The 68,149-nt window shown below is 43.8% G+C and overlaps 1 protein-coding gene across 1 annotated transcript; it reads right to left on the bottom strand.

Moving 5' to 3' along the window:
- Positions 1–24,598: 24,598 nt before the first annotated feature.
- On the bottom strand, positions 24,599–65,269 carry Aqp9 (aquaporin 9). The gene is made up of 8 exons (XM_041679353.1): positions 64,773–65,269; positions 61,260–61,372; positions 60,003–60,177; positions 40,143–40,269; positions 35,251–35,388; positions 33,179–33,297; positions 29,530–29,747; positions 24,599–26,918 (listed from the first exon to the last, which is right to left on the bottom strand). Exons 1-8 carry the CDS (start codon positions 64,812–64,814, stop codon positions 26,744–26,746), a joined length of 1,107 nt encoding a protein of 368 aa, XP_041535287.1. The 5' UTR covers positions 64,815–65,269; the 3' UTR covers positions 24,599–26,743.
- Between the last annotated feature and the right edge of the window lie 2,880 nt (positions 65,270–68,149).

The raw sequence follows: 68,149 nt of genomic DNA, 5'->3' as shown, positions 1-68,149 counted from the left end.
CACTGCCGACTCCCAAGCCAGAGACACTGTGAATAGTCACTCAAGAATAGAGAACGTCCTGTCCATTCCCACTTGCCTGCACTTGCGAGGGGATCTGATTTTCTGCAAGTCAGACAGAACAGCCAAGAAGCACAAGGGAGTAGGGAGGACAGTCCTACAGCATTGCTTGAACAAATGGTACTGAGGAGTCATGAGAAAAAGGTTCTGCATTCCCTCCTACTTACCTGCTCACTACAGATCCGCGGCCAGGCTGTGAGCGTGCTCCCTTATGGCTTCCCCTCCTTCTCTGTCTCGCTCTCTTTCGCTGCATTCCTTTCTGCACAGATTATGTTCTCCAGGCAAGGGTTCACTGGTGAACCCTTTGAGCCCACTGGCTCACTTCTGTGCTCTCCTGTGCCGGAGGCTCCCCAGAACAAAGCCCCCACCCCTCTTTCTCTGGAGAACCACTCTAGTCTCCATGCCAAAGGTCACCAACCGGGTGCTGGAGGATGGCTTCAAGGCTGTCGATTTCTACTCTTCACTACAGCCTCAATATCAAAGTCTCCTCTGCCCAGAATGCCTGGCCTTTGAGCCACTCTATCCAGGTGGCCTTTGCTTTGTGGTCTGCCAAGATAGGTCTAAGCCAGAGTCTGTCAGGAGCCCAGAATGGCCTTGACTTCCTGAGACTCCTGTTCTTAAAGAACATAGAAATTCATTTAACATATGTCCTCACAGTGTGCAATTGTAAGTTAGAGTCTGCTCATTCCACGTCAATTGTAGGTTTCAGCTGTCCGGGTCCGCCGCCTCCACTGCAGTATATACAGGCGCTGTCCTAGTCCAGGCCACTCTGTCTTCTTCCTTTGTCGTCTACTCCCTCTCCTGGCTCCACTGTGGCCCCTCCGTGGCCTCAGTCTCCTCGAAGCACACAAGACAGACCCACCAGGCTGGCACCGCCTGCCTCCATGGCCAGCATCTGCTGTGCTCCTGAAGAGTTTGGAGGTGACTCAAACCCCATCTTGGCTTTTGAGGAGGTCACATGTCCTCCTGTCCTCTCCCTCGTGAGCAGGCGGCAGGTGCGCACTGCGGGGTTTGGGAGTACCATTGTGCCTGATAACAGGGGCTTGAGAAGGAATGTTTGTCCTGGAGAAAAGCTTAATTATACCTGAGCCTGACTGTAGGAAAGGATACGGGAAATGGATACAATGAATAAAAGACTGCTCAGGGAAGCAATTCGAAGAATTATGTTAACATCTCATCTCCCCCCAGGAGCTGCCCCTTTTTAAAGTTATCTTATTTCTCTCCGGGTTATTCTGCTCCTGATTTGAAGACACAAATGTGTGCCTTCCTGAGGAGAGGTGAGAGGTGAGTTACTTCTTCAGCTAGGCTAATAGATCCATCCAGAAGCTTCAGCTGCTGCCTTGGCTCACAGATCAAACCTCTGTCCACTGGGTGGGGCTGGTTCTCTCTTATTTCTTTGTCATTGGGGAGTCTCATTTGGGAGGTGGAAGAGACCCAGATATCAGCTTCTCAGGGGGTGACAGGATGAGCGGGACTTCAGAGTGCTCCTGTCTGTTTCCTGGTGTGATGAGCCACCGGCTCCCGTTGCCACTGCACCAGGCCTTGTTCATGCCACCACCATGGTCCCTGCCTCCTGCTGAGCAGTGAAGGCACACTGGGTGTGGGGGTGTGGGGGCGTGGACGTGAAGAGCTGAGGGGGGTTGGGGAGGTTCTGCATGTAGATCCTGAGGCTCCTCAGTTGGAGTGGCCCTGGCATTTCTCCCTCTAATGGAAAGAAATAAAGGTCTTGATGAGAGGGCCTGAAATAGGCATTGTTTTCTCTGTGCAGGTGTGGAAGGGCATCGAGCATCCTGGGATAGCCGGCCTTCTCCCTGTAAGCTCCCTACCACCACCCTTCAAACTCCTTTCATTGCTCTTGATTTTGTTTTATTTTGCTTCAAGACAGGGTCTTGAGCAGCCTCAGCTGGCCTCAAACTGTATGTAACCAAAGATGACCTTGAATTTCTGACCTTTCTGTTCTGGCTATTCGGAGCTGGGATGGACCCCAGTTCCTTGTGCAGCTAGACAAGCGCTCTGTTCATGGAGATACAGCCTTAATTCTCACCATTCTTTCTTATACTGGTGGAAGAAAGACCCAGAGAGGGTCCTAGCCTGAAACTGGGCTTTAGAACATCTTACCAGACGCAACTGTGAGATTTTGAGGGTTTCACACTTAAGGAGCCTACAGAGCCCGTGATTTTTTTCCCCCAAAGATATTTGTGGAGAAAGGGAACATTGAGAGATCAAACGGAAAGAGTCTCCAACGTTTCTTATTTGCACAATTCTTGCAAAAATCCCTTTTAAATGTTTGAGGGTAAAGCTTGCTTACATCATGGTATTTCAGTAAATGCTCCCATGTCACAGGAAATAATTAAAAATTTGTGGTATTTGCAGCCAGATTCATCATGGTCCACAGTACTCCATCTCCCCCTGCTGGCAGCATAGGCTCCTCCCACCTGGTGTGCCCTTTGTGTATGTATGGACAGGTAAAGTTTGTGATTTCAAATCAGGAGCAGAATAACCACATGGGCTCATAATACTCATGTACATGAAAAGAAATTGAATCTTAGAAACCAAATTATAAAGATATAAAATTGTCTCATAGGATCCTACTGCCCTTAATTAGATTATATGATCAGTCTGGGGACAAAAAACTGTATTTTATATTATATTACACTCCATCTCATAGAAAACTTCAAGCTTACGAAATGAATTTCAAAAAGTAATTGAATATTTTAATCTCCTAGCGAAGACATGAATGCTATAGACAGACACCATAAAAAACACGGTTTGTAAAAATATGCATGTATAGGTTTTATTATATTATAATAATTAAAACATGTAAGAAATTTCTTAATCAGACATGATCCATTATGTCCATTAAAATATTGAGTTCCCCTTATTAGGCATGACGATTTGTCACCTTGTGGGATATTTTTTGAAGATTTATTTTTATTTATGTGTGTGTATATGTGCTTGCTTGCTTGCTTGTATGTATACATTCTTGCAGATGTACAAGGGGGCCAGAAAGGGGCAGCTGGACTTGCAGGTGGTTCTGATCCATCTGATGTGGGTGCTGGAGGCTAAACTCAGGTTCTCTTGAAGAGCAGTAAGTGCTCTTAACCATTGAGCAAAAGTAGTTCCAGCTATTCCCTTGCTTTGGAGGCAAAGACTCCCTATGTAGCCTAGCCTAATCTCCAACTTACAGTGATTCTCCTGCCTCAGCTTCTTGAATACTGGGAACTGCATGAGTGCAGCACCATGTCCTGGTTTCTTATATACTTTTATTTTTTCTTATTTTCGTAAGCTTATGAAGCAATCAACATTCCTTGAGTTGCTTTGAATGTCAGCATGCTTGGTGGGAGGAAAATAGTGAGCAAATTCTCTGGAACACACCTAGGTATTTTAATTCTCTTTTAATCCTCTGGTTCCTAACTTTCCCAGGATGTTTCCCAAACCCCTTCTCCCATTTTTTATACCCCACCCTCTTCCTTCCCTGTCCTTGGGCACTAGGCTGGCCTGAATGTGGGTTCCCTACCATTGGGATGGAATGCAGAGCCCTGGGTGCTCCTTGGAGGAACAGGGACTTAAGGGCTGTCAGAGAGACAGGAGGGTGAAAGGGGAAGAGATGTGTCTAACTTCTGCCTCCGTGGGGCTTACATGCATGGTTCCTATCTCTTCCATCAGGTTGACTGATGCTCCCTCAGAAGAGCCAGGCTCTTAGGGGTGAGCAGGATGGAAGTTCATATGGTCTTTAGGGGAGGGGTGGGGAGGGTGGGAGCAGCAGAGCTGAGTAGGGAGAGTGATCCCAGAAGCTGAGTAGCCCTAGCTGAGTCCTGAGAAGATAGAGTTAGGTGAGCAGAGAAGGGAGTCTGGGAAGATGTGACCTGTCTGAGGTAGTGAAGGGTAGGATAATATCCCAAGGACACACCCATTGTGTGTCCTTGCTCTGGGTCAGGCGTCTTGGCATGAAGGACAACTGAGCTGGTCCATTTAGAGCATGAAGGACAACTGAGCTGGTCCATTTAGAGCAAAGGGAGCCGGTGCATTTCCGGAAGTCTCACTCTGATGCCGTGCTCCCCTTCCAAACTAACTTTGTTTTCATCTTCAGTAGTATTTCTTACTGAATGAGAAACCAAGCACACTCTTACACACACACACACACACACACACACACACACACACACACACACACACATACACACACACTCAAATCGTTTAGAAGGAAGTTGAGGGTTTTCAAAGTCAATGCTCTAAATACCTTTGTTCACTCTCTTCCTTTTAAGGTTAGAACTGGCTTCCTTTGCTCCCTGTGTGCTGTTTCCCCACTCTCTCTCCAGGGAAACTGCTTTAAGGAGGCCCTATGTGGCTGGGAGGCAGCCCACCAAAGAGTAGAGGCTCCATCACTGTGCTGGAGCTGGACTGGCTTTTCAGGGTTTTTTTTTCCAGAAGAAGAAAAGAGTCACTTTCCTCTGCACATATTCTTGCTGCTGAGGCTGTTATTTGCCAAAAGCCCATATTGGGTTCAAACCTTCCAGAATAAAATGACTGCTCGCCCACCTTTCTGGTGTGCAACCCCTCAGTCCACCTGCCTTCAGAACTTGTGGCACTACAGGGACATGGCAGGAGCTTAACCTGGCCTCCACATGGCTGGCTTTGGAGATGCTTTGCAAGCATCTTCCAGGGCGTGTCCACATTCTCCTGGTGCACCTGTGCCAGACATCAGGGGAGGTTTTGCAACCCCCAGAACCCTATAGGAATCTCACCCTGAAACAGAGAAAATACTGTCTGCACAAGTATTTCAGGCAAGGATTCTCTTCTCTGGGGCTAAGACACCATCTCTGCTGATACCGCACCCTCATGCAGCACCTTGCCTGCAAACCTAGTTGAAGCTTCCCCGAAGAGATCATTGCCAAGAAACATTTTGTCTCTGTAGATAAGATTCTGGCATGAAGAGGAAAATTGAAATTACCTAATCTATCACACTTTCCGCAAGACTTGGGTGCTAGACAGTGTGAGGGTGAATTCTTTGTTCAAATGTACTCATCCTAAGTTTACCATCTGAGATATAGCCTTCTCCACCTTCTCCTCTTCCTCCCTCTCTTCCTTTTCCCCCTCCTCCTTTCCCTAGCTCTCTTCTTCCTCCTTTTCTCCCCTCCTCTCTCTTCCTTCCTTTCTTCTCCATCCCTCCACCCTTCTCTCACTTCTCCCCCATACTCCTCCTTTTTCTCCTTTGTTCTTTTTCTCTTGGGCTATTTATCCATCCATCCATCCATCCACCCATCCATCCATCCATCCATCCATCCACCTTTTGGAGGAGCACTAAATCCTGGTATGTATATATTCAGACTCAACTTCTTGATAGAAACAGTTACTAAGCTTAAAACTGATTCCTTGGGTTGTGGAAGAAACGGTCACTTCAAAGCCCAGCAGTTTATTCACACTGGTGTGTGCATAGATTGTTCAAACCAGGAGACTTACCATGTAGATCAGGACCAATTTCTCCTCTTTAGCAGGGGAATGCAGAGCCCTTCAGAGTTCTGCAGATCAGATGGGTCTGAGAGTACAGAACCACTGTGTTCCAATCCTCTCTGCAGTAAGACCTTCGTGTGTGCCCAGGCCGCAGCCACGTGCCTGGACCTGCTCTCAGGCCTCCTGCTCCATGCGCTGAGTTCATTGCTGCTTGGCCCACACATTCTCTCCCCACCCCAGTTCATTATCTCAAGTTTCTAGTACTAGCAACCAAGATCTCTGACTCACTTACCAGGCAAATTAATTAGCTCAGTGATTCACTCACTCAGCTAACATTTCCTGAGCAAACATCCTGTGAAGTAGGCATTATTTGTCTTTATTTTGTGGATGCAGAAGCGGAAGCTTGGGGAACATAAGTTAGGAAAGTAAATATTAGAATCTGATATTTAAGGGGGCATCCCCCACTTCTCTGGGAACCAGGCACAGGCAGCGGGGTCAAGGAGTCATCTCAAAGTTGAAAGGATCTCGAGATTTGGCCACTGGGCAGACACCTATGTTCACATCTCGGCTGTCAATTCCCCAGTGGGAAGCAATACTCTTGTCCCGGATGAGATTCCCAGAGACCCTTCAACAACGGATTTCTGGAGCCCAAGGGCAAGCAGGGTGCTTTTTAGGGATTTATTTATCTTTATGTGTATGGGTGTTTTTCTTGCATGTCTGTGCCACGTTCGTGCCTGCTGTCCTTGGAAGCCAGAATAGAGCACTGGACCCCGGAAACTGGAGGTCTAGATGGCTGTGCACCACCTTACGGGTGCCAGGGACTGAACCTGGGTCCTCTGCAAGAGGAGTAAGTGTTCTTAACTGCTGAGCCATCGGTCCAGCCCCCGTTTAATGTTTTTTAAATAGTAAAGGCCAAAAGAATTTCAAAGGCTAATTTTTTTTTAAATTTAATTTTGAGATAATTTAATCACAACATCTCTCCTTTCCCTTTCCTCCTCTCCCCCAAGCTTCCCACCCACCTTTCTTTCTTCTCCTTTCGTTCCCAGGCCTCTGTTTTATTCCCTTTTTAACTAATTGTCATTCGTGCATGTATGCATATGAATATGCATTCACATTCCTAAATACAGCCTGTTCGGTCTGTCTAATGCTACTTGTATGTATGTTTTCAGGACTGGCCACTTGGCAAGCACAAGCACCTGGTGTACCTGCGCTGGGGGAGGGCCACCTTTCCCTTTCCCAGTTTTCCTCAGTGTTTGTGTGTGATTGAGACCTCCTGGGCTCAAAGGCTAAAATTTTAAGCAAGTACAAAACGATGGCAGAGTTATAGAGGTCAGACTGCGAGTACAATCTCGACCCAAAGTTGTGATTGTTTGGGTGTGGGTACTGTGCTGTAGTGGATGCAGAACGTTCATCTGAAGAGGTCTGTGGCGTGAGACTTAGTGATGAAGTGGCATGAATATCTGTGACTTAATGAAGTATAATTGTATAGGCATGTGTTTCCTCCTGTAGCTCATCAGTTGGTAGCTGAAAGAGTCGGAAAGAGAAAGCAGACAGGATAAGATGTTAGTCCCTGGTGAGTCCAGGAGGGGTTTATTGTTAGCCTTGTGGATCTGTCTTTTCTATAGACAACATTTTTTTCCCCCAACCTGGCTACATAGCATAAGGTATGGAAGACTTTAGATTTTATCTTTCAGATTTCTTCTCTGTAAATCGGAGAAGGACAAACCCAAAGAACTAAGACCCAGATGTTAGGGTGCTTTGTTGAGGCCGCAGAGTCAAACTGCAGTTCCGGCCTTCACGGCTTCTGTACTTAGTTGCTCTCACAAAAGCCAACCTCTCTTTTTTGACATGTAAACTTGTTTTTAGTGTTTTCTAGCATTGCACTGACTTCGCCCTGGCAGCGCCGTCTCTCTCCCCTCAGGAACACCAACTCTGTCTGCTGCTCATTAGCCCCCTGCGCCTGGGCTCCAGGGAGCTTCTGCCCACCCTGGCTCCAGGCCTTTTCCTCTATCCCTGCTTAGGTAGCGGTGTCCCTCCTACAGACCTGTGCATCAGTCAGTCATGGATCTTCATAGTCACGGGCTGCTTTTCCAAAGGTCCTTAGCATTACTGTAATAAATGTAACCAAATGACTCAGTATGATAGTATGTTGGCTATGCTATTTAAGCCCATTAGATTTAAACAAACTGCTATCCTTGAGGCAGGGACAGCCCCAGTCTCCAAAGGGACAGCCTCTTCTGCAGACACCTTAAAAACACGGACCTATAAATTAATCATCATGCTGAGCTTGCACAGGAATGTTCGGGGAAGTGGGGGAGCAGCACAAAATGGATGTTTCCTAGTCTGTGTTTCTTCCCCAAGAGGAGCGAAGATGCTCAGCGGAAACCAAGTAGGAGCCTAGAGGCCTTTTCCCCCCTGGCTGGAGAAAGGGAGAAACTCGAGGCTTTCTAAGGAGTCCGGGTTGGGGCGGGAGAGATGTAAAGTGCTTACCATGCAGACATGGGGATCTGAGCTGGATAACCCAGAACCCACATTTTTAAAAAGCTTTGGCATGGCGGCACCAGCACATGTTTGTAATCCCAGTGTGGGTCAGGCAGAGACATCCAATCCCTGGGCTCACTGGCCAGCCAGCTTAGCCTGCCTGCCAAGATGGTGGGAGGCCTTTGAGGAATGGTACCCAAGGTTGTTTCTGGCTTTAGTAGTACTAACATGTGTTCCTACACATGCACACGTATTTACATACATGTGCTCACAGAACTCATACATTCAAGTGCACACACACACACACACATACACACACACACATGCACACACAACCTTACCTCCTACAGAAGTAGAACTTTCTGTGGTCCCCTCATCCTTCTCTACCCACCCCTTTCTTTTCATTTTAATTTAATGTTGCATTTCTCTCTTATTCTAACATACTGATAGTTTCTTTTCCCCACTGACTGGAATGAAGTGGTTTTCATTCATCCTATGTATTGGAGTGTTTGGTATAAAAAGTTCTAGACCCTGTTCCCCTACCTGGCCATTGCTTGCAATGAGCTTCTCCTCAATAGATATTTTATGAGCCCAGCTATTAAATAAAAATGAATGTTAGACATGAACTTGTGAAATTTTATTTTTCTCCTTTGCAAAAGGGGAAAAAGCTGTGTGAGTGGGATGCATATAATTCATAGTCAAGCCAGAAGATCACGGTAGCTCAGGTGACACCGGGCATGGAGTGGGCAGGAAGTCTATCGTCATGGAGGAAAGCTGGGGGCTTTCTACAGATTGGAAATAACTCTGGAGGCTCACTGCGTGTCCTCCGTCAGACCCTTACCAAAAAGCCGTTCTCTCCAAATGATTTCCACTCTTAAATTTATTAGAATGGTTTTATTTCTTGTTTGTTTGTTTTGGTGTGGTGTGGGTAGGCATGAACTCGTCTTCATGAGCACATACATGGGTGTGGAGGCCAGAGGTAATTTGCAAGTGTCATTCTTCAGGAGCTATCCATCTTGCTTATGGAAACAGGGTCTTTCATTAGCTTGGAATTCCCTCAGTAGGCTAGGGTGACCTAGGGATCTGTCTGTCTCTGCCTCCCCGGTTTATTTATACAATACTCACGTATGCATGGGCAGCTTGTATATGGCAGTTCTGTTGAATGTGTCCATATTGGGTTTCATGGTCTAAGCTGATGAGGTCTCCTCCACAAGAGGGCACCAGATCTCATTATAGACGGTTGTGAATCACCATGTGGTTGCTGGGAATTGAACTCAGGACCCTTGGAAGAACAAGCAGTGCTCTTAACAAATAAGCCATCTCTCCAACCTCCCCAATTCCATGGGAGTGGTCTTAGGGATTGAACTCATGTCCTCATGCTTGGGAAGGCAAGCACTTTACACACTGAGCCATCTCCCCAGCCCCAAACTGAGTCTCTTATTCTCAGCCTGTGTGCTTCTGCACATGACGCTCTAACACCAGCCTTCAAAGCCAGACTCACAAGCTGCTGGCAGAGCTATTCCTTGCTCTGTATGGTACTCTTTTCAAGTAAGAATCTGCACATAAAAACCTTGGAAGCTTTGAGAGCCTGGGCTTGAGCTTCTCCCTAGTGCAGACTGATGTTCTCCCTTGGCTGTGGCCTCTGATTTCTCCCACTGTCCCTGGTAGTGTATGTCTAGTTTATTGAAAGGACTTGCTCTAGACACATCTGAGTTTGAGAACTGTTATGAGATAAAATGGTTTCTCTTCGCGTTCAGGGTAACACTTCTGGCATCCAGGACCACACATGACATCCTACGTTATGTGATTGCTTATTCCTCTGGCAACTCCTTGAGAGGAATGTGGCTGACTAGTCTAAGATTTTAAAGTCAGTTTCTCAGTCGTGAGAGATTGTGGACTTGTCGTAATTACAAAGCAACAGAGCTAGAATTCAAAGTCAAGGTCTACACTTGGAAATAACTAGAGCAAAGGGGTTGGATGCCACTGTGACAGCCATCTACAGCACATTTGCTTGAAGAGCAACCCGGTACCACAGGAGTGTTAGAAGGAACAAGAGTCAAAGACCCCAGGACTGGGAATTGTCAGGGCTTACTTCATACTCATGGGGAACTGTGGAGAGCCCCCCTTACTCCTTAGCTTCAATTTTGCCGTTCAGAAGTGAAGCATGATGGGTCAACGAGAAAGGACGCCTGGAAGGCCTCTGTTGCTTCTGTAGTCGGTGTCTCATCTGAAGATAGGCATCTTCCTTTCCTTTTGCTCCCCCTGCTGGCCATGGAGGAGATAACGCCTTTGCTGCCAACCTGCTGCGTCTGTGTATCACTCATAGGTGTCGGCTTGCAGGGCTTACCATTCGGTATTGGATAACTGTTTTCCCGGGGAAGACCATTTCTCCCACTCTCAGCATTCCTCAGTGTCCTGTAGTTCTTCGTCTAGGATTGAGGCCTCATAGTTTCTCTTCTTCCGTGTTTGCACATCAATTGCTGTCACCACTGTTCCAGTCTTGTTTAGGTTGCCATGCAGAATGTTAACCTTTACAGTTTTGGAGTCCAACATGCAGGGGAGCAGGGTGGCAGGCAAATAGCCAGGGCACTGGAGCAGCTGTTGAGAGCGTACATCCGATCCTCAAGTCGGAGGTAGGGAGCAGTGTGTCTTCTCTCATATATAGGCCTCCTTCCAAGAATTTGAAAAATGAATATTGCAAATAAACATAGTGAAATAATTTAATAAAATGTGTGCCCTGACCATGCTGAAGCATCCACGGGCAGCCCGTATATGGCGGTTCTGTTGAGCTTGTCAATATTGGCTTTCATGGTCTAAGTTGATGAGGACAACTGGCCAGGTCTCTTCCTCAAAAATATAGTGCTCGGGCTAAAATCCAAGTGTTTTATCTTTCATATTGTATATGGTTTTGAGCAAAATTCTTTAAGGTCCTGGCCACTCCCGTCCATCTGTCTCAAAGACAGCTTCTAATGAATGAGAAGAAGCCTCCTGCTATTGATGCCTCTGGGGTCAGTCAGCTTTGATCTTAAGTCTTGAGAAGGTTTTATACTGTGTATCTTTGTGCTGATAGAAGATAAATACCTTGTAAGAAACCTGGCCATATGAGAAGAAAAGGCCCCAGGATATGAGATTCACAGAGAGAGGTGTAGAGGTATCAAGAATGTGAGTGACAAAGCCATCTTGGATGCTCCGGTCCAGTGTTTGGTCCCTAGAGTGCTTCTGCCTCACCTGTCACCTCCTCCAAGAACAAGAGAAACTGAGAGCAAGTCAGGAGAGTCACCAGGTCATCTCAGGAGCATGAGTGAGGACAGCACACAGGGGTTTAGTTGGGTAATTTGATGTATAACAATAAATAACCAAAACAACCCTCTCAAAAGAAATTCCCTAGAGCCAACGTGGGTGGGTGTGATTTCTGAAGATGGAAGCGTGGTGCTTCTGCTTATCTCTGCATGTCACTAGTGCCGGGTTTTACTTACACTGGTGGCCACATCAGCTCTGCAGCCAGCTGCTAGTCCCCGGTTTTTATCACAGAGCTGTGCTAGGCTATCTCCAGTCTCTTCCTAAATGATGCCAGGGACTTATGAAAGATTTTTACAATTTTCCATTATTGTATTTTGTGACATATAACCTCATATCTAACAAAATAATTTATCATCTAATAATCATCCTTTGTTTCATCTGCAATTTGATATTTTATGTTATGCCTATTTTATCAAAATCATTGATAAAATTGATGAGTAGGACCTGGCACATTTAGTCTTTTTTCTAAAAAAAAGATTTGTTTTATCTCTAAATATGTATTTGCATGTGTGTTCTGGAGTGGGGTTGGGTAGTGCACTTCTGCAGGTGCCAGAAAAAGGCGTCTATTCTCCTGGATCTGGCATTACAGGCAGCTGTAACCCATCTGACATAGGTGCTGGGGACCAAAGACTGGTCCTCTGCAAGAGCAATCCATGTTCTTGACTGCCAAGTCATCTTTCCAGCTCCATACAGCTCCTTGTACAGCAGAGAGCTTTAAACGTCTTTCTGATGCATTAATGGAACAACATTAAGTGAATGGTTGTCCCAGCTAAAAAAGAAAATCCATCCAAATCTGCCATCCATATAATAATTACTCTTTATCCTCTATAATTTCACAAGCATATCATGCATGTTTTATTCAAAACATTGCTTACATTTTTGAATGGGACCTGGCCAATTCAGAGTCCACCAGGAGGACACTCAAGCCAATGGAGTAGGTTCTGTTACATCCTCCGGGTGACACTTGAGAAATGTTCTAGCTACAAACCTGGCTAATCAGTTGTTCCCCACGCTGTTGTTACTTTCCTTTGGTTCATGATGACACTGTGGAGAATTTGGAGTTGAGATATATTTATCCTTTCCTTGTATTTTCAGAAAAGAGCTCTCTGATGAAGTGATTTAAATTTATTCTGACACGGCTGGCTGTTACATTATCAGCTTGTGTTGTTTCCTAATGAACCCTAATTTGTTCCCTACATGACCGTGAATAATTCATCTTAGGATCTGGAGAGCTTGGGTTTGGTAATCCGACACACTTGGGTGGAAATCCTGCTTTTTTTCATTGTAAACTCAGCTTCTCTGAGCCTCAGTTTTCCCGTTTGCACAAGGAGAACGACCACACTTTCTTCCCATGTTTGGTGTGATATTCAGAACATGAAGACGTGTGGAAGTGCCTAGGAGCATGGTGATGGGAGAAAACACCCAGCACTCCTGTTTGTCACTGCCACTGTAGCTACAGTGTACTATGATGGCAAGTTGTTCGTCTTGATACTCCTTAGAATCACCTCGTAAGAGTCCCAACGGAGTAAGTGCCTTCATCAGGTTTGTCTGTGGATTTGTCTGTAGATAAACCCAACTCCATCTCACTTCCTGGAGATCATCTCTGTGTATATTTGGGAGGATTTCTGAGGTAGTATCAGTCTTTCATCTTACCTTCCTTCACTTTTCCTTTTCATTCCTACTTTAGAACTCAAGGGCAGAAGGTCATTTCCATCTCTCAGTCCTGGCATGGTAGTGCGTGTGTTCATGCTTAGTTTATTTCCATTTGTTATCCCCCTTGACGCTGAGCCTCTGCTTCCTATGTCCTCTCCCACCACTGGCAGCCATCCTCAGATGCTGTATTTATTCTCATCGCTGAAGGATATGCTGTACTTATGCATTTTGATTATATAAGCAACACTTGCTATCATTTTATTCTCTGCCTCTGTCCCCCCATCTCTCTCTCTCTTTCTCTCTCTCTCTCTCTCTCTCTCTCTCTCTCTCACACACACACACACACAGTTGCACACACACACACATACACAGTTGCACACCACACACATACACAGTTGCACACACACATACACAGTTGCACACACACATACACAGTTGCACACACACATACACAGTTGCACACACACACATACACAGTTGCACACATACACATACACAGTTGCACACACACATACACAGTTGCACACACACACACATACACAGTTGCACACACACACATACACAGTTGCACACACACACACAGTTGCACACACACACACATACACAGTTGCACACACATACACAGTTGCACACACACATTCACAGTTGCACACACACAGTTGCACACACACATACACAGTTGCACACACACACATACACAGTTGCACACACACATACACAGTTGCACACACACATACACAGTTGCACACACACAGTTGCACACACATACACATACACAGTTGCACACACACACAGTTGCACACACACATACACAGTTACACACACAGTTGCACACACACACAGTTGTGCGTACACGCACACACACACACTTCTCTTCTGAAGAGTTCCAATGAGGAATGGTCTAGATCAGGTTGCCTTATGTCTGAGGTGGATTATCTTGATCACCTTAATTTTTATGAGAAGAACCACCCTGAAATCAGGTGACACTATTCTCTGAGTTTGAATCCTGGACTATATAAAAGTAGAGAAAGCTAGGTGAGCATAAAGCATGCATGTGTTTATTTTTATCTGTTCTTGACTGTGGATATGATGTTATAACTTGCTGCTTCAAGCTCAAGCCACTGTTAACTTTCTTCTGATAGACTATAACTGAAATTGTGAGCCAAAATAGACCCATTATACCCTGTTAATTTCATGAGTATTTTATCCATGCAACAGAAGTGAATCTAAACTAAAATATCATATATCTATATCTATATCTATCTATCTATATATATATATATACCAATAGATGTTCCATGTATCCACGCATATGCACAATCCACATCCATTTATACTGTAGTTAGTTTATCTGAGCGTGACTAGTTGCTGCACACTCTTGGCGAGTGTTCATTCCCCACATTGTATTTATCAGGACTCTAAGTGGCTTCTTACCTCCCACTGCCAAGAACAACACTGTATCTATCCTCATGGATACACCCATATGGATCTGATTTTCAGAAGAATACAGAGAGGAATGAGATTTCTGACTCACAGGGGAATACATCGTTATATCACTAAGTGCTTCCAGATTGCTCTTCAGATTCTTTCCTTTATAATTAGGAAAAGATTCTCAAACTATAAACGTCCCCCCTTACAAAGACCGAAGTTCATGTCTTTCAGACAATGTGCAGCAAAGTGGAAAGCACCCAGTACCTAACTCCACAACATTGTCACCTCAGCCACCACCAGCATGGCTTCCTATTCCTAACTCCACAACATTGTCACCTCGGCCACCACCAGCAGGCTTCCCATTCCTAACTCCACAACATTGTCACCTCAGACACCACCAGCATGGCTTCCCATTTTCTGCAGCCACTCACCGACTTTTTTTTTTATGATTATTAGTATTTTTTTTCCTGTGTTACTTCTTTGTTTTTTATTAAGAAAAGGAAAAATAAGTTTCCACCTCCTCCCAGCCTCCCCTTTCCCTCCCCCTCCTCTCACCCTTCTCTCCCTCCCCCCACATCTCTCCCCCTCCCTCTCCAGTCCAAAGAGCAGTCAGGGTTCCCTGCCCTGTGGAAAGTCCAAGGTCCTCCCCCCTCCGGCCATGTCTAGGAAGGTAAACATCCAAACTGGCTAGGCTCCCACAAAGCCAGAACATGAAGTAGGATCAAAACCCCGTGCCATTGTCCTTGGCTTCTCATCAGCCCTCATAGTTCGCCATGTTCAGAGAGTCCAGTTTTATCCCATGCTTTTTCAGTCACAGTCCAGCTGGCCTTGGTGAGCTCCCAATAGATCAGCCCCACTGTCTCAGTGGGTGGGTGCACCCCTCGTGGTCCTGACTTCCTTGCTCATCTTCTCCCTCCTTCCGCTCCTCATTGGGACCTTGGGAGCTCAGTCCAGTGCTCCAGTGTGGGTCTCTGTCTCTATCTCCATCCATCACCAGATGAAGGTTCTATGGTGATATGCAAGATATTCGTCAGTATTGTTATAGGATAGGGTCATTTCAGGTTCCCTATCTTCAGCTGCCCAAGGAACTAACTGGGGACATCGCCTTGGGCTCCTGGGAGGCACTCTAGGTTCAAGTCTCTTGCCAACCATAAGGTGGCTCCCTTAACTAAGAATTGTGCTTCCGTGCTCCCCTATCCAACCTTCCTTTATCCCAATCATCCTGTTTCCCCAAGTTCCCCCCATCCTCCCCTTCTCACTTTTCTCTCCCCATCTCCCCTTACCCCCATCCTACCCCATGAAGAAAGTGTGGAATATATACACATTAAAGTACTACGCTGCGGTAAAAAACAATGACTTCTCGAATTTTGCATGCAAATGGATGGAAATAGAAAACACTATCCTGAGTGAGGTAACCCAGACCCAAAAAGATGAACATGGGATGTACTCATTCATAATTGGTTTCTAGCCATAAATAAGGGTCACGGAGTCTACAATTGCTGAACCTAAAGAAGCTAAATAAGAAGGTGAACCCAAGGAAAAACAAAGAGTTATCCTCTTGGCTATGGGAAGTAGACAAAATTGCTGGGGAGAAAATTGGGAACTCACCGACTTTTTGTCTCTGTTAATTGCCTATTCTGGGCATATCATGTAGGCATAATTACACTACATGTGTGACCTTGTGTGTTTGCCTTGTTTTCTCACTTAACATAGTGTTTGGGTCAGCAAGAAAGCTCAGTGGGTAAAGGTGCTTCCTATCAAACCGGAGGACCCAAGTTCAATCCCCAGAACTCACGTGGTGGAAGGAGAAAGTAGACTTCTACAAACTGTGCTCTGACCTCCACACATGTGCTGTGGCACACACACTCATACAAGCAATGGATAACTGTTATAAGAAACTTAAATACAATCCCGTTTCCTAAAGTTATCCCCGTTCTATGTATACCTGCGCTTCAATCATTTTACAGTTAAGTAATGTTCCATTGTGTGGGGACATTAAATTGTATGAATCTATCAGTTGATGGGTATTTGGACTGCTTTTGGATTTTTGGGGGACTGTGAGCATACTATTTCTCAACTATCACACTACAATGCCAAGCATTGTATACACCATGTGTTTTTGGTACCATCGGTGTAAGTAAACATAAGACCAGAATTGCTAGGTATTGTTTTATTGAGTTGTTGAACTGTAACTGAAATCTCAACATTTCAGAATGACTATGCCTTGTTTTGCAGCCTGATATGCAGTCTTTCCTAAAGTTCTGTGTTCATTTGAAGAAAATGTGTATACTGCTGTCATTGGTTTGGAGTTCCCTAAAAGTTTGTTACCATTGTCTGCTTATCAAGTTCTCCAAGTTTTCCATTTCCTTGTTGATATTCTGTGCAATTGTTCTACCTTTTACCATAAGTGAGACGGTCTTTAGAGGTGTGGCCCCGGTAGGTCAGCCACGCCCCAGTGTAGGGTCCCACATCCATGGTAGAAGAAATTGAACTCAATGGGTTACAAATAACAAAAAATGCGGGATGAAGTTGGTAGCAGGGAGAAAGGAATGTTAAATACGAACAAAATACACTGTGTGCACGCGTGAAATTCTCAAAGAAAAATAGAAATGAAACATTTAAATCTTCAACTACTATATCTGAATATTTTTAATCTGACCTACAATTCTCTGATGTTTTTCTTCATGTATTTTGAGACTCTGTTTTTACATACATACATGTTCTTCATCTCATAGTTTTTTAAAGGCCTATTTATCTGACACAGACATGAACTTGTCAGTTTTCTTTGACACTGCTTTCAGCCTACCTGTAGCTTCCAGTTGACAGCATCTAACCTATAGAAAACACAGTATTGGTTGTATTTATCTATCTAGGATGTGGGATTTCCCTCTGTATGTTGTGAATACCATTGGTTAATAAAGAGTCTGCTTTGGGCCTATTGCAGTACAGAATAAGGCAAGATGGGAATTCCAAGCAGATAGAGGAGGAGAGAATAGGTGGAGTCAAAGAGAAGCCATGTAGCTGCTGCAGGAGACAGATGCTGGATGTCAGATGGAACCTTACCAATAGGCCACAACCACATGGCAATAACACAGATTACTATAAATGGGTTCATTTAAGATAAAAGAGCTAGCCAGTAAGAAGCATGAGCTAATGGGCCAAGCAGTGTTGAAATAATACAGTTTCTGTGTGATTATTTCAGGTCTGGGCCACCGGAAAACAAATGATCAGCCTCTGCCTAGATATCTATTATTCTATATATTTGAAACAGGGTCTTGCTAAGGTGTCCAAGATTATCTTGAACTTCGGATCTGCTTGCTTCTGCCTCCCAGCAGCTGAGATTATAGGTGTGAGACACCATATCCAGCAAGTCCTATTGTCTTGGATGAAAAATCAGTCACAATCATTTTGAAGATACTTTATATAATCTATTTCAAGTATACAGTTTGGTGGATTTTGACATGTGTGTACATCCATACAATCCCCAACCCAATCAGAGTATATAACATTTCCATTTTCTCAAACCCCATTACAAACTTTGCACCCTCCCATCTCTGATATTACATGACTAGTTGCTACGGTTTCTGTCACTTTGGGGTACTTTATTTTTCTTGAATTCTGTAAAAGTTGAATCATGGTGTACTTCTTATATCTGATTCATTTTTCTCACCACGTTTTAATATTTTTCACACTTGATATGAATAGCATCTAGACTCTGTCCAGGTTAGAGCTTTAGTGAATAAATATGCCATGAACATTTTTTTTACAATAATGCTTGTGTGTGTAGATAATATACTCCCTCTTGGATAAATACCTGGGAGTGAAATTCAAAGATTACAGAGTGGGCTTGTGTTTAACTTTATGACATAAAAAAACCACTTATACCATTGAAAAAGTTTACTAGCACTGAATTTCAAGCTGCTGTTGCTCTGGATCTTACCATTTGGAGTTGCTAATGTGTTTGGAGGAAGTTGTTTTAGTTCATGACACACAGACTCTTAGGATAAAACAACAGGATAGAGCACTAAGTTCAGTGTGAACTTCTTTGGTATGTATATCAAATGTATGCATATGCAAATAATACTTTAATGAGGTATCATATCCACAGTCTATCTTAAAAATCAATTTGTTAGATGTGGTATATATTCATTTATTATTTATTTATTTATTTATTTATTTATTTAAGATTTCTGCCTCCTCCCCGCCACCGCCTCCCATTTCCCTTCCCCTCCCCCAATCAAGTCCCCCTCCCTCGTCAGCCCAAAGAGCAATCAGGGTTCCCTTCCCTGTGGGAAGTCCAAGGACCACCCACCTCCATCCAGGTCTAGCAAGGTGAGCATCCAAACTGCCTAGGCTCCCACAAAGCCAGTATGTGCAGTAGGATCAAAACCCAGTGCCATTGTTCTTGAGTTCTCAGTAGTCCTCATTGTCTGCTATGTTCAGCGAGTCCGGTTTTATTCCATGCTTTTTCAGATCCAGGCTAGCTGGCCTTGGTGAGTTCCCGAGAGAACATCCCCATTGTCTCAGTGTGTGGGTGCACCCCTCGTGGTCCTGAGTTCCTTGCTCGTGCTCTCTCTCCTTCTGCTCCTGATTTGGACCTTGGGATTTCAGTCTGGTGCTCCAATGTGGGTCTCCTTTCATTGCCTGGTGAAGGTTAATATCCAGGAGGATGCCTATATGTTTTTCTTTGGGTTCAATAGCCAGAACCTGGAAACAACCTAGATGCCCTTCAATGGAAGAATGGATGAAGAAAGTATGGAATATATACATATTAGAGTACTACTCAGCAGTAAAAAAAAACAAGGACTTCTTGAATTTTGCATGCAAATGGATGGAAATAGAAAACACTATCCTGAATGAGGTAAGCCAGACCCAAAAAGAGGAACATGGGATGTACTCACTCATATTTGGCTTCTAGCCATAAATAAAGGGCATTGAGCCTATAATTCGTGATCCTAGAGAAGCTAAATAAGAAGGAGAACCCAAAGAAAAACATATATATATATATATTCATTTATAAGTGGATATTAGCCATAAAGTAAAGGAGAACTATGCTACAACCCACAAACAGAAGCTAAATAACAAGAAGGTCTCAAGGGGGGTGGTGGTTGTGTGTGAATCTCACTGTGAAGGGGAATTAAAATGGATACTGCCAGTGGATGGAGGGAGGGGGCTAAAGAGGATGAGGATGGGAACAGGAGGGATCAGGTATGGGGAGGATGGAGGGAGAGAGTACTAGGAGAAACAACTGGAATCTGGGGGTATCTTGGGATGAGCTAGAAACTTTGAGCAATGGAAACTCCCAAGTGTCTGTGAGGGTGACCCTAGCTAAAACTTCTAGCAATGGGGGATATGGAGCCTGAGCTGGACGTCCCTTGTAAGCAGGCAAGACTTCCGGTGCAGAGACTGGGACATCAACAGTCCAAGCAGGAGCTGTCCCTGACTCTGATGCTTGCTTTTGGGACACTTTCCTCCCACCAGTTCACCTCATCCAGCCTTAATAGAAGAGGAAGTATCTAGTTTCACTGAAACTTGATATACCATGGCTGGATGATATTCACAGGAGGGCCTGTCAGTATCTGAAGAGAAATAGAGAAGGAGGAGTGGGTGGGGTGGGTAGTGGGGGAGGGACTGGGAGAAGAAGAGAGGGGGATACTTTGGTTGGGATGTAAAAACAAAGAAATTTTTTTAAAAAATCAGTTTATCTTAACTACAATTAGTCTAGATATTTTGCTTCAAGTTTGTGGCTTTCCCATTTCTTTTCTTAAACTTTTAAAAAAGTTTCATGCATGTGGGTGTTTTACATACATATATGTGAATGTATGTATGTATGTGTGTATATATATATATATATATATACAAATATGCCCACCTCTAGTGTGTAGTGCCTGCCAAGACCAGAAGAGGGCGTTGGATCCCCTGGAACTGGAGTTACAGATAACTATGGCCTACAATATGGGTGCTGGGAATCTAATCTAGGTCCTCTTGCAAGAGCAACAAGTGTTGTTAACCACTGAGCCATCTGACACCCAATTATTTTCTTAATATTTTTTTTGGAGACAGAGTTTCTCTATTTAAAAGACATGGTTGTCCTGGAACTCATTCTGTAGACCAGGCTGGCCTTGAACTCACAGAGACCCACCTGCCTCTCCCTCCCTGAGTGCTGAAATTAAAGGTGTGCACCACCACCATCCAGCTTCTTAGTATTTTTTAATGGTTAAAAGTATTTTTAATGGTTAATGTAATAAAGTCCAACTATTCTATTTTTATAGTATTATGTAAGAACTCTGTCAGAACCGAAGCTGCACATGTACTTTGTTCTAGAAGCTTACAGACTGAACTTCTGTATTTAGGTCTATGATCCATGTTGAATTATATTTTGTGGACTTTGCTTCTGTGTGTTCCTTTTCTTGTGGCTGTTAATGACATTTGAAGAAAGCACTTCACTTCCTCCGGAAGGTGACATTAGTTCCCTTATTGACAATCAATTCCTACATGTGTGTCAGTCAAATTCTGATTCCCTTGTATTCATTAATCTATTTGTCTTATAGTGACAGCACCCTGTCTTGGTTATCATGGTTGTAAGGAACATCTAAAGATTAAATTAGACCATGTAAATCCTACAACGTTGTTCCTCTCTTTTCAAGTCTTTTGGAGAGTAGCTTCATGATACAGTCTCAGACTGTATTCTGCAGCCTAGGCTGACCTTGAACTCAAGGCCCTCCTGTGTTGGTCTCTGTAGTGTGTGACATTGGAGCTGCCTATATACATACACACAGCCATCACCTTTTAAAAATACCTGCTGCATATTTTACTGGTATTGTATTAACTCTCTAAATAATTTTTACAATTTCTAAACAAAATTTTGTTTTAATTTAAATAATTAGGTAAGTAAGAACTGGGTTAATTTCTTATCAATATTGAGTTCTGTCTTGATCGAAGCGCACCTCTGAGCAGGTTGTCAAACCTCAATCAGTCAAATAAACCAGGTGACCTTAGCAAACATTCACTCTTGGAGGTATTTTGAGGGGAGCTTCAAATTCTTACATGTTAGAAAAACAAGTGGGTGTGAAAATGTGAAATTATGATAGAATTAGGAGGCACTAAGATGGTAACAAGCTCCGGGGAGGATTTAAGGGTTCATAGCGTTTTCTACACCTCTAAGACATCATCCTCATTTGGAGGATAAAGAGGAGTTAGAGGCTCATACAGTGACTCCACAGCAGACTGTCTCTCTGGATGCTGCCTGCACTCTTAGGCATCAGCCCGACAGCTCCCAGATGTGAGCACTCAGAGCCCCTCACGGTTGTATTTGAAGATCACTAACCCAGCCCTTGGCTTTGTTCTGAGGACAGGTTCTGGGGTGGGTAAAGTATGGTCCTGGCTCCTCCAGAGCCACAGAAATGACTTTTGGTTTTGACAATATAAATCAGTTTTATTCTCAGAATAGTACCAGAATCAGTCAATTGGGGGTTATCAGAATCTCTGATTTCCTTTACCCAAGGTTTTGGACTGGAAGCAGGGTGCTATTTCTGTACTGCGTTTTATTTTCAAAGCTCTGAAGTCCTAGGAATAAATGAATAAATGATTATCAAGTAGCGACTTCTGCAACAAACTGCAGTGAACTGGGGATTTCTAGATTTTCACCATAATCAGTGTCTCACAAAGGGATAAATTCATGGCACGTTTCAGCCTTTATTTATTTATTTATTTATTTTATTTTTGTTTTTCGAGACAAGATTTCTCTGTAGCTTTGGAGGCTGCCCTGGAACCAGCTCTTGTAGACCAGGCTGACCTTGAACTCATTGTCCCCCTGGGTGTGCGCCACCACCGCCCAGCTCACATTTCAGCATTTAAAGTTAAAACATTTTATGGAGTATAGATTTCTTCATATAACAGTAAGTATTAAAGACAGTAAGTATTAAAGAGCTGGATAGAGAGAAAGGTTAGTGGCTAAGACCACAGTTTGGTGCTCAGCATCCACGGCAGGTGGCTCACAATTGCCTGTAACTCCAACCCCAGTGATCTGACGATTTCTGCTGGGCTCCATGAGTACTGGCACACAGATACAAAGACAGACAGACAGACAGACAGACACAACTAGTGCGGTTGATACTGTCAATTTGACAGGGCCTAGAATTTCTTAGGAGACAAATCCCCAGCCACAACTGTGAGGCAGTGTCAAGCGAGGTTGAGCTAGAAAGACCCACCCTGAACGTGAGTGGCGTCATTCCATGAACATGAGGCTCAAACAGAAAAGGAGATAACAGGCTCATCACCAGCATTCCTCACTGAGACTAGCTCCCTTACGCCCCTGAAGCTGTGCCTTCCTTACCACAAAGGACTGCATTCCCTCAAACTGTGAACCAAAATATACCCTTCAAGCTTTTGTCAGGTGTTTCATCATAGCAACACAAAGTGACTAATACAAACACATTACAGGCTCCCTTTTGAGCTGACTTTTTGCTGTTGTCTACACACTCATTTCCTGCTGGGACCGTGATAGTGAGGCCCTGCCATGCCGTGAGTGACTAAGGGCCTGGACTCCGAAGTGCTGATGTGGCCTCTTGCTTCCTCCCTAGTCTAGCACCCCCTAGTGTTCCCAGCCCGATTGAATGGCCATCTCTCTCAGTGCTCCACATTCTGGTGGCTGAAGAGGTTGAGGAGGTTGGGGAGGTTGAGCTCCCAGGACTCTTTCTTAGATTTGTGTGTGTGTGTTCATGCAGATGCCTGTGGTGGCCAGAAGAGGGTGTTGGTTTCCTCTGAAGCTTTACGTGATGAAAACAACTTCTGGCCTCCATAAAAACAGCAGGCACTCTTGACCACTCCAGGGCCTCCCCCACCCCCCCACGATGTTTTTTGTTTGTTTTTTAGGATACAACAAAATGTTTTAATTTTCCAAAATCATAAGGAGATAAAGAGCATAATGTCATCAGCAGTCTTCACCATTTATTTTGCTTCATGTGTGTGTGGGGGGTGGTTGAAACTCATTAAGGCAAAACAAAACGTAGCCCTTGAGGGATTCAGATTGCACAACCACTTGTTGCTGGGTGGACTCTCTCGACAACTGGAGTTTATTCATGCTCACTTGGTTGTGCCCTCTACCACAGCAGAGACGTCTTCTCCATCATAAGAGCCACTCTGCTCATAATAGAAGAGGTTGGACCTCAGTTGTTTGGTTGTCTATCTATCTGCAACTATTGGCTATCTTTTATTTTTATGTGGACCTCGAGGGTCCACACAGTAACTCTGACTAGGGCTATCCTAACTTATGCCCGTGGACTGTAATTGGTCAACTCGTTACCCCAGAGAATTTAAATTCTCAGTTTGAGAACTGACATCCCACATCTCATTGTGATGTTTTCGAGGTGGGGAGAAGGAAAATTCTGGAATTAATACAGCCAGGTTATGTTCTTGAAACATTCATTATGAGGTTTTGTCAATGGCTTTTAAGCTGTGATGCAGTGTTCTGAAGATGCCCCGTCTCCCTGATGGAGGTATTCTTGGGACAAAGATCCTTAACCCCTGTTCACTTCATTTGTGGACACTGCACAAGATTTTATTTGAACAATCATTTTTATGACTAAACAAAGCTTATAAACCATCCTCTGTCATCAGAAATTCCAGTTCTTTCCCCATGATGATTTTGCTGAGTGCTGATATACCTTATGTGACAAGATGTGTGTGTGTGAGCAACTTAAATTATAATTTATACCTTAAGGATTAAATCAAAGCATATTTTTAGCTTCACTTATCCCGTCCAACAACTAAATAATTGCTGAGCTATTTGTTGGGTAGAACCATGCTCTGAAACCTCAACTGGTTGGGGAAATCACAGAAAATTCTGGTTTTGATGTTAAGATAAATGTTCCTAGGAACCTTTTCAACTGACAAGGGGGCAGGAAGGAATGTTGCAACTAGAATTCCTATAGGAGATCTTTTCAAAGGAGGGACTTGGCTCTGCTGGCAACTGCTGGCAGAGACCCAGTAACTTCACAGACAGTCTCTTGGTGAAGAATCCAACAGAGACATTGCTCATGGTAGACCTGGGACGGGAGTGGATCTGAGCATGGAACAAGGGAGACTTTTCTTTTCTTTCTTTTTTCTTTTTCTTTTCTTTCCTCCTCCTCCTCCTCCTCCTCCTCCTCCTCCTCCTCCTCCTCCGTCTGTCTCTCTCTCTCTCTCTCTCTCTCTCTCTCTCTCTCTCTCTCTCTCTTTCCTATGTTTCTCTGTGTAATAGTCCTAGCTGTCCTGGAACTAGCTCTTGTAGACCAGGCTGGCTTCCAACTTGTTGAGATCCGCCTGCCTCTGTCTCCTGAATGCTGGAATTAAAGGCATGCGTCACAAACACCCAGCCAAGGAAGCTTTTTTTATGAAGATATCCTTCCTAAGGTGGACTTCTGACACTGCACACTTCCTCCTTATAATCCTGATCATTGATCATCCAGCGGTATTTAATGAGGACCTGCATGGATGATCTATTGCACAATCTACCCTGCAAAATCTTAAATTTTGGATTGCTTCCTGCTCTAAGAATTAAAATCTACCGTGAGAGTCTGTTCTGGCTCGTTCTCTGCTCCCCATAGAACCTGAATCCAGGGCTCAGGACCACAGTATCTTGATTCTCTCCTCACCTTTGAGAAACTACAGGGTCTCTCATCCTGGGCATAACCGACGTGAGTTTGATACCGCCTTGCGGTGGCAGCATCTCTAACCATTAACTCTTTCCCCTAGTCCTAGATGTCACAACGTCAATGTCTCCAGATGTTTCCAGATGTTCAGAGTATGGAGAGAAGAAAGCAAAATTGCCACTATTGAGAACTATGTTGTCATCCACCAGGAACCGAAGGCACTGAGAACACCACCAGCAAGTCCATCTTGACAACTATATATGGCTTTCACGGAAAAATTAGGCCCATAGAATTCAATTCAGTCTATGTTTCCAGTCCTTGATGAAAGCTTGAATCACCTGAGTTATTTACAAAGGACTAACTGGGAATTAATATTTTCTAAAATCCCCACAGGAACTTAAATTCCTAGACAGTTTTTGACCAACTCTGAACTAAGGATGCTTGGTAGCTATCAAATGGAAAAAAGATCCTAAACACAATAATATCCCCCTACATGTATTTAATACTCTTTCCTTCATCAACGCTTCAGTGACAGTGGGAATACCAAATAATGTAGGATCTGGAGATCTCACACCCTAAGATCTGAAAGTAGTATTTCTACAAAACACACATGTTCTGAAAGCTGCTGATGCCCCCTTCCACAGAACCCTGAGGGGAATGTCTAACACCCTCAGTCAGTTAGAAAGCTCCTGGAAGGCATAAGACACCCTGCAAAACTAAGGGCAACTTGCTTAATTCACGTGAGATTTTCATTTGAAAAATGGCTGCTTTGGTTATTTCCCTCCAACGATGGCTGTTGGGGTCAAATGTGATGACGCTTAGGAAAGCATTTAGTGAGAGGTAAAGCCTGTCCCTCATGCTTTTGTCCCAGGGACTCTTTCTACCCTCAACCTCAGTCTGCCTGGTCAGCTTCCACTAGCTTCTAGTTTGGGCTTCTGGGGACATGGATGTGCAGCCACAGACTACTCAAGAGGTCTGTCCTCAACTGAGCCATTAGGGAAACACATTTGTGCTGAAAAAGACAGAGCGATGTATTTTTCATGACCAAGGTTAAAATCATATTTCAGGTTATTATATACTTAAGGACCTAGAAATTAATTGATACCATCTAAAATGCAGGGAAGTGCAAGAGATTAATCTGGTAAATGGTTTCCATAAAAAAAAAAGCCATTCAGTTTCCCAAATTTATCTTGTGTCCTGAGGTTTTTAAATGTCACAGAGTTCTTCCCAGCTGTCTTCTGCTGTTTTCTAGAGCCCTAGGTTGGGAGAATATCAGTGCTCAGCTTGGTGGAGTGTTAACTCTTCCCTTCCATTTCATAGGTGTTGAGCGCAGTCACTGTTGGGCCTTGCAGTTTCAGAATGCTGTGTTTGTAGATTGTGAAGGCAGAGCCTTTGGTGACACTGTTTCACATAGGGCAGTAAATGTCTCTGAGGCCATCCTACCAAGTCCATGGTCAAGTTTCTAAATGCTTAGCAATTACTAAGGCCTTCCATCAAAGATACAATGAACCAGGCTGGAGAGAAAGCGGCCCCAGGGGGACTGCCAGTGATATTCTGGGGAGGGGTGACTGGTGGAGTTTTTCATTACTGCCTCTGCAATGGTTTGTCCCAAATGGCTAGAGAAAAGTGGGTCGATTTCCCCCACCCCACCTTCAATTCTCACCAAAGCATACCACATGGATACCATCTTTTCTGAAGCGAGACCCAAATAAATAGTAAATCTAGACCCGGTCACACCACTACATGCTGTCGCTGAGTTCGTATTTCTCTAGCTTGCTCCCAGATAGCTCTGCCTTCACTTCCAAGTTGGGGTCTGAGTGATGGAGCTGGATAAGAAGAATGTAGAAGAGGCCTCCTAAGAAAGCGCCAACCATCGGGCCCACAACAGGAATCCACCAGAAGTTGTTCCCAGCTCTGAAAGCAAACAGGAAGTCAGTGAGATACTTCTTGGCCACCCTGCTATCTTTAGCCTTGTTATTCACAAGTGACTCTTTCTGTCCATACCTACCTTGTATAAGCACATTCACTAGAGCACAGGGATATTAGGAACCCAGTCCAGTGTCCTAATGACCCCACTGAATGATTGCACCCTATTTATTTTCCTTTTAGAAAACATGGTACTTGGGCAAGTGAGATGGTTCAGTGGGTAAAAATGCTTGCGGCCCAGCCTAATGCCCTGGGTTGGATCCCCAGGACTGACGTGTTGGAAGGAGAGAGAATTCTTACAAGCTGTCTTATGGCCTCCATGTGTACATGGTGGTGTGTGTCTACCACTCATCCCATACACCCCCATTAAAATGTAAAAATAAAAAATATACGGCTCCGTGAATCCGTGGCCCAAACTGAGGGCCTCTAGAGAGGCTATTCAGTAATTGTCTTTCCTATATTGTCAAACAGTGAAGCTTGGGGGCTGTGAGTGAAACCAACACAAGAGGTGCTCAAAATGTGGCTAGATTCCGGGACTCCCAGTTAGTGCTGGCAAACTCCTAGAGATGAAAGAAAGTCTAAGGCAGTGTGTGAGCTATCTGCTAAATGGTCTGCCGAATATCATCAGAACCAGTGCTTATTTCTGGGGGCCCAGCCCACACATGCACTTAGCAGGGCTTCATCCTGCAAGGCTCTTGTACCACCATTCCCCTTTCCTCTGCAAAAACACCCAGGCTCTGTCCACTCCAGGAAAGGCACGGTCTAGGAGACAGTAGGTCACTTTGTGAGTTGGTTTGTTTGTTTATTTATTTATTTATTTTTATTTATTTTGGATTTTTGAGACAGGGTTTCTCTGTAGTTTTTTTTTTTTTTTTTTTTTTTTGTGCCTGTCCTGGAACTAGCTCTTGTAGACCAGGCTGGCCTGGGCTACACATTTTGCCAGGTGGTGGTGGCACACGCCTTTAATCCCAGCACTCGGAAGGCAGAGGCAGGTTTGTTTATTTATTAAGTGGCTTCATAGGAACGGCTTCTAGGACTGCTTAGGCAAAGCGAAGCACAAAATATAACCTTTAAAGATGTAGACAGTTGAGGAAAACTATTTCTAAAAAATGACAAATGTTCAGAATGATCCAGGGAAAGCAGGCGACCAGGAGGATAGACAGGTGCCTGCGAGGATTTTCCTGTACTCTGACTAGATTCTGGCCTTCTCTTGTGAACTAACAGGAAAAGGTTTGGAGAGCATTGCAGCAGGGAAAGCCTTTGTTCAGCATGCATGCACAAGGCTTTGAGTTTCATCCCCCAAAGCCATAAGAAACTCAAAACCTTCCTGCCTGGCATAATGGAGAGCATGTTGATTCTAGAAGAATCCAAGCCTACTCTTTGCATGATCATGCTTGACAGCCACAGACTGATCCTTGTGGCCTTTTGTTTAGAGCATATTTTGTCTGAGATAGAGTCTAACTCTGCAGTCCAGAGTGGCCTGGCACTCACGATGTAGCCCAGGCTTCCCTTAAACGTTCATGAACCCACCTGCCTCGTCCTCCTTAGTGCTGGGGTTACAGCCTTCACACCTGTCTTGTGTACAGCAGATTTGGATCAGAGAGGACAAAAGCAGAAAACAAGAGCTCTGTTCTGGACTCCGGAAGACCTGGCCTCAAGCCTGGGGCAGTCTGGAATGTCTCTGAGGAGGTATTCCCCCTCTGAGCTTCAGTTCCTTCATTCACAGGGAGGGTGCAAGGAGGGACACAGTTGATGGGAGAGAACTGAGACTCAGCACGGCCACCACCAGATGTCACTCTTACTTCGTGCAAGAGGTTGCTCAACCTGCCCTCTCAGCGTCCTTTCCCCCACCCTCAAAAAACGAATGCACCCTGTTGCAAGAGGCCAGCAAAGGTGGTTGCTTTCTTCTCTGGTTTAAAAACCTTCCTGGAAGCCTTGGCTAGAGGTAAGGTGCTATCCCTGTAGCAGCTATAATAGTTGTTCCACGGTTCCCTTTTTGGAGCATCTCACTGTAACGGTCTGGACCCTGTCTGCTTTATTTGAAGCTGGACACATTCATTGTGCCGGAAACAGAAGTCCTGAGAGGAGGTGCCCGGATGTGACTACTTGCAGGGTCCTGGCTCAGTGCACACACAGGGCAACCATCATTTACTCTGTGTTCCTAGGACTGCCACAGGAATGTGTGGGTCTTTCGGCATGGATTCTATCCTCCTACTCTCCCCCTTTTCAACTCATCTTATATGCTAGATTAATTTTGATAAATTGGCCTTCTAAACAGTCTTTTGCCCCAAATCCTAGTGTGTGGACTGATTCAGAAAAGTCCTTCCCTATCACAGTGACTTCTGCATATCTAATGTCCAATAAAGTGTTCTTGGGAGGATGAAGGACTCGGGCGTCCCTTGGCAGCGTCATATTTCAGTTCTAGTCTAGATTTGGTCACCAAGTCCATCTGTAGACAAGTTATATAACAAAAATGGTTCATGTTTAACCAGAGTGTCCATAGCGTCTACTCTCTGGTCCACATGCTTCCGCATCTCTGAGTCAAGGCTCAGTACTCTCTGTTGAAGGACACCAGGCACAGGACACCATTGGTACTTACGTGAAGACCTCAAATCCCCATCCTGCCAGAGCAGTGAAGAGCCTGGGGCTCAGGTCTCGAGCTGGGTTCATGGCACAGCCAGTGTTGAGGCTCAGAGAACAAGAAAGGCTAATGATCAGGAGGCCAATGACAAGGGGCTCCAGGCCTCTGGGGACCCCCATGTTTCTGGAGTCAAAAATGCCAAAGACAATCAGAAGGAGCAACATGGTAGACAGCACCTGGAGAGGGAGAAAATTTCCCAGAGTTCAGTCTGTTCTGTCCACCTGCTCACCCAAAGTTACCAACCTGTAACTTGGTTCAGTTCTTAGCACCCGCACAGCCACCTGTAACCTCAGTTCCAGGGAATCTGAAGCCCTCATCTGACCTCCACAGGCACTGCAAGTACGTGGCACACACACACACACACACACACACACACACACACACACATATATATATATATATAAAGGCAAAACTCATCCACCTAAAATAAACAAATCTTAAAAAAAATGAAATAGTGACAGCTACCATCGTGGACAAGCGTGTGGCTCTTCCACAGACATGCTAGAAGCAGATGCTGATGGAGGCACCCATGGCAGACTGGGTGCCTGCTGAAGGTCACACAGCAGATGCTGAAGGAGGCACCCATGGCAGACTGGGTGCCTGCTGAAGGTCACACAGCAGATGCTGATGGAGGCACCCATGGCAGACTGGGTGCCTGCTGAAGGTCACACAGCTGGTCCAGTCCAGAGAAGACTGGTCCTCAACTACCACACTGTCTGCTAAGCTGCTCGTCAGTGATGCTGGGGGACAACTGGCAAGATCAGAGAGTGAAGGAGGGTTGGCTTAGATTGGATGTAAAGAGAGCAAGCAAGAAAGCAATAGGTGAACACGCAAAGGGAGTGGACGGAAATTTCTTATCAGGAAACTCAGGCTGATGAAATGAGTGGGAAAATCTGCTTTGTAACAAAAGAAACGCAAACAGTGGCAAGGTTAGAGAAAAACCACTCTCCCGGCGATTTCTAGTGCATCTCAATACACTCCATGCTCTTGAGAGGAAATCCTGCAATAACTTATCAATATGCATCTAAAAACCAAAGTTCATGCATGCAATGCAATAGGTCAAACTCATACCATAGACATAATGAAACTGTGGGAAAATAGCTTAAAATATATACTTTTACTTAAGCATGGTTTGTTGTGGTGGAAACTGGAAGCCATTGAAGCAAACATCAATAACAGAAGAGGGAGATGCTTTACAGGATGTCTATTCCATAACTTACTATAGAGATGCTAAGAGCTGTAAACAGCACCAGTGGGGTGACTCAGTAGATAACGGCCTTTGGTGCCAAACTCGATGACCTAAGCTCAGTCTCCTGAGTCCATGTGGTTGAAGAGAGAGCCAACACTCAGAAGTGGAGTCCTGGCTTCCACATGTGTGCTATGGCATGCACATGTACACATCCACACTAAGTACACGTAAAACTATATATGGTAACATTTTAAACTGCTTATAACATTGAGAGATTAAATATTATACATTCACTTTTGAAAAAATACACATAAAAACGAAAACATTAACAGGCACTCTCAAGAGGTGGGATTTTTCTGCTCTCTCCAAATTCTAAACTTATAAGCCATCGTTTTGTTTCGCAACCTAGATGACAGCTGTGAGTGACTGTACACATACTCTCTGTCACCCGAAGTGTAGCTTTCCAGCGTGCACAGCATGTCCACCTCACGCAGGCCCCATCCCGTGCTTCATCTCGCTGAGAAGTTGTAATGATCCCCATGGCGTAAACCCTGCTATTCTCCTTACAGATGAGGGCACTTAGGTAGACGGAGGTTGAGGCATGTGCTTGAGGGTGAGTAGAAGAGGCAGGTTGGGAGCAAAGCAGGTGAATTTATGGTTTAATTCCTTCAGTGTTTCACCAACTTTTCAAAAATACTCATAGTCAAAAGAATTTGGGGAGACATCTTCTCCAGAGAGCTCTGGTGCCTGCGCAACCCTTCGTGACCATCTCTGGCAGAGTGGAACCCTGGGCTGGCCTAGTGCTTTTACTTGATCTCTTATCTCTGCCCTTGTAACCTTGAATGAACCACTTGTTTACTTATCAGTTGAACCTCTGACCCTGATGTTTGGAGCAAGAACGGGTTGGAACCACAGGTGTCTAACAAATACACATTAGCTAGCTGAACTAATTGGGGAAAACGCTTGAATACCCATCCCCAAAGTCTATTCCAAGGTACCCCAGTTGCCTTGTTTGCTCGGCAGATAAATGGCTAATTGCTCTGGGGTTTTGCATGTTGAACAGTTCCCATCATCCAGAGGCATCCAGATGGGGCTGCAGCAATAGACTCCTAGTGCTTTGAAGCCAGAAAGATTAATTTTGTCCATCTCATCCTCTGTACTGTAGCTAATATCAGAGATATAAGGACCCTGAACCTGGACCACATCATGCCTCCAGCAACGTATTCTTTACCTTGTCTCTCCTCATACTATTTGCACACTGCTAAACAACCCTCTTGCGACTCCCTTCTCTTCAGAGAGCTCCACTTTCCCCCACTTGTTAAACTTCTGTTTCCAATCAGCTCATCTACTATCAGAGATGGAAAGACCCTGAGAGGTAATGTGTCCCAAGCTGCCCACCATCCAGAGTTTATCATTCCCACACTTCCTATAGCCTACTATTTAAAGGCCACCTGACTGGCCTCCAATGACTACTCCCAGCAACTGCTGTTCTCGGGAGACAAGGCCTTTATTTTGTACAAGCCAAATTTCCTGAAGCCTTCTTTTTATGGGGAAAATGGCATAATTATAATTTCACTAATGTACAGACTCGGCCATTCATCGAAACATATTCTTTAAAATTTTTTTTTGTGATTTGTTTATTCTTGTTTTATGTGCATTGGATATTTTGGGGGCATGTACAGTTATATAAGGGTGTCAGATCCTCTAGAACTGAAGTTACAGACAGTTGTGAATTGCCATAATACATATTTTTTGGCACTCAGTGATGGAAAGCCTGCCTTCCATGTCCAATGCCCCAGGTTCAATCCGGAGTGCTACAAACAAAAAAATTGTTTTATGCTTCCCAGGTGATGGACTCTGTCAAGAGGAAGCTGAATATCTCCTTCTAGCCTCCATCTCCCAAAGGACGGGGAGGTGTGTGCCACCACAACCAGCAGAAGTTACTTCAAATATCAATCTAGTTGAGATGCTTATCTCCCTTGAGAGTCAGATAAACCTCAGCCTCATGGAGAGGTAGGGCAGATTCATGCCACCCCAGGCTCACCACCATATTTCATAGTCCTTGGAGGTAGGCAGATGCCATCTCTTGTGACTATCACCCTTAGCGCCAAAGAGACACAAAAAGTGAAAAGGACCTCATTTGCCTCTAGTCTGGGCAGCCACTCTTTGTCTTCATCTCAACTAACATAAACCCCCTATGTGCATTAGAAAGGAAGCTGAGAACCCTTCTAGTGGCATCAGCATCTTCAAGGGCAAATCATTGTCAAGAAAGCTCAGTTCATATAAAGACCTCTGACTTGGAAACACAACCCTTCCCTTTTCACAGGCCTACAATGCTCCAATACGCACCCCATGCCTATCCCCACCTTCTATCATGTCTTTCCACCTAAATCAGGTCCTTGTTGATGTTCCACTTACTTGGTCTATAAAGGCATTTGGCAGGGATATGAATGGAGCTGGGTATGTTGCAAAAATGAGCGCTGTTGCATTTTCTCCCGCGACGAGCAATTTTCCGTCAGCAAAGGCCATGAGTCCATCTATGGAAGACAGAGCTCGGGGACATTAGTGTTTTCTAGAAAGGGCTGTTCTGGTTGGCTTTAATTAAACTGTGGCATAGCCTAGGGTAACCTGAGAAGGGAGTCCCAACCAAGAGATTGCCTTGATTAGATTGGCCTGTGGATATGTACATGAGGGGTTGTCTTGCTTCTTAACAGATGAAGATGGGTCCATCTCTCTGCGGTTGGCACCAGTCTTCAGGGAGGTTATAGGCTGTACAAGAAAGCTGTGTGTGCCTGAGCCTGGAAGTCAGCAAACACTCCATGTTTTCTGTTTCAAGCTCTTGCTTAAGTCCCTGCTTTGACTTCTTTCCGTGATACACCATGACCCAGGAGCTGAAATAAAGCCTCTTCTAAACCGCTTTTGGTCAAGGTATTTTTTATCACAGCAACAGGAATCAAAGCGTAGCAGCTCTAAACTTGGACCAGAACCTTAGTCTGTGGGGTCTGAGACAGCAACCTTCTTTGGGGGTGTGGGAGGAATTCTTGGAATTTTCAAGATTGACGTAAAACCAAAGTGTGACTTCAACTTTAACTAAGTGGAAGTCATAACTCCTAGAGTACTCTCTAGTGCCCCTAAAAATTTAATTCAGAACCTGAGGGTGTACTGGGATAATGAAGATGCTATGGATGGCCTGTAGAGCCCCCAGATCTGGGAAGCTGGATGTCACTGATAAAGACAGTACCTCCCCCACGCCTCTCTTTGCTGCTGTCTCCCTGAGTTTCTGACCTCGGATCTCCCTTAGACATTTAATTCTCAGAGAGACACTGCAGGGAGGGGCTCCTTGTACAACCTGTTTCCCTAGGGTTTGGATTATCAGTGTCTTAAGTTTGCCATTCAAAACACTCTAAGGCTCATCTTGGGTTGAATGCAAACAGCTTGTGTGTTACAGTTGGTGCCACAGGATCCTAAGATTCCTTAGCCTTAAGGACTTTGGGAGCCCCTCCTATTCCAGAGAAGGAAACTGGGACCTATGTGGTCTAATGACTTACATGTTTACTTATTTATTATTTAGTCTGAGACAAAGTTTCAAATCACCCAGGCTGGCCTAGAATTTGTTTTGTAGCTGAGAATGGCATTGAATTCCTGACCATCCATCCTCACGGGAGCCAGGATTATGGAAATGTGCCCTCAAACTTCATTCCCATGTATGTATTTAAGTCACAGAGCTACTCACTGCCACAGTCTCAGTCCAGTCCTGGGTCTGTGATCTCCAAGACCACTTTTTCTTCAGTTGGCTCTTGAGCAGATGCTCCAACTGTGGGCTAGATGGGGCAGAGACTCCCACCCAGCCTGCTTCTTGGCTGTGCTTCTTCCTTAAAGGCATGTTCCCAGATGCATAACCTGAATATCTCCCGGGCCACAGCTTTCATGACCAGGCAGGATCCCATTTGTAGTCAAATCAGAGAAAGCAGCAGAGAACCGACTGGCATTTTGCCTATGTTCATATTGTAGTGCAGGGAGGAACCGAAACTAGGTTCTTAGAAGTTGTACCCTCCATTTTAAGATTCATATTTTGGAACCTAGAGAAGTGGCTAAGCAGTTAAGAAGTCTAGCTACTCTTCTAAAAAGGACCTGAGTTTTGAGTCCCAGAACCCACATGGTGTCTCACTATGGTCTGTAATTCCAGTTCCAGGGACTCTGCTACTTTTTTCTGGCTTCTGTGATAATCAGATGCACAGGTGGTGCACAGATATATGTACAAGCAAAAACAAACAAACAAACAAAGACCCACACAGATAAACATCTTTAGATTAAAAAGCCGATTCACAGATTTTATTAAAAGGCTTCATAAATTGGCCCTGTTGATAACATGGGCCTCATTGTCACAACGCTTCCTGTTCTTCCTCACTCTTATGCTTCCTACCAAGTTCAAGCTTCTGTAGCTTGCCCCACTAGCCCTCCAAATGTTTGAACTCCAGGTCAATACTCACCATAGTAAATGCCAAAGACAGTTGCAGCCCCTACAAAGGCTCCTAAAAACTGTGCTCCCACATAAAATGGGAACTTGAACCACTCCATCCTTCCAAAGATGCACATTGCAAAAGACACAGCTGGGTTGATGTGGCCTCCTGCAAGGAAGAGGAGACAGTCAGCGGGTGGGCAAGGGGAGAGGGAAACAGAAATACAGATGAGTGTGGAAGGAGGGCAACTAATAATCCATTGCACTATTAAAGACAGTTTAGAATCTTTATCTTATGAAAAGAGACTCAGACATTTAAAACTTGTGTAAGCAACTCGTTTTTTTTTTTAAGTAGAGTTTTAGCCAGATGGTGGTGGCTCACGTCTTTAATCCCAGCACTTGGGAGGCAGAGGCAGGCTGATCTCTGTGAGTTCGAGGTCAGCCTGGTCTACAAGAGCTAGTTCCAGAACAGTCACCAAAAGCTACAGAGAAACCCTGTCTTGGAAATCAAAAAAAAAAAAAAGGTGGAGTTTTAGCCATCAGTTAAGGAATACCATAAGTAATTTGATGCAAACTATTACTGTGTATATATTTTTTAAGGCAACTGAGGTTTAAGTCCATATCTAACAATTCTTCAGCATGTGCATAGAAGCTATGAAGCCATTCTTCACACTGGGAAAGGGTGATGTCCTGGCAGATGCCCTGTGCCTGTCCCTGAGGCAGAAGGGCTTTGTTGGAGGTGATTGTCATGTCTGGATGGATCCTCCTAGGTTCCTCTGCATGAACAGTGTGTTCTCTCACACAGAAATGTAGCAACAACTTCGTCAACCCAACCCAAGTTGTAGGTAGTAGCAAAATCAGCTTCCTGAGTCTCGCTATGTATACAGTTAGAGAGGTTTGCTCTGTGCTCAGTGATGATCTCACGTGGCTTGGGACTCAACTGCAACATTTACTGAGTGACTGGTCAGATAGCATCACTGTGGTGCTCTTTAGACTTAAGAATCTGATGGAATGGCTTCTGCTCTAGTTAACTGGTGGGAAAACTGCAAAACAGGAGGGGTTTTCTCCCAGCTATGTGGTCAGCAAATGGAAGAACCAAAATTCAAGTTCAGCTTTATCTGAATTTAAGAGCCGGGTTCCCTTGTTCCCCTTCTAACCTCCTTGGGACTGGAGAGGTATTTTGGTTAGGAACTCATACTGATTTTGCAGAACAGTCCGGTTTAGTTCTCAGCACCCACACCAGATATTCTCAAAAACAGTCTGTAACTGCAGCTCCAGCGGATCTGCTGCCCTCTCCTAGACTCCGCATGTACCTGCGCTCACATGCACGTACCCCACCCCACCCCCACAAGTGCACATAATTAAAAATAAATCTCAAAATAAGATGTATCTGCCTTGAAAACTAAGTGTGTTACACATATGCACATCTGAGCTTGCAAGGTGGTGGGGCACAAGGTGAACCTGGAGAACAGGGACTGCCTTTCATGTGAAAGGGGGTTAAAACCATTTCCAAAGTGAGCACAGTGACATGTGGGCATTCAGGGGAGGTGTGAACAAGAGAGATGACAACAATCCTGATGGTGTTTATAAGGGTGACGACAACCCTGAACCCTGGCCCTCATCAGAACCATGGTCATGCTTGTTCTAGAAGTCCAGCCCCCACAGAAAGCCATGCTTTTCCCAAGTCTCCTGTTCAATGTTGAAAAGTAGGTTTTTGGCTGCTAACCCGCAGAGGCAACCACCCCTGCCTTTCAACTCCAGTGAACATGAGCAAGGAAATTTCAATATGTCAAAGCATGGGGGATCTCCCGGATCCTTATGGGCACTTTAATTGTGGGGTCTTGCCAGCTCAGGAGGAAGGTTGGAAGCATGAATTTGGACAAACACAAAGACTGACGAGAAATTCCTGGAGCCGGCTGCATCTGTTCCTCTTCTCCCTGTGGCTGCGTGGAGAGTCCTTTAGTTAACACAGTGTGGGCTAGGGATGCAGGGACTAGGATCCAACAGCAGCCCACAGAACAAATGAAATACCGTACATTTATAGACTTTAGAGGGGAGGAGGGTCTGAGCCTAGAGAAGAGGGTCTCTGAGTTTAGAGGGGACGAGCCTGACCACAGCAGATGAGCCAAGGTTCTGGATAGGATAAAAGACATGGCTAATCCACTCTAACGGGGCAGAATCTGTGTTCTAATACAGGCTCTCACTGCGGAAGCATCAGAGGGTCATAAAAAATCACCTCTGATCCAAACCATCCCTGTGGAGTGCCTTGCCAGGTAAGGCTTCTAGAACAAGCTCTCTCCTAAGATAAAAAATCCCGCAGGTAAGTTTACATTTTGCAAGCATCCTGGAAGCCCAGTTAGTCTCAGGTCTCATGTGATATCAGCCACTTTGTAGGCGTTTTAGATAAGAGAGCTGATGAAATAATCAAGGGGCTTTGTTTAGTTGATGGACATGACAGAAGTCCAGGGACAGTTGCTTGGGAGTCAGAGAGGGTAGATCTGGGAGGGAGCTTTGGACACAAATGAGAAGGGGCTAAGGAGTGACAGAGGATCCAGAAAGAGACAGGGAGCAATGGCTACAGAGCCCGCCTCCTACAGACCTGCGTGGCCAGAGCAGCGTAGTGGAAAGAACATGAGCTCTAGGGTCAAGGAGTCCTGCTCTCAAGTATCCACTCTGCCAAGGTTGCTCTGATGACCGTTATTAGTCATGTAAAGAACCCCCTCGGGGAACAGTTGGGGTCCAACAGGCTCAAGATGTGGGTCTTGGGTGAGCTAAGTGAACTTTTCAAAGCTTCTGTTCTAGGTGAACTCCCTATCACCCTTACACAGCTCTGTGATAAATACCTTACTAATTTCCTGTCACTGAGCAAGGCTATTCTGCTTTTTCAATTAATTCACTTAGAAATTACATCAAAAATAGTCACCAACAGGGTCCACTGAGATGCCTGAGAGGGTGTAATGAGGCACTTACCACCAAGCCTAACAACCTGAATTCAATCCCTGAGACCCACATGGTAAAAGGAGAGAACTTACGGACTCTATGTGCATTCTATGACATATATGTATGTCTACACACACACACACATGTGCGCACGCACACATACACATGCTACTTTAAAAAATAGTTACCACCCGGCAGCCTACATGCTTTGAGTAACATATTACATAATTACACATATATAATAATTAGGTGTGTATAACAATAAGCTCTGATTGGTTGAATGGCACATTCACAATGGAGCAGGATGCTAAAACTCCTTTATAGAAAATTGATTCTTTTTTTAAAAAAATATTTATTTATTTATTATGTAGACAATATTCTGTCTGTGTGTATGTCTGCAGGCCAGAAGAGGGCACCAGACCCCGTTACAGATGATTGTGAGCCACCATGTGGTTGCTAGGAATTGAACTCAGGACCTTTGGAAGAGCAGGCAATGCTCTTAACCTCTGAGCCATCTCTCCAGCCCCAGAAAATTGATTCTTTATATTTAAAAGTGAAAGGCTACTGACTTCACCAGTCTGTGGCCACAAAATGGGACAACATTTATATTCATGTCTGGCATGCCTTGGTTGTTCTCAGAGACCTCATAAAGAGCTTCCCATGCGGCTACAAACCGTGTTAGGTACAGCCATCTTGATAGAGACACCTCCTGCACAATTGTCTTCTCTGATTCCTGCCTGTGACCACTGATGCCAAGACTGATGCTGTGGTCTGTGTAGATGTCATGGAGCGTGCATGTGTTGCTCCTGCACATTGCTGAGCATGAACTACGCTAGTTCCACACAGAGTCATGATACGTGTTCCCACTCCAGCCCAACACTATCATTCACCAGCCAGGCTCATCCACCATTTTATGGGGTTTGGGTGCTCTCACAGCCTCTCATAGACAACTTGGTCAGAGTCAAAGCCTGACCTGGAAATGCAGCCTCTAGTCATTTCAGATTCTCACTCCCAAGAGCTCGGACTCAGTCCCCAGGCCAGAGGGGACAGCTCTTTGCCATCTTCCTGCTCCCTCTTATTCTTCCTGCTGCTGCTTTCAATCCTTTCCCCCACAATGACTCCTCAAGCCCCCAAATACAACAATGAATGCAAAGATCTATGACGTGCAGTGGCAGTGGCCAGGGTCAATTACACTAACAGAATTCAAGGGGAATTAGTACCAAATGATTGCTTGACAATGTTCAGCTCAGGATATCACGCAGGCAAAATACTCTAAACTAGTGGTTCTTAATCTGTGGGTCATGACCTTTTGGGGTGTAAGGACCCTTTCACAGGGATCACATACCAGGTATCTTACATATCAGACACTTACATTATAATTCATAACAGTAGCTCCACTAAGGCTCAGAACACCTGGTCCTGCCCCAGGTCCCATCCTAAGTTTCCAGACTGCATTCAATAGCACACCATCATTTTGCTTTGCAGAGCCCTGGAAATGGCCAGGGTCAGCCTGGTCACTAGGGAAGAACCAGGTTAATGTTTTCTAGCTCAGGCACAGACTGTCATGAAGACAGAGTTGACATTGCGAAAGACCTAGCCGCTCTGATTATAGCTGATAAAGATCCAAGAACTTGCCTCTGCTGGTGTGGCCTTTGCCGAGCTAGTCACAGGCTTATCTGGGAAATGGCTTCCAAGCATGAGATTCATAAAATAAGAAGTATTGATTGCTGGAGTATACCCTGCAGTAGCCAGGGATGGCTGAGGTATGAGTGTTAACCCCATCTGGTCCTTGTTCAATGTTGCCTTCCCATAAGCCACTTAGCTATTTGTTGGCATTTAAATTTTATCATCTATAAAAAGATATCCATACATATTCTTGCCGGATTATAGAGACATAATACATAAGATACGTAAATCAGGCAATCCCGCTAGTACATTGGGACAGTTGCATTAATCGTTGTAATAATGACTTCTACTGCATACCAGAGACACCGCCAGTGACATAAATAGCCATCACAACTGCTGTTGCAAATCCCATATTCATAGTGACTATTCCACCAAGATGACCTCGGCTGAGGACTGCTTGGGCAACAGAGCCACACCCAAGGACCTAGAAAGAAAGGACAAAATAACTCATTAAAGAAGTGGTCATGACCACTCTCTAACACAGTATACGCTCACAGTGTGTATATTTTTAGTAAAGTCATGAATTCAGCTCCTTTCAACACCCAACAATTCAAACTGTAATGCTCTGGCTGTCTCCATGGCAACAGCTAAGTTGCAGATGAATCTTACTAGGGGTGTGTGGTGTAAACACCTTGCCTACAACCTATAAATCAGGTAAGTTCACACCATGGTCTAGATTCTTCTTCTCAAACGGATGAAAAATAAGGATTCTAGTTGGAATGTGTAAAAATTCTACACAAATACCTTCTTGCTAGTGATTCTATGTGACCATTACAAGGTTGTCCAAGGAGGCCCCCTGGAGAAATAGAATTCATATATGAGACATTCAATACATACAGGGTGATTTCAGCTTACATCTCTCTAAAGGCAGAAGGCAGATGGTACACAGGTGGCCTTTGGATGTCCCACTGTTCCCACTTCAAGGATACATCCACTCATCTTATTTGTAAATTGCTGGACTCAGGAGATACAGAAGAGTCTGGCTTCTGGAGAGAAGCCCTTGGTATGCACAGCACATGGAAGACTTTGACTTGATCCACAGCCTTGGCACCATACATTAAGTAGTAAATCAAGCTGCAATCACAGTATGCTCTTCTCCATTTTAGATCACCCTGGCTTCACTTATAGCCTGCCAACTGATCATCACCTCCTCTCCAAATCTCTATCATCAAGACTGAATTAAGCCAACATTCCTGTCTTCATTTTTACTTTGTAATATCAAGTCAAATGAATGTTGAGTACAACTTCTGAACTAATCAAGTAGCACTGAATAACATCCTCAGAAAGTAAGGTTGGACATTATTGTCATCTGAGATGAACTACTCTAGACAGCCAGGGCAGAAGCGACTGCTAACTCTCCTAACAAGAGTCTTCTCCTGGGCAGAATTCTGCTGCACAGCCTCTAGTTTGGGTCTGGGGGAAACACAACAGCTTGATCTGGCTTGTCCCCAGAGAGGCCTCTGACCTGGCTGACTTCACTCGAGTAAATCTTTCCCTTTCTAGCCTGAATGTTGAAATCTCCTGGGGTTGGGAGGCATGGGGTGGGTATAAATATACTGTAGGCTGAAGGGGAGGGGCAGGAGGAAAGGTGAGCCATTAGGGACTTCCATGACCCTCATCAGAATTGCCACCCAAAAGACTGCAGCACAGATATGTAGCATTATGGTTGCCTTGTTTGTATGTGTATGGTATTTGTGCATGTGTACGCAGGCATACACACTTGTATATGTCTATGAGGACACATGTCTAGCATCTTCCTCTATTGCTTTCATCCTTACTTTCTCCAACCATGAACCTGAAGCTCATCATTTCAGCTGAACTGGCTAGTAAGGTCCTGGGATCCGCTTGTCTCTGCTCCTCAACATTGGGGTCCCAGGCATGCGTGGCCATTCCCTGCTTTTTAACATGACTGCTGGGATTTTGAATTCTGGTCTTCCTGCTTTCATGCAAGCACTCTTACCGGCTGAGCCATTTGCCTAGACCCAGTGTTGTGTCTTGTTGGATATTTCTGTTGTAGCCTGAAAAACAATGAGGACAATGGTACACACACACTGTGTTATTTAACCTCCAAAAAGAAGAGCGCTGTCCTGTGTGGTGATGTAGGCTGAACTGTTAGAACTCCTTCCCTAGTCTCAGACCCCAGAAGAAGCCAGTGCTTATATTTATCCTGCTTTTGTTTTCCTAGTCTATCAGGAAACCCTATTTAATTACATTATCTACTGGGATTTTTCTCACCAAACCTAACCTGAAATTCAAGTTTTCTGTAACATCCAATTATACTGTGTTGCGTTTACAATCAGTTCTGTGTTGGTCTTGGTTTCTGTACCTAGAAACAATCCTTAAGCTTTCTTTTCAGACAAACATCCAAGCATATGCTAATATCTGCTCTTCATGTTTGTTTCCTACACATCTCTGCATATCTCATAGACCCACAAGGTCACGACTTGGTCTTTAAAAACATAAACAGAAGACAAACAAACAAAAACTAAGGGGCTAGAAAGATGACTCAAGAGCGAAGAGCACTTTACTGCTTTCGTAGATCTGTGTTCAGTTCCCAACACCCAAGTAAGGCAAGTTTACGACACCTATAACTCCAGTTCCAGAGGATCTACCACCCTCTTATTGTCTCCAAGGGTACCTGTAGGCATACGTTGCACACACACACACATGCGCACATATGTAAATTTAAAGTTTTTAATTAAAAATTTTAGTTAACATACAAAACAATGTGTTTCATTATTAAAATTTCATAATATATCATTGTAATTTGCCATCCATTGTCCTCTCTTTCCCCCAGATAATGCCCTCTACTTTAAGGCCATAGATAGGGAGACATGATGAATGGTAGGTAGACAGACAGATAGATGCTTGGTGAATTAAGCTCCTTAGAGGAAACATGTAATATTTTGTCTTCCACATTCTTGACAAGACCTCGCTTGTGCTCAATCTAGCTCCTTATCCAGGGGAGCTGGATAAATCCCTCAACCATGTAGGAGACAGATGGTGTGATAAAGCCACGAATCTGCCCTTTGTTGTGTCCTTCACTGTACATCCAGAGCCTCTTTCATCTTCTATTTATACTCTTGAGCTATCTTCACCGGGCATTCTCTCACGAGCTCAACCCGCTCAACTGCCAGCCTACAAAGAACAGCATCTTCTGCTGGACACAGTCCCCGTTATCAGACTGGAAGGTCAGAAAATCATGTGAGCATTGAGTTCTACCTCCACAGAACTACCTCAAATTTAAGATTATGTTTATTTTGTGTATGAATCCTAGATTCGGGCAGGGTTTGGCAGGACATTTCATTTCTGTCCCACTGAAATTGTCCGAAGACATATGAGTTCTTCCTGCATTCATATGTCTGCCTTGTAGGTACTGGCTACCTACCGAGGCTTTAACAAGAGTGCAGACCAGAGTACCTGCCGCATGCTGACGTGCTTCTCCATAGCATGCTGGTTGGCTGTAAAAGTTGAGCATCATGTAGCCCCAGAGTCTATGTTCTTAATTCCTATATCATGTCCCTTGCTGTCTGTACCATTTTGATCATTCTGAACTTGATAGCAGATAGAGGGGATCTACTATAGATATTCTTCCAATACTATACATACTTACACAGAGAAAAAAAGATCCATGTGTTAAATTTTTGGGTCTCTGTAATAGTTTCAAACTTTTTCATGTCAAATAATCAGAGTGTTGCCTTTTCTGTTGGGTAACAAAGCATGCTTTGTGGTTGTGTAAATGAACACAGCAAAAGCCTGACCTCAGACTTGCTTCATGGGTATTTCCAATAAAGGTTCAAAGGAGATAGCACTAATGAAAGCACTATCTAAACAGCAAAGGGCGATCATAAAATAGAAGCACAGGATATTGGTGTTTTAAGTGTCAACTCCAAAGGAAAGCTAAGAGTCAGTGAATTCAAATGATTGCATCCATGAACCTCACCATGAGCTCACTTACGAGCAAAATCAAACAGGGCAAGGATACACTTATGACAGGCAGCTGGAGTAGTTGCTGTGCCACCGCTAGTCACAGAATCAAATGTGGGCAAAGTTGCAAAGATTCAAGTGGTCTTACTTGTTTTCAAAGACTTTCCAAAGACTGGTTCTTTTATAGTGTGAGTTTGTCTGTCTGTTTGGCGTGTGTGTGTGTGTGTGTGTGTGTGTGTGTGTGTGTGTGTGTATGTGTGTGTATTATTGTTCTGGGTAGGAAAGTGACAATACCTATAATTTGCTTAACTTTCTGTCTATAGCTTCTAGCCAGAGTTCCACTTTCAACCTCTTGCGATCCAGTGATGGAGCCAGAGGTAGGCTACAGATGTACTGAAAGTCTCTCTGCTGCCCAAGAGGCATCACTGCATATCCAGGGTCTCCATTGTCTTGTCCCATGAAGCCCAGTCCCCTTCTGCACAACACAGATCCACATGCCAGCCACTTTGAGTCCTTTGAACTGATATCTGCCGGTTCAGCCTCTATGTGACTGCTCACAGTATGCTTTTCTCTTCACTTGCTCCTCCAAACCCAATCCATTCTTAATTCTGAACTAAAATTCCTGCTTCAGGAAGTGTCCCCACCTCCACTGAGCTCTCATTGGCCTTTTGAAACATTTCCAAATGTTATGGTCCTGACATGTCACATTATCTTGTGGTGTTCCTTCAAGACTGCAGTCCACCCAGATTTAGAGCCCAGTTGGTTATCCAGTGTTCACAAAGCACCAAGCTCAGTCTTCAGCACCACATGAAGGCATGGTGGTGCCCAACTGTAATCCCAACATTTGGGAGGTGGGGGTAGGAAGATCAGAATTTAAGGAGATTCTCATCTATCTCCTTGATCAACCTGTCAGACAATGTCTCAACACCCTCCCCCAAAAGACCATAATGTTATAATGTCTACCAGCACTGTTTATTCCTCTAATATTCATATTAAAACAATACTTGGTGAAAAATTAAACACAAGCAAAAAATTAAAACTTTTTTCCTTGTAATCATGAGTACAGAAAAGAGGAAAAAATGAATTTGGGGTAAGATGATTAAGGAAAAAGAGGTGTGATTTCTAAGAAATATTATTTCAAAGTTCCAAAAGTTACAAGGTGAGTCACAACCTTGTGACAAACCCTTTATTGGACACAACCTGGACCCTAACATGATGGAGTGATTTTCATGAACTGCTGGGGGCAGTAAAGAGTAAGAGGAAAGACTCAGCCGTTGTGATTTTGTTATTGTTGTTTTTGATCCTTCTCAAGGGTCTCGTGTATTTATCACTTTCTTTAAAGTGTAAAACAACATTCCGTGGACTGGAGAAATAATTCAATGTTTAAAGCACTTGCCACTCAAGTTCAGAACCTGAGTTCTGAATCCCAGAACCCACAGAAAGCTGAGTCCTGTATCCAGGATTTCCATCTTCATAAGACAAACTCTCCTGCTTTGGGGATAGTTGTTGTTAATCTCCCCCCGAAAAAAAATTACTACAAGCTCTTTGCCAGGGTTTACTTTCTTCCCATATTTGTTAATTTCATTATTAGTGAATGGTCCTATAATTTCTGCTGGGTCTATTCCTAATTGATGAAGTCTCAATTTTCCTTTTAGAATTAACTCCGAGAACTTTTCCACATAAGTTTTTAATTTTTCCATTCGGTTTATGTCGTAAGAAGGTCCATTCTAAGATAATATCTTCCCTCTGCATTAAAATTCCTATTGGGGAATATTTGGAGGGTGATATGACCAGAATGCAGTTAAGTTTGCATCCTCATGTTCCACATATGTTTTCTGTAATTTTCTTCAATAAAAGTCAATTCTCCCTCAGCTTCTCCTGATAATTCCCTGGGACTATTTAAATCCTTGTCACCATTTAAGGTTTTGTTTAAATTAATCAGTTCATCAGGTTTTATCCCAATAGTGAGTCATAGCTGGGAATGTCTCCTAACAGTCTTTGGAAGTCTTAAGAGTCTGCAATCGGTTTCTCTTATTTTGCACCTTTTGGGATTTAATTTTCTGTAACCCTCTTTTATAGCCTAAATAATTAATAGAATCTCCTCTTTATATTTTTTCAAGAGCAATTTGTAATACTTAACAAGGCAACATTTTCTTTTTTATTTTTTTAATTTATTTATTTATTAAAGATTTTTGTCTTTTCCCCACTGCCGCCTCCCATTTCCCTCCCCCTCCTCCAATCAAGTCCCCCTCCCTCGTCAGCCCAAAGAGCAATCAGGGTTCCCTGCCCTGTGGGAAGTCCAAGGACCACCCACCTCCATCCAGGTCTAGCAAGGTGAGCATCCAAACTGCCTAGGCTCCCACAAAGCCAGTACGTGCAGTAGGATCAAAAACCCATTGCCATTATTCTTGAGTTCTCAGTAGTCCTCATTGTCTGCTATGTTCAGCAAGTCTGGTTTTATCCCAGGCTTTTTCAGACCCAGGCCAACTGGCCTTGGTGAGTTCCCAATAGAACATCCCCATTGTTTCAGTGTGTGGGTGCACCCCTCGCGGTCCTGAGTTCCTTGCTCGTGCTCTCTCTCCTTCTGCTCCTGATTTGGACCTTGAGATTTCTGTCTAGTGCTCCAATGTGGGTCTCTGTCTCTGTCTCCTTTCATCTCCTGATGAAGGTTAATATTCAGGAGGATGCTTATATGTTTTTCTTTGGGTTCTCCTTCTTATTTAGTTTCTCTAGGATCACGAATTATAGGCTCAATGCCCTTTATTTATGGCTAGAAGCCAAATATGAGTGAGTACATCCCATGTTCCTCTTTTTGGGTCTGGCTTACCTCATTCAGGATAGTGTTTTCTATTTCCATCCATTTGCATGCAAAATTCAAGAAGTCCTTGTTTTTTTACTGCTGAGTAGTACTCTAATATGTATATATTCCATACTATCTTCATCCATTCTTCCATTGAAGAGCATCTAGGTTGTTTCCAGGTTCTGGCTATTACAAACAATGCTGCTATGAACATAGTAGAGCATATACTTTTGTTGTATGATAAGGCCTCTCTTGGGTATATTCCCAAGAGTGGTAGAGGGCAAAATTTTCTTTACTTCTTCAAACATTCTTTCTAAAGCATCTACATTTGAATCAGATTGCAAAATATCATCCATGTAATGGTAAACTATAGATTGCAGAAATTGCTTATATATCATTTCCAATGTCTGACTTTAAAAAATTGGCACAGGGTGGTGCTATTTAACATTCCCTATGGTAGAGCCTCCCACTGATATATCTTAGTAGACTGAGAATTATTATAAGTAGACACCGTGAAGGCAATTTTTTTCTCTGTCCTTTTCTTGCAAAGGTATAGTGAAGAAATAGTCTTTTAAATCAATAACTAAAAAAGGCTGTCCTGTAGGTAATAGAGAAGGCAAAGGGATGCCATACTATAGAGAGCTCATTGGCTGAATCACCTTATTAGCAGCTCTTAAATCTGTTTTTATTCATCATTTTCCAGATTCCTTTTAAAGAGCAAATACAGAAGAATTCCAAGGGCTGGTTGATTCCTCAATATGCTCAGCATCTAGTTGCTCCTGTACCAACTGTTCTAAAGCCTGAAGTTTCTCTTAACCCATACAGATGTGACTGTCAGCCATTTTAAAGGTAGGGCTGTTGATGCCTTTGAAATATCAGCAGCTGTTGTACCCTGTTCTTGTACAACCTGAGTGGTTGGTGACTGTTCTTTATAAAACCTTCTAATTATTGTAATCCCAGAAACATACAATAATTTATGGTTTGTTCCTAAGATTTGGGGAATGTTAATCTGAATATTTCATTGCTGTAACAAATCACGTCCCCAAAAATTCATTACTATGTATAGCTACATATGGTTTTAATATTCCTCTCTGTCCTTCTAGTCCTATATATTCAGCTCGTCTCGTGCTCTGTTTTACCTGAGATAAAGTTCCGGTCCCTAAAACCTGAACATTTACATCCTGACGAGGCCAATTTGAATGCCAAAATTACAATGTAATTATTGTTACATCTGCACCTGTGTCTACCAAACCTTCAATGACAATATCATTTATTCATATTTTTAATTTTGATCTTTGTTCATTTATAGAAGTTTGCCAAAACATTTGCTTTATGGTTTCTCCTGAATTTTTTGGTCTCCTTTCTATAACTGTTCTATCATCCAGAGCAATATGGTTTTTTACAATAGGCATTAGGTTATTTAATTGCTCTGGAAAGGAGTTTCCTCTGGGATGGCAGGAAAGGACTGAACTGGATTTGGCACAGGGGCCAAATTTGGCATAGCCCCTCATGGAGCTTCCTGATGGCAAAGGATTAACATGAATAGTCCTTATTGACCTACATTCATTAGTCCAATGCCTGCCTTTGCCACACCTTCCGCATTATCCAGAGAAGAGGGGATGTGCTCTGAATGAATTTTTCTTAGGAAAAAACATTGTTTCTAGGAATATTTTGTCTACAATCCCTGTAAAAGTGACCTTCTTTGTCACAATTATAACATTTGTCATTTTGATTTTTTCTCAAACCTTTGGAAATCACCTCTCCTATCCATGCATCATCATGTTCATGAGATTCTATATTAATTCTATCTCTTATCCATTCCCCCAAAGGTGCTGACCTTGCCTTTGATGGCCTAATTATCCTTTTGCATAGAGAATTGGAATTCTAAAAAGCCAGAGATTCAATTATTATTTGTCTAGCTTCTGAATTTGGTATCCTTCTATTTACTGCTGAAGTCACTCTTTATAAGAAATCTGTACAGACTTCCTTTGACCCCTGCTCAACTATAGTAAATAACTCAACTTTCTTTCCAAATTCTCCAGTTCTGTTCCATGCATTCAAAGATGCTGTGTGGCCTAAATCCAGGGTGTGGTCATCATACAGAACTTGCCTTCTATAGTAGCATAGTCTCCTTCTTCAAGAATTTGATCTTAGATTTCCCTACCTCTAGCTTTACTACATTGTTCAATAATCTTAGCCTCTTCTCTGAATTAGGTACTCCATTGTAATTGTGTACTAGTCCTTAAAACTCCATTAATCAAATCTTTTCAGTCATTAGGGATAATTTATTACAAACTGACCATGAGTTTAACATTTGCTTCACAAAAAATGAATGAATGTCAAATGAGACAATTGCCTCCTTGAATCTCTTTACATCTAACAATGGCACAGGAGTGCAGTTAGTTGTAATAGAGCTTTTGCCATTTGGAAATTTCTGTAAGATTATTGGATATATTAAGGTTGGTTGTCTGAAAACCTTAGGCTGTTCCTCTATTCTTATTATGCAGTGCTGAAATTGGCTCTCCATTAAATTATTTTGTCTGGGTTTGAATCTCTCTGTGATCTGTTTTATTAGATTTTTCTAAAGCCTGTATATTAACACTCAGATTAATCAACTTTTTTAGTGATAAGACAAAAATCATAATGCTGATGTTTACAATTGGCATCACATAAATTCGATCTAAATTAAATATTCTTTCATTTAATTGTTCCATTTTCAAACTGTCTACCAGTCTGACAGTTTGAAAATGGAACAGTTTCTACCATATGATCATATAGAGACAAATCCCACCATTATAATGATTTTTCCCATTTTTAATATTTATTTATTTATTTATTTATTATGTATGCAATATTCTGTCTAGATGCATGCCTGCAGGCCAGAAGAGGGCACTAGACCTCATTACAGATGGTTGTGAGCCACCATGTGGTTGCTGGGAATTGAACTCAGGACCTATGGAAGAGCAGGCAATGCTCTTAACAGCTGAGCCATCTCTCCAGTCTGATTTTCCCCATTTTTTAATGTGGGGGAAAATCTCTTTTTTAACTAATTTTCCCCTTTAAGAATTCCCAATTGTCTTACCAAATCTACCAATGATATTGATGGAGATCTGAGGCTGATTGCTGCTGCGTAGAACAGTAAAAGCCTGGCTGGATTTCAAGGCAGCTGCCTTGTTTGGCAGCAGCCTGAGAAGGGGGTTCACAGAGAATCTGGAACCACCAGTGGTGGAGAGAGACAGGAGGGGGGGGGAGAGAGAGAGAGAGAGAGAGAGAGAAGAAGAAGAAGAAGAAGAAGAAGAAGAAGAAGAAGAAGAAGAAGAAGGGCAGGAAGGCAGAAAGAAAGAAAGAAAGAAAGAAAGGAAGAAAGAAAGAAAGGAAGGAAGGGAAAGAAAAGAAAAGAAAGCCTAGTTGGGTGGGGCTATAGCCCCACATGCAGCTCCCGGCCTATGTTGGCAGCTAAAAACCTCAGGCAATGGCTTTTTCATTAATTCGTACTCCAAACATTGGGCACCAAATGTAGCATAAATAATAGAGACCCAGAGACAGAAATTGGGGTTCAACCCCCAAACCAGAAAAGCAAAGCAGCCAAGCCACTAGAAAAGTCTTAGGTCTACCAAGGCTGGGAAACCACAAACTAAGCAGACAGCCTCTCTCTCCTCCCATTTTATATTCCCTCTAGTGCTAGGAGTAAGGGTGTATGTCTTCCTAGTATTGGGATAAAGGTGTAGACCACCACCACCTGGGTTTATTTCTGCATTGATCTTGTGTAGCCCAGAGTGGCCTTGAACTCACAGAGATCCATCTGACTCTGTTTGCCAAATCCTGGGATTAAAGGTGGCTGTCACCACTGCCTGACCTCTAGTGGTTTTAGCTTTGCCTCTGGTCTTCAGGCAAAATTTATTTATCATAATACAAATAATATACCACTGCAGAGTTCCAGTGGCTGATGTTGACCATATTAGACACAGTGCAGTGGGGAATTAGTGAGTTTCACGGTAGATGTGAGATAAACACTCAGTGCTCACAGGGACAAAGGAAAAAGTGGTGAGAAGTATAAAATAATGGCTAAGAGACAAACAGAAAAAGATGGAGAAGGTCAGGCATGGTGGAATCTACCTTTAATCACAGAATTTGGGGGGCTGAGGTAGCTGGATCTCTGTGAGTTTGAGGACAGCCTGATTTAGAAAAACCCTGTCTCAATACAAACAAAAAAAAATGGAGAAAGTCACACCATTTCCAAAAACCGATCACAAGAAAGACAAGGTGGCAAAGGCAAAAATTCTCCACAATCGGCAAGAACAGGAAATATTTACATTGAAGACAAACCATGAATATTTCCCCTCAGCTATTTGATAGAAAATCTTAGAATTCATTTTTTTAAATTCTCATATTATCTACCAAAGAAATGTAGATTTTTAAGGACCTAGAGGCTGACAACAGACCGGAAACAGGAATAAAAGTGACTTGGGATGATGCCTGCAAAGCATCTACTTAAAAATTGCCATTTCTAATTGATCTTTTAGCAAGGAGCACAGTCAAGACAGAGGTGGAGACATGTTTGCTCCAGGTCTACCTCTTTGAAAGCAACAAGGACAGGACAAAGATTTTACCTTTCCAGAGGCTTCCCATACCAGCCAAAAATGTGTGTGTGTGTGTGTGTGTGTGTGTGTGTGTGTGTGTGTGTGTGTAGACGGGGAGTGGTACTTTGAGATGTGCCGTCAAGACAAAGCTGGAGGCTCAGAAGCTCTGGTTTCTAGTATTTCATCTGAACACACCTGGTCTCAGCAAATGCCAAACAGGCACAATTGATTATTCGAGTGTGTTGGGCCTGAGAAATAAGGTTGGGTGGAATAGAAAGTATGCGCTGAGTGAGGGCAGAACAGGGCGACCTTAGCAAAAGGAAAATAATGGGGAAGGTGAGTGCAAGCCTCAGGAATACCGTCAAACCATAAATTGTTGACCAGCAGCACACAGGACAGGTTGGTAGTTAAGTCTGAGAACTTAATCCTAGTTATTATTTTAATGAAATAGAAGCTGACAACACGTTTAGTTTTTTAATTAGAAAATGAGTCAATATAATTGATAGTGAATGTAAGCAAGTCTGCACTAGTAACGTTACCAACAAAATAAAAGGAGAGAGCTTGAAGGGAGGTGCCTGTAGGTAGTGGGAAGGGAGAGTTGGGCTCCTGGAAAGAGATGGGAAACTGAGATGCATACGCTAAAGATGCATTGTTTACAGATATGGTGTTGTCAAAGGATAAACGAAATTGTCCTATCTTTTTTAAAACCAGTAATAACGATACTGATGGAGAACTGGGAAAAGAAACAAGACTGAGGAGCTGGAATAGTTGGTCGAGTTTTGCTGTCTGGATTTGCAAACTCCTCAAACACACAAGGCAAAGCACTTAGGGCACCCAGAGGGTGCATGGGGGAGTGAAGTGGATGTGGGTGAGGAAAGCTGGTGGAGGCAGTGAGAAGACAGAATGATCAAAGCAGAAACCACTGGAGTGGAAAACCATAGAGAGGGCATGGCTATTGGGATTCGGTGGAGACTTCAAGGGCCCGAGAAGGCTCTGTAAATGCATTTCAAAATCAGTGCTTTCAAAACCTTAGTTTTGAGAGGATTAGCAACTTTGAAAAAGTGTGCATGAAATTGCAAATGAAACACTATATCTTTATCTTTCCCTTTCTTTTTTAATTTATTGGGGCTGTTTGTTGAATAGGGTCTCCTGTAGACCAGAATGGCTTCTAGCTGAGGATGGCCATGAATCCTGATCCTCTTGACTACCAGGAACTAGAAGTACATGTGTGTGCTTGGCTGAATTTCTTAGACAAATATATCAATTTCCAAAATGGAATCAAGAACAGAAAAATATAAACTGGACCTATGACGTTTAAGTAAATCTTACCCCTCCTTGTTTCTTCTCTTTCTCCTTTTTTCAGTGTTTATACTAAGTAATCTTTAAGAAATAGATAATTCCCAGCATATAGAAAGTATCTTGGGCTAGTGAGATGTATCGGAATATAAAGGCACGTGCTGCCAAGTCTGACAGCCTGAGTTGACCCCAGGATTGCCATGGTGGAAAGCAAGAACTGGAAAAATGGTATCTGACCTCCACACATGCACATAGCCACATAGACGAAAAGATAAAGAAATAAAATAAAAATTTTTAAAAACTAAGCATTCTACAAAATAGGTCTGAGAGAAATAATTCCAACCTATTTCAGGAGGCTCGTGAAACCTTAGTAGTAAAACTAGACGAAGATAATATATAGAAATTACGGTGTTGGGGGTTGGAGAGTTGGCTCAGCAGTAAAGCACTGCTGCTTTGCCAGAAAACCCAGATGTGGTTGCCAGCACCCACATGGCAGCTCACGACCATCTGTAACAGGTTCCAGGGGATTCAATGCCCTCTTTTGCTCTCTGTAGATACCATGAATACACATGATATACATACATACATGTAAGCCGAATGTTTATACATATAAATGAAAAACAAATAAATCTTTAAATTTTTATGATATAAATATTTAATAAAGCATTACATATCAAGTGTAGTATGATTAATTAGGGATTAGTACCAAGAATGCAGGGCTCATTTAATGCTAAAATTGTTTATCAACAGAATTGACTGCATGAGCTTATAAAGGGGACTCACGTGTTTATTTGAAACTCTTACATAAGTGTATGTGTTTCATTGATGCAGAAATAGTATTCTAAAATATTAAAAAATCAGCCCTAAATAAGAGTTCTCTTAAATCATACAGTATTCTCCAGAATACTCTAGGGATATTCACATTTAATGAGAAAACATCATGAAATTGACTATAAAATGATAAGATTACCATGACTTCTACTGACACCACACAAGAGGTTTAAGCCATAAAAATGACAGTAGAAGAAATCAAATGATTAGAGAACAGAACATAGTAAAGCTGTCATTATCTTCAGAAAAAGAAATCCTTGACAATAGCAAGAGAGCTGTGTTAGAATCTATATGAAAGATACAACTCACCACTCACAAGATTACTGGAAGCTCTAGCTACCTATGACCCCCAGTGTTCATCATTCAAAGCTTCAAGTCAAAGGTGGTTTTGCAAAGCAATGAGCTAGAAGAGTATATGGGGAAGAAAACAGAAAGGCTATGACTGACCCATAAGGAGAGAAGTTGAGCAAGGGGTCTCTTGAGACCCAATTCTCAGTAGGTCCTTTGTCATGAGACAGAGGGGCCTCATACCAGGAGAGATGGTGCACACTTTTAATCTTAACACTCAAGAGGCAGAGGCAGGTAGATCTCTGTGAGTTCAAGCCCAGGTTGGTCTACATAGCAAGTTCCAGGCCATCTAGAACTATGAGACCCTGTGCTGGGGATGGAGGTGGGGGTGGGAAGAGGTCTTCAGGGGAGTCAAGAAAACCGAAAACCTAAAAGAAAGTTATGTGCCATATGGTTAGTAGGGCCTCAGAGCCATGAACATATGGCTGAATCACCTCAGGAACCAAGTGTTACAAGAGCTAAGAGTACGTTTGTAAGAAACAAAGATGTATCCAAACCTCTAGTAAACCTTCTAGCAAATGCCCCAACCACAATCATATTTGCTCTGAGTAGTCATCCTTTGACACCGCTAATGTGTCTAATACTGTCTGTAAGCTATAAAAATCAATCTAGTTTTCTTTTTTTCATGGGAAAGGGGTTAATTCTTATCAAATGGTAGTATTTTAGGAATGGCTGCTGTCAGGGCATCAAGACCAGCTCTTGTAGTCAAGGGCCAGCAGATCTTGGATAAAGTTCTTAGGGCCCTGCTATTCCTGCTTCCCCATCTGGACCAACTGATCTGGTCACTTTCCTTTCTCTGTCCTCCAGGAAAGATAGAGTCCAGATGAGAACTCTGTGTTCATAGGAGGCAAAGCAGAGATGAAGCCCAGCAGCCTAAGGCAGGGTTGCTGGCTCTAGGGCTGATTCAAAGGACACAGAATTGCATCAGCCTGGGCCTCAGCTCCTCTTTCAACAAGAAGGGTCAGTGACATGTGCCTACCCACCCTTATCTTAGTACTCAGTGTTTCTGAATAATGGAGTAGACCAAAATTACCGGCTTATGCCCTATAAAGTAGGTGTCTTCTTTAATCAGGAGGGTGATTTAAAAAAAAAAAAACTTAACTATTTCATTTGAAGTGCTGACCACATATTCTCCTTTGGAAGTCTCCCTGGTTGGAAATGTTCTTGCCGACTGGAACACACACAATTTTTGGTGACAACTTTTCTGATCAGTATAATTTACAAAGAATCTTCCCAGAATGGAACTAGAAATCTGAGGACATCCACCAACAGGGACCGGTCACGGAGGAGGACAAGAACAAGGAGTACAAGAGCCTGTACTCTGCCTGTGGCCTACTCTGTCTGCTTCCTCCCTTCCTCACTGCCCACGGCCCTGCCCCTCTGTATTCTGTGGTCCAAGACAATCTCTTTTGAATTCCTTCGAGGGCACAGATCAAAGGCATACAGCTATTTAAAGTAGTTATGCTTTCCTTTTATTCCTGAGATGCCAAAAGAGCCGTCTCTAATATGGAAGAGGCTTTGGTAGTAAGAAGAGAATTAAGGGTCTTCCCCACTGCTCGTAGCTTCCACATCAGAAGGATGCCCTTCCTGAGGAGGAAGCTGGCTGGGACATTTCTCTCAGCATCAAGGTTAAGAGGAACTTTGTACCAAACAATGCTGAAAAGTATGGGAAAAAAATGCAAGCACACAGAACAATGAAAGGCAAACATCACCTCTAGAAGAAATCACACAAAATCAGGTCCTGAGGAGTTCAGAAGAGGAAGAAGCTTTAAGTCTGTGTGTACTTACGGGGTCCTATTTGTGTTTGCCTAGAGCTTGGTGGGAGATACAGAGGAAAGCCACCTTAAGATGCCCAGGAGGCGTCAGAGATGGGGGAACCCCCAGGCAGGAACAGGGGAAAGGGAGTCCCCCCCCCAAAAAAATTCTATGACTATTTCTGACGCTAGGGACTTTACATGTCATGTACACTGACTTCTCACCACTGTGCTGAGACTCAAGGAGACCAAGCTCACTTTTAAACACCAAAAGCTGTGCAGCACGGGGCAGCTGGACAGTATTAGCTTCTCTGGGAATCTCGGGGCCAATACAACTTCTGCAGTTTACTATTCCATGCTGCCGCCCCAGGTGTAAGTGATTCCAGCTTTCAACTCTCATATCTGCATTTCATGTGTGTCTGGACACAGGGTCCTGGCTACCATGCCTAGTATCATCAGCCTGGCTACCCATTCACCATTCGGTTCCTATGGCCCCCAGCTCATGGCTTCCATCTGTGGAAATGCTGAGGCAGGTGTGTGGAGAACTAGGGGTAAGGGGTCAGACCTACCATACAGTTACCTCAAGGGATTCCAGCCTTGGATAAGAAGTGAAATGGCAAGTATAAGATCCAGAATTAGAAAGAAATCCACACCTTCTGAATGTGGGCTTTTATCTCCTTGAGGTCTCTCCCTTCCCTTGCCCTCAACTGTTTATGAATGATAATAAGGAAGCCAACTGTTAGCTGTGACTTGTTTTTACTGATAGAACTATTTACTCATAGCAACAGTGAATATGGCTATCTTGGTGATTAAACAACGAAAGAGCCAGATACATGTCTGGAACTTGCCACAGGTTCCCTTCTTTTCAGTTTAAAATGACAAACCTTCCCTCAGCAAGAAGGCAGATGCATTTCTCTAACATCAGAAAGGATAAAGTCTATGTCTAAAAACAGGCCAGATTTCATCTTGTTCTTTGGCTTATGCCTTGGTGATTTTTGTTTTGAGCCACAGTTTACAAAGACTTTTTTTCATTTTCTTTCCCAAAGGCAACCAACAGGCCTTTGCCATTTCAACTATGGTGTGAATGAGTTTGAGGGGACTCCAACAAAAGCAGATTTTAAGAAGCCATCAGATTCCTGGGATCTAAGGAGAGGGGAGCTTCTGATCAGCTTCTGCCATATTTCCAATGTTCTCCTCTCAGATCTTGTCAATAGGCAAATTGTTACTAGAAAAATATAGGCAAGATTTGCATTTGCCAGTTGACCAGGAATAATGTAACGGGATGACTTTGAGCAAAACTATGTGTTACAAATAACAAGGACTCTGTCCAGGTTTGATAGAGAAATGAGCTGAGATGGACATCAGTGAAATATCTCCTGACAATGCCAGCCTCTAAGTGGAGAAGCTGGGGAAGCAGTAGCAACCCACAGAGCTGCCTTCCATGTATAGACTTTAGAGCAGAAGGCTATCTGAGCTTGGAGGGAGGGATGTCTGAGCTTTGAGGAAGCCTGACTTCAGAAATCAGTAACAGCAATAGCACGTGAACGGCACCACCCTACCTTGGTGCTGCTATGTGCTGGGGAAAGTATTGGATACAATATGGATGAGGCTGATCCCATCTCTAGGGGCCGCATCTGTCATCCAGCTGTATGGGAATTCATTGTTTGAAAAAATTACATTTCTTATTTGCATTTCTCTTTAAAGCTTCAACAAAACAGTACATGGCAACCAAAGTTCTAAATTATATTTAGCAAATAACTATCTGGTACAATAGGAATTAATCATTCATGACAGAATTACCTTTAGTCAGAAGACCTAAAGTTCTGTTTTCTACCATGCAACATTCAGATCGTCTATGTCTAGCTTCTTCCTGGAACAATTGGTTTGTGTGGGTGAAACTGTTCTCATACCATAGAAGTCAATGCAGAAGAACACAGTGACCCCAAAAGGCGTGGGATTGCTCCCCACTGGCAACCAAGCCATCTAGTTTGCAGTAGACATCAAAGAGGTGCCCTCCAACTCAGCACTGATACATTCCCCGTGGAGACAGCAAAGGATCCTACAGGGTGAAGCTCAGGCCACAAGAGTCACCTTCCCCCACTTCAGACCCCATTTGTGAACTTCAGGTTGTTTGAACTGTGTTTCTGACTGCTCCATTCTAATTTGAGGTTCCTACAAGCCCCTTCTTGGGGTACCATTAGTTTGGCTTGTGCATCTCAGAGAACTCAGGAAAATCCTGAATTTACATGTTTCTCCTAAAAGATTCTGTAAAGGGGTACAGAGGAAGAGAAGAATGATGGCTAAGAGGAGGGGTGCAGAACCCATACCTATCCCTGTAGGCACCTCCTCCTGTTCAGCTGTAGTCTGGACTGTTCAGTTCGGTTCAATTGTCTTATGGCGACACCACCACATAAACAAGACTAAAACATCAAGTGAGGAAGTGTCAAAGCCTTGTGCAAGGCTATATAACTAGGTTGTGGCTGGGAGGCATTGCTCAGAGGCAAAGTGTGTGCATATTGCATACAAGACTTTGGGGTTGATTCCAGGCATCAAAAAAAAAAAAAAGTTAATAAAAGTCACTGAGCAGAGAGCCAGCAAGGCTCATCTGCCCCGAATCTTCTCTGCCCTTCTCTCTAACAGCATTCTTCCTTCCAGGGTATAATGCTGAGTCCTGAAATGAGGGTCTTATGACCTATAATCACATGGAGTATTTCCAGGGTTTATGGCCAGCTTGAAAAGGGCAGGGGTGGAGGTTCTGAATTTCTGGCCTTGGAAACAGCAGGCCCTCCTATCTGGGGCCAGCCCTGGGGATAGAAATGGGATGATAATATTGACATAGGGGGAGATGATACAAGGCTGCATGATCACAATGGTGAATGACTGGAAGCAACGTTCACCTCCTCGATGAGCAATGGAATTATGAAACTGATTCTTAAGAAACAAGGAAGAGTTTAAAACATTTTCAGTTGTAAAAAGGAAGCTGAGCTCACTTCTTTGTTGCCTGCACTGAGAGCTAATATAGGCCTGACTTCATTTTTCTGCATAAGTCACTGTAGGCTGAAATCTGCCTGTGGTGATGCTTTTTTAGGGTTAGACTGCCAAATATCATGGCCCAAATGGTCATGGGGGTGCACGCCTTTAATCCCAGCACTCTGGAAGCAGAGATAGGCAGATTTCTATGAGTTTGAAGACAGCCTGATCTATAGAGTTTTAGGCCAACTACAGCTACATAATGTGACTTTATCTAAAAGAAGACCCAACCATCTCCATATCTGGCAGAGGGCAATTTCCCAGGAAGCTCTGACCAGAATAAGAAAACTCCGGGCCTTTTTCTTTTTCTTTCTTATCCTTCTAACTGCCCTGACTGAGGTTCTGAGCTTGACTATGGTGAGACTAAGGAGGAGCTTCTTGCCAGGGAAAGGTAAGAAGCCAAAAGCTATCTTTTAACTCTCCTTGCCTTGACTCAGCTGACTCATTCTATCCCTATCCCCCTCATTGATCTAAAGCAAGAACTTCCTAAGGTGTAAAACTTGAAGACAACTCTCTAAAACTCTTGAGAAAATGAAAATGTGTCCGAAGTAGGGTTTTTTAGTGCTTTATAAAAGTTAAATAAAAATAAATAGTCTTCTCATGATGATAATTTTCTCTTTGCAAAGGGTCAGAGTCCAGCTAGGAATTCAGGGTCCATTATTAGTGGCACAGTAAGAGCCTAGGGCCAGGGCTCACACCGCTTTAGTAACTAGCAATAGTTTCTGCCCACTCTCTCTTCTCCCCCAACACTTCTCTTAGCTGAACAAATCTTTGCGGAGATTCTTAGGCCCAGTTCTCATTAACAGAAGAAGCTCTTCTGTCGATTGAAAGATCTTTAGAGATTTGCTGAAGCCAAGTTAAATCAAAAGGGGGACATTATATGAAATCAACACATGACTACATATACACACCACCAACCCCATGTGGTGAGATGGCTTAGTGGATAAAGGTGCCACCAAGTCTGAAGGCCTGAGTTCCATCCCGTGATCCCACCTGGTAGGAGAGCCAACTCCAGCAGGTTGTTTACACACACACACACACACACACACACACACACACACACCCCTCAGGGAAGGCTCATAAATAAATAAATAAATAAATAAATAAATGGATGTGTGATTGTTTTTTTTAAAGTTAGATGATCTGATAGCGCTGCCATCGCCAGGCACCTCTCTTGGTAGCCTGTTTCATGCTGTTCATCTTTACTGACCATTAGTGCTTATTCCAGGTGACTCAGTCACCTGATGGGAAGCAAGTGGAGCACACAAATCAGTTCTTCAACTAGTAGAGATTTCTAGCAACTCACTCTTTCATCACATAGCCTTTTGAGAAACCACAACGAAGAGAGCTCTCCACCGCCCCCCCCCCCCCATCCTCCACTCCCATCAGCTGTCTGGGATAAACCTGAAGAGCAAATGAAATTTACATGGTCACCAAATAGCCAGACAACCTAGAAAGTGACATGATGCTTCCTGGAAGAGGCTGGATCTGGTAATCAAAGAAGACAAACCAAAACAGGTGCCTGTTTCAGTAGCTTGGCAGCCAGGAAGGTGGCATGAGATCAGACCTGGGGAAATCAGGAAATACTCACGATCATTATAAAGGTGCCCAGGAACTCAGAGACTGTCTCCTTAGCTATACGGCTCTTTAGGGCCAGCCTCTGTGTGAGGCTCCTCTTGGTGCGTTCCTTCTGTGAAGGCATCTTGGAGTTTCTGCCAGATGGGCGCTTTCCACCAAGGCCCGCTTGTTTTGCTCCTTGGCCTTCGCTACCACATAAAAAGAAAACAAACCCGGACACTTAGCTCCTGGCGGATTCCCCGAGACAGCTGGGGAGATACTGGCTATGCAAAGGCTGTCCTAATTAGAGGCTGTGACTTAATCTTTGTCTGCTTTCAGGGACTGCCCTGCCTGCTGCTGAATTGGTGAGTTATAACCCCCAAATCCTCAAAATGATCCTGATAGATTAATCATTACCTTTATTCTCTGACTGCTTTTTTTTTTGTTGTTGACTCTCCTGCCACCCCCGCCCGGGAGATGAGAAAAAGAGATGCTGTGTTGCCAAACCACTCTTAGTCCCGAAGAGAGTCACATGTTACACAATTTAGTCTTTCTGATGATTTGTTTCCCCTATTCGGAAGTGGGTGGTTTGGGTGTTAATTGAGAACTATTAGATCAGCTATGGATACCTTCACTCTGAACACTCTCTGCACAAGGTTTTCAACCAGACTAGAAGGTGTGAGGGCAAAAGAGACTTGTTGTCCCAGAGATCAGTCCCCTCATTTCCATTTGGCAAGGCCTCAGGGATTTCATGAAAGTCCTCTAGAGTGGCTGAGAACTGATTTAGAGACAGCTAAATTAACCCAAGGGGCCATCTGAAAGGCTCAAGAAGGCGAGTTTACTGGACAAGATGGGAACTCCCCCTTGTTCACGGTTTCCCTTCCTACTGAGCAAAGTTTAGGATTCAAGAATCAAAATGACAGAGAAAGGAGCAATACACACCAGAGGGCTGAGCTTCTAGTCCCTTGAGCCAGAAGGGTGGGCAGTCAGACTGTTGGCCACCCCAATTAAAGAAGAAAGGGGTGGCTATGGCTCACTAAGGCTCCTAGTTCAAATCTGATGAATCAAGGTCTTTGCAGGCAACAGACTACATTTGACAATAGTTTCTTGTCCTGCCCAATAAGCAAGGCCTGATTTCCAAAGCTGGTTTGTCTGAAAAGATGAAATTCAGCCATAGCCTCTCAATACCCCCCAGGCAGTCCCACTGAATTAGAACCCACATAGTGCTCCCTCCCTCCCTCCCACAGAGCAGCCTTGCTGGGCTTCATTCTTCTTTGGGGCCCTCCCCTACCTTTGCAGGAGGCCTCCAGTCTTTTCCAGTTGAGGAGGCAGGCAGGCAGGAGGGAGGAGAGGATGTGAGGAGAGCAGCTGGGGAGAGCCCAAGGGCAGGACCAAACACCTAAGCTGTAGGTAAGGTTTACAGTTCAGAGCAAAGAAGTCACATTATAGCAAAACCCAGGGTAGGACCTAGCATTTTGACTGTAGCTCCTGATTACACGACCATGGAGAAGATAATAAAACACAGAAGTGATTATGGATAGCATCATCTGGGAGAGTTTCCTATGACCACGCTATGCCCAAGTCCTGGTTGCTAGACCAGAGAAACAGGACTTTATTGTTCTGACTTCAGCTTAAAGACAAAGGGTGTTCTTCGGACTGTTCATCCACTCACCTGATAAATATTTATGGCATACTTGCTGTGTGCCAAGCACAGCCCTTAGCAAAAAAAAAAAAAAAAGCAGGGCAGTCTTCCCTGCCTGTCATAGAACTGAGTGTGATGGAGACCAACAGATAGGAAACAATCACACAGGCACAAATAGACATTTGCAGCTGAGACACATATGATGGGGACCATTCCCTGTGCTCAAATATGACAAGGGAGGTTCACCTTGTTGGAGAGATCTCTGTAGTGTCTCCCAGGATGTCATGTCTGAGCTGAGATCAGGAGGCACAAGGCTTACTCACATGAAATGGGGAAGGAAGTGGATGTGTAAGACTTTGAGGGGTGGAGTAGGTGGGGCAACATGGTACCTATCAGAGAATGAGAGACACACCCACGGCGGTTAGCCTCCAGAGAGAATGAAGGAGCAGTGTGCAAGATAAGCTGGGGTCAGGGCACCAGACTCTGTTGAGCCTTGTGAATTGTGTGTCAGGGTAGACATGTCATAAATCATTGGAGAAGATTAAGCAGGCAAATGAGATCACTAGATCTTCAAGTTTTAAAAAGTTCATCCTCTGCTAACAGTCCCTGATGAACTACTGGCAACTGATGGACTCTGTGCAAGAGATAGTCATTTTCTTCAGTTGTGTTAACAAGTGGTGAGCCCACCAGGCTCCAGGGAGTATCTCCAAGTGGTGAGCCCACCAGGCTCCAGGGAGTATCTCCAAACCCCTGGCCACACAAACAGTCTCTGGTTAAAATCAGTGTGGGTCACAAGTCAAGTGGTGGTGGTACATGCCTTTGATCCCCACAAGGAAGGAAGCCGAGGCAAGCAGTTCTATAAGTTTGAGGTCAGCCCTGCCAACAACAAGAGCAAGTTCCAGGACACCCAGGACAACAAACACAGAGAAACCCCATCTCGAAAAAACAAAAAAAGAGAGAAACAAACGAATAGGTCACAAACAAAACAAAAAGACATGAATGTGAGAAGGATCCAATGGGGAGGAGGAGGAAGGATGGCAGGGGTGGGGGCGTGAGATAAAGAAGGGTAGGGACCAAGATTAAACAGAATGCCCTAAGTACACATTACATGGTCAATGAACAGATGAGATCGGGCACGTTCAGGGTGGTACGGCCGGAGAAAAAGACGAGATCTCCCGAGTAAATTGGGAGCATGGGGTTCATGGGAGAGGGTAGAAGGGGAGGGGAAGGAAGGGAGGAGAATGGAGAAAAATGTAAAGCTCAATAAAAAAAAAGGGAGAAAAGCAGGAAAAGGTGGGGTACTAAGAGAAGGAGGAACAAGAACAATGGCAAAAATTAAAATCTCCACAGAGAGACTGTAAGTGCATATAATTTAAAAAAAATGTCAATGAACAAATTTAACTATTTGAAATGATAATCCTAGCTGTGAGTTGGAGATCAGATTAAAGAGAGCATAAAACAGCCATACATAAGAGCCACATAGGGGTGCTACCTTATTCTAGATCTGAGGAACAGGTTTCACAATGAAGAAGTGGAAGCTATTTAATGATTCTTTGCATTCTAAAATGAGAAGGGTTGATGGGATGTGGAAAATAAAAGGACCCATCAAGGTATTTTGCTGGGTCCTTAGCTGGCTGGGGAAAGCAGCACAAAGCCCTTGGAGAGGAGCCCTGGGAAAGGCCAGACCATAGTGAGCACTGTGAATCCTACTTGTGTGAAGTGCAGCTGCAGGTGCATATGAGAGATAGGAGGAAGGAAGAAATGTGGGCCCACTTGAAAAGGGTGTGTCCAGGGAGCTGACAGATAAAGCCGTTAGGACTGACCCGGAGAGAGGGTGTGAAGAGCCTAGAAATGGAGACTGAGCAAATGCGAAGGTTAGCATGTATTATTCACTATCACCATAACTCACCATCAAACATAACTTCTCACTTCTGTCCCTAGCCTCCAAGTAAAACCTCCCAAGTACCCTAAGAAAGTGAGCAGTGAATATCACCTTGGCCTTCCTCCACCTTGGGAGGGACCTTTGTGGTCCCCTTCAGTGTTCTAAATGGATGCATGGGACTACTGGTAATTTCCATTCATGTAGCTATCCCATCCCATCCATCGCTTCCACCCATCCACTCCCTCCCTCCCTCCATCCATCCATCCATCCATCCATCCTCTCTATCCATCATCCATGCTTCTACCCCATCCATATATCATCCCATCCATTCACCCAACTCACACATCCATCTGCCCCATCAATCTATCCATCTTTATACCCATCTATCCCATCCATTCATCCACTCTATCCATCCATCCATCCTTCCATCCATGAATGATATCTATCCATAAGTTAATCTATCCCAGCCCAGCCATCAATCTATATCCTATCCCATCCATTCATCAGTCTTTATCCTATCCATCCATCCTATTTCATTTATTCATTAATCCATCCTCCCCTTCAATCTACCCATCCTTTCATGCATCCATCTATCCATCCAACCCTCTCACTCATCTAGGAAAACTTCTCACTAAATAGTAGCCATCAATCAGACACAGCATTAGGCCCTGGAGATTAAAAACCAGATCTCTTCTGCTAAGAATTAATAGTCTAAGTGACAAAGTCCTGCCCAATAAAATAAGAAGTACACTGAACCAAAACCCAAAGGCAGACACCTAGGAGGTTGTTCCACACTAGTCAACACCTTGTCCCATTCTGCTGTTATCAATTCTAACTAAAGTTGCTGGGCTCTCTGGCCTCAGTTCCATAGTGAGTGTTCAAGACCAGCCTTCGATGTGCATTTAATTCCATTTGAATGTGACCCTCCCTGGATCCAGCGTTCTCTTTGGTGTGCCTGACTTTTCCCACTCAGGAGATTATCAATTGTTTACAAACCTGACCCCCCTACCCTGATATCACTTTTTTACTTCCTCTGCCTTGTCCCTTGGGCTCCACTCCAGTTCTGCCTGTTCACACTTGGAAACTATGTCATATCCCGGGACTGTTTCTCTTTCAAAGTCTTTAACACTAAGATTCGTTTCACTGATTGAAATGTCCATTTCTCATTGTTTTTTCATCTGTGCTCTTCCTGAAATCTGCCTGGCAGCATTCTCACAAAGCCAGCCTCTCTTCCCACCAAGTTCTAACCGTCGGTTTGCCTCGTTTCATGATGCACTTACCTGCATCTCGGGTTCCACTGACCTGTTGACTCTCATCTCCATCCTCGTTGCGCAAGCCCAACTGTGGGTATGCTTGGCCGTGGATTTGTCTCAAGTGTTCTCTCCCCTGACAGCTGGACGATTCTAGGGAAACTCACATCATTGTATTGATTGTCCCTTGGCAGGTAATTATGGCACAGCGTCCGCACTGCTAGTCCATCCTCAGTTAACCTTTCCTGTCCATGGCTCCAGATTGCACCATGAATTACAATCATCCATCTCTCTGGGGCTGGACCCCCAAGTTCTCCCACAAATACTGGGTCATCCGGATCCCACCGAGCTTTTTTCTCCACGGCAGGCACATGCCTCCCCTAGGCCCTTCCAGCTCCCACACAGCTAATTTCTCCCCTAGGGGTTCCAGAGAAAAACAAGTAAGGTTCATCGGCTATACTTTTTTTCATGTCCTTCCTTCTCAAAAGTTTGCCTCGGTTTGTTTCTGTGTCATCTCCTTTGCCTTATTTCTACAGTGAGCCCCATTCTGGCTCCCTGATCCAGCCTCTGGGGAGGCCAGCCAATTAACATTCCCCTCACCTCCTTTCTTTCCTAAACTGACGTTTATCCCAGGGCCCCCAAACAAGGCCAAGTTTCTCTTATGCTGAAAACAGTCTTTCAAAGTTGTTTTACTTCAAATTACCATTTCATCTGGCTGTTCCATTTTTCCCCCATTTTGGGGGGTGGGGTGAGGATAAACCTTTCTGAATATAAAATCATATTAACTCAAAAAAGTTATAAACGTTTAAAGTAAAACATCAAAATATCATCACTCCTGGCTTCAGAGATAACCAGAATTGGAATACTCTCCTATAAGGTTCTCATTAGTAGATATGTACAATACTTTTCCTCCTAAAAGTGAGATATTTACTTGATCAAACTGGTTTTGCCCTCTTAGAATCTATTCTGTTCCTTTCTATGCTAATGTATGATTCATCTTTCTAATGACTGTGCAATATTCTCATGTACAAATGTGCCATAAATATAAGGCTTAAGTAAAGCAAGCTCCTTTTAACAGAAAGTTGGTTATTTCTAGTTCTATTAAAATGGAGCCCCAGACCTCCCAGTTACATTTGGGATGTTACCGCTGTAAAATGTCAATAGCAGACCCTTACCAGGCAGCTGCGAGACGTTTGTAAGTGTCCACAGTGCTCCGGTGCTGGGAACAACAGGAGCTGTTAACAGTTACTTTGTGATGTCACCTCCTCACCTCCCCTGCCCCCCACCCCATGCTAACTGTAGCTCTTGACCAGCCAGGATGGGAAGGGCAAGATTCCAGCCATCCTTCCTGTATCCCAAGGAAAACACATTTGGGCACAGCCAGTCTCATTTTCCACTGCACCGTCCAGATGCCCAGCCCTCTCTATAGTAAGATAATAGTAACTTCGCTGACCTTCAGCATGTGAACTGGGCGGGTGAAACGCCCTGGGAGATCCCTGCTCCAGCTGCAGGGCTTGGCTAGCTGTGGAAAGCTGAATGCGGCTGAAGTCACCTGTCACTCAGCCATCCTCTGGGAGAGGCTCTGGTGGACTCCTCAGCCAGTGACTCCATCTTCCTTTCATCTTTGTGGAGAGAAACGTGGCAGTAAACAAAGCCCCGATCTCCAGATATCGCGGCCCTGAGCCGTGCACCCGACAGGCAATGGCGTTGGTTCAAGGCTGTTCCGTCTAAATAACCTCCTATCTAGTCATGACAGTTCCCTGCTCTTTGGTCCTACCTTAGTGGGTCTTTCTGGTGGAGGGCTCTACCTGAAAAGCCAGAGTTGGTCGGATCTTTTTGAGACCTTCTATCTCTTCCCTCTTGTGAGAACCAAACTCGTTCCTTACGGCTTGAGGCTCAGTGCTCTGATCTGTAATCACAGACTTCAGCACTCAGGTTCATTTTAACTTCTTACTCCTTTTTAAGAGCAAGTCTGCTCTATGGACACACACCTACCTGGCCTCTACTTGGCCAAAATGCAGACTAGAAACAGGCTGACTTTCACCACTGCCCTGTCTTCCTCGTTTCTTCACATAAGATCTTCAGCACCTCTTTACATACACAGGCAAAGTTTTGTTTGTTTTCTCATAGCACAATGGTGTTTATAGCTTTAATAACCTTTGGGCCGTAAATACCTTTCTTTGGACTGGAGGAGGGGTGCATGGAAACATGGTAGCCATATGATGGGCTATGTCCGAGTATCACTCTCCTTAGCCCACCCCCAATATCCCCCCACTCCTGACCCTCCTGCCTCTCCAAGTAGCCACCCCCCCTTGACCCTCCCCCCTCCTCTTTCCCTCTGTCCCACTTATTCTTAAAGAAAAATAAATGGACAGTTTCTTCCACTACCTTTAACACTGAGTTAGTGTGGTTCTTAAAACTAGGGCTCATTTGCGGATCGATACATCTCAGCAGAGAGATGGAATAAAGCTGTCGGGAGTTAGGACTGTCTCAAAGGAAACTAAAGCCTGATTTTATTTTGCTGAGGTAGTTTTTTGCATGCTATTTTCATGGTTTCTGACTTTAGAGATCTGGTATCTAGGACTGTGATTGCAAGCCAGAGGTTGGTCACCCTGTGCGTGTCAACTCTGAAGTTACCACAGAGCTGGGCTCACCACTCAGAAGGGGCTTGTTCCTTCTTTAACTGGCACAGGGCTCTCCTGTGAAAATACATGTTTCCATTACAGCCATACACACAGAAATCCAGTTTAGACTTTAGTGAACAATAGAAAGAAGGATAAGATCTTGTCCAAGATCCCAGTTCCAAAAATAAGTGCAGATAAACCTCCAGAAAAGAGAAGTTTGAAGAAGTTTGTTAAGCCTTGGGGGAGGAAATGATGCCCTTGTACTTGAAGACATAAAGGGGTAAACGGAGAGACTGTCTAGGTATCTGATGAGGAAAACACCAGACTGTTACTTTAATCACAAAGCTAATGCTGCGTCACTAGTTAGGCTTGGGAAAAGATTGAACTTTAATTCTAAAGTTCATTTGTTCATTTGTGGCGCACGCCTTTAGTCCCAGCACTTTGGGGGCAGAGGCAGGTGGATCTCTGAATCCAAGGCCAGCCTGAACTATAGAGCTAGTTTCAGGACAGCCAGGGCTACACAAAGAAACCCTGTCTGGAAAAGCCAAAATAATAATGATGATGATGATGATGATGATGATGATGATGATGATGAGGAGGAGGAGGAGGAGGAGGAGAAACAAACTATACTAGAAAGATTAAAAATATAAAATGTATAACTGAAATTACAGTTTTAATTCTGGAATATGTGTGTGTGTGTGTGTGTGTGTGTGTGTAAATATAATGTGTATGTGTGTGTGTGTGTGTGGCAGACGATCTGAGACTTTCTTCTGCCCTCCATGT

Source organism: Microtus oregoni, unplaced genomic scaffold (genome assembly GCF_018167655.1).
Source record: "Microtus oregoni isolate MIOR12 unplaced genomic scaffold, Mior012 000032F_ref0000030, whole genome shotgun sequence".
Taxonomy (NCBI): Eukaryota; Metazoa; Chordata; class Mammalia; order Rodentia; family Cricetidae; genus Microtus; species Microtus oregoni.
This window is presented reverse-complemented; position numbering and strand designations above follow the sequence as displayed.

What these genes read in the sequence shown, in the direction of transcription:
- Aqp9 (XM_041679353.1), bottom strand. Translation starts at nt 64,814, where the DNA reads ATGGAGATGAGAGTCAACAGGTCAGTGGAACCCGAGATGCAG. An exon ending in TGGGCACCTTTATAATGATC is followed by an intron (nt 40,270 to 60,002) that starts GTGAGTATTTCC and finishes CTTTCTTTCTAG; the next exon opens with GTCCTTGGGTGTGGCTCTGT. An exon ending in TGGGGATTTGAGGTCTTCAC is followed by an intron (nt 26,919 to 29,529) that starts GTAAGTACCAAT and finishes GTTTGCTTTCAG; the next exon opens with AGCTGGGAACAACTTCTGGT.